We start from the raw sequence: 53,204 nt of genomic DNA, 5'->3' as shown, positions 1-53,204 counted from the left end.
CAGCACAATCAGTAATATAATCTAGTGAGAAAGACTACCTTGGCAATATCTGATTGGACAGGAGGCAAGTGGGGGTGGTTATGAGTGAGGGTGAATGAATGTGAAAAGCACACACAGAAGAACCCCCTTTTCCCTTTTTTGGCTCCTGGCCTGCTTATGTGAGCCTCTTGGCTCGTTCTCTTTTGCCATCCAGGGCCCAGCTGATGAAACCACGTGTGATAAGTGTCTTCGCTGTTGTTTTTGTCATATACTCTGCTGTTATACTTTACGTTGGTGTTTGGTGTTGTCATATTCCTATTTTCTTGGGGCGTTCCACCGCAGTGCGATCTGTCTGCCCATTTAAGTGAATGGGCTGCAAATCGTGCCGGAAACACTCCGCATGCATCCACCAGTTTTAGAAAAAAAAACGCGCAATGCCAAATCGCACGGTTCTGCAGTGCCATGCGATCTGCTGCCTACAAATGCACTGAGTTTCCAATCTGAATTTGGGGCGCCATTAACAATGTATTGGCAGCTGCAGCAGATTGCGTTGTGAAGACGGTGCGGGAAAACGAGCTCGGAAAGCACCTTTCCCGCACCGCATTCTGGTGTGAAGCGGCCCTCAGCCTGTGCCTGATCATAGTGTGTGTGCCCTTTGGATACTCTGGCCCGGATTCAGATAGGAGTTACGACGGCGTATCTCCGGATACGCCGTCGTAACTCTGAGTGTGCGGGGTCGTAGCTATGCGCCTGATTCGTAGAATCAGTTACGCATAGATTTCCCTAAGATCCGACCGGCGTAAGTGTCTTACACCGTCGTATCTTAGGCTGCATATTTACGCTGGCCTTTAGGTGGCGCTTCCATAGATTTACGCGAGGAATATGCAAATTAGGTAGATACGCCGATTCAGAAACGTACGTCCGCCCGGCGCATTTTTTTACGTAGTTTACGTTAGGCTTTTTCCGGCGTAAAGTTACCCCTGCTATATGAGGCGTATCCTACGTTAAGTATGGACGTCGGGCCAGCGTCGAATTTTCCGTCGATTACGTCGTTTGCGTAAGTCGTTCGCGAATAGGGCTGGGCGTAATTTACGTTCACGTCGAAAGCATTGACGATTTGTGGCGTAATTTCAAGCATGCGCACTGGGATTCTTTCACGGACATCGCATGCGCCGTTCGTAAAAAACTTCAAATACGTGGGGTCACAATTAATTTGAATAAAACACGCCCACATCATCCATATTTGAATTCCGCGGGCTTACGCCGGCCCACATACGTTACGCCGCCTTAACTTAGGGCGCAAGTTCTTTCTGAATATGGGACTTGCTCCCTAATTTACAGCGGCGTAACGTATCTGAGATACGTTACGCCCGCCGATAGATACACCATTGTATCTTAATCCGGGCCACAGTGCTTCGGATCGGTCTTATCTATGGCTCAGACTAACTACAGATTTCATTTGCTGCTGCTACTACTGAATATGGCAGCTAGCATTTGATTGGCTGGTGTGGGTTACGCCTCCATTTTTGTTTCACTTGTAGTGGGTCCTACAGCAACCTTCGATATATAATGTACACCCCTTGTGCCGGCCTCAGGTCAGGTCTGAAATGGTATTTATCCAGGATGTATTATCAGAAATGTCCTTTGTACTGTTCTTGTTGTTTTTAATCTATTTTGTAATAAACGCGATCGATGCCCACCGAGCGTATCACTCATTGCTTTTATAGATTTCAAATTGGTTCAAGCCTTGTTCTTCTTCAGCAGTCTAAGCACGGAAATTGTGTGATCTGGTTGTGGTGAGATATCTCAACTTACAGTCTCAGCAGCTTGGCAGACAGAGACTCGATCCAAATGACATCCTGCAGATCATAGCAAGCTTTAATCCAAAAACATGTGCAGATCATAACAGAGGAACATATGATAGGTGAAAAAAAGGAAAGATCATAGGGCCAGATTCACAGACAAATACGTTGCGCAGCGGCGGCGTAACGTATCCCATTTACGTTACACCGCCGCAAGTTTACAGCGTAAGGCCTTGTACACACGGCCAGATCTCCGCCAGAAACGGTCCGCTGGACCGTTTCCAGCGGAGATTCCTCCTCCGGATTTGGATCCGATGGCGTGTACACACCATCGGATCAAAATCCGTGCGGAATTCCGCCGCGGTGACGTGTCGCGCCGTCGCCGCGACGACGTGCGCGACGCTGGAAGGTAAGTACTTCCACGCATGCGTCAAATCATTACGACGCATGCGAGGGAGGGGGTCTGTACAGACCACCGGATCAATCCGCTGGACCCGATTCAAGCGGATAGATTTCTTAGCATGCTAAGAAATTTCTATCCGCTTGAAATGGACCGGCCGGACGAATCTCCGCGGATAAATATCCGCTAGGCCGTACAGACGACCGGATTTGTCCGCTGGAACTGATCCGCGGATCAATTCCAGCGGATAGATCCGGTCGTGTGTACGGGGCCTAAGTGCCTGATTCACAAAGCACTTACCTGTAAACTTGTGGCGGTGTAACGTAAATCCGCTCGGCGCAAGCCCGCCTAATTCAAATGGGGCGGGCACCATTTAAATTAGGCGCGTTCCCGCGCCGAACGTACTGCGCATGCTCCGTCCGTCAAATTACCCGACGTGCATTGCGCTAAATGACGTCGCAAGGACGTCATTGGTTTCGACATTAACGATAATGGCGTCCAGCGCCATTCACGGACGACTTACGCAAACGACGTGAAATTGAAAATTTCGACGCGGGAACGACGGCCATACTTAACATTGGTTAGACCACCTAGAGGGCATGCTTAGTTTTACGCGACGCATCTCTATGGAAACAACATAAATTTAGATCGACGGGCAAAGCGGACGTCGAAACCAATGACATCCTTGCGACGTCATTTAGCGCAATGCACGTCGGGAAATTTTAGGGACGGCGCATGCGCAGTACGTTCGGCGCGGAAACGCGCCTAATTTAAATGATCCACGCCCCCTACCCGGATCATTTGAATTAGGCGGGCTTGCGCCGGGGGATTTACGCTACGCCGCCGCAACTTTACAGGCAAGTGCTTTGTGAATCAAGCACTTGCCCGTAAAACTTGCGGCGGCGTAACGTAAATGAGATACGTTACGCCGCCGCAGAGATGCGGCGATCTACGAGAATCTGGGCCAAAGTGTCATTTCTTCAGTGTTGTACTTACTTTTGTCAGATATTGGGCCGGATTCAAGAAGCAATTGCGCCCATGTAACCATAGGTTACACGGCGCAATTGCTTACTTGCTCCGGCGTAGCGAATGCTCCTGATTCAGGAACATCGCTACGCCGACTGCAGCCTAAAATCTGCGCGGCATAAGGCTCTTATGCCACGCAGATTTTAGGCTGCATTCTAGCGATGACCGCTAGGGGGCGCTCCCATTGTGATCTGTGTATAGTATGCAAATTGCATGCTAACACCGATTCACAAACTTGCGCGGGCCCTGCGTACGCAAATTCCGTAATTTGCGTACGTCGGGTTTCGCGTAACGTTACACATCCTAATAGCAGGCGCAGCCAATGCTATAGGATGGCCACGTTCCCGCGTCGCGACGTTCAAATTTTACGTCGTTTGCGTAAGTGGATTGTGAATGGCGCTGGACGCCATTCACGTTCACTTTGAAGCAAATGACGTCCTTACGACGTCATTTGCCGCAATGCGCGTCGGGAAAGTTTCCCGACGGAGCATGCGCTCTACGCTCGGCGCAAGTTAGCTTCTGCTCCGTGAATCGCGGGCAGCGCAGAAAATTTGCGCGGGCGCAGGGCAAAAACACTGCCCTGTGCCTGCGTAAGAAAGGCGCAGATTCTTACTGAATCTGGGCCATAGTATATATAATATTTTTTTTTTCTATGCAGAAATGTTTTGCTTTTCATTAATTTCTATTTTAAATTGAATGGGTTGTTTTATAAGGAGAGGGGTCACATACACTGGTCACATGATGCCTCCTACTTCCTCCTTTGGTATGAGACTTGTCCTTCTACTCCAGTAATTACGGTCCCCCCCCCTCCCCTGGCGGGCGCCTGGGACAATGGCAGCGCTTTCCGTCTCCTTGGAGTCGCACAACAATAGGGAGAAAGTTGTGAAAACAGCAGCAGCTCCGGGATTGAATGTGTGACGGGCAGAGCCGGCCAACAAGCGCTGATTTCCCCGGCTCACAATGGGCGCGCTCGCCGCCGCCACCGCGAAAACTTGTTAGATTTTATTATTTTTTACATTTTAGAGACTTAAAGAAAAAAGGGAGAGGCCTGTCCCTTTAAACGCCGGTGACCCGCCATGGAAGTCTCCGAACTGGATCTGCGTTTGGCCCCGGACCTTCGCTGCGAGAACCGGACCTCCAAGGTGCCCCTCTGCCAGGCCTGCGAGACCTGCGTCCTGGCCGCGCAAGTGGCCGCCGCCAAAGAATGGTTCCCGCGGGCCGGCGACCGATCCCAAAGGAGGTTCCTGTTCGGGGTGGTGCGGCGGATGAAGGGCGCCGACCTGCTGGCGTTCGTGGAGAAGGCGCTCCAGCCGGCGCTGGGGAAGGACTTCACCTACAGCCGGTCCCGGATCAACCCCAGCCTGGCGCGCGACCTCGCCACCGCCGGCTCGGACCGGGGGCTGGACCGGCGGCGGCTGCGGCAGTTCATGGTGGAGACCTGGGACTGGGTGAAGGGCGGGTCCTACTGGAGCAAAGCCAACTACGCCCTGCAGCTGCTGCAGATGTGCGACCCGCACCTGCTGCACAGCGCCGCCAACCTAATCCACGTGCTCATCGTCCAGCAGAGGCAGCGAGGAGGTAAATGAGAACCCGGTCTAGGCTTGGTTCACACCTATGCGTTTTTCAGTGCGTTTTTTAGTTTTGCAGACAGTCCACGTAACATTGTTCCCTATGGGTCACGTTCACATTTGTGCGTTTTTTTTGGAAACGATCAGAGACTTTTTTCCCCCCACAGCAGGTTGCATTTTTGGTTCTATATAGGCTTCAATTAAAACGCATCAAAAACACATTTTTTTGGTTAGTTTAGGTGTTAGGCTTGCCGAAGGTTGGAAGGACACAAAATATCGTCCCTGGGGGGGGGGGGGGGTTCCCCTTAGTCTGCCTGTAAAGTAGTGCATCTGTCTGATGTGTTTTACAGCGCCGCAGCAACATGACATTTCTAAAGGAATATAAATGTCACTTAAAATTGCTTGCGGCTTCAATGTATTGCCAGATCCCAGCAACATAGATAGAAATCTAGGAAAAAAATCTGCGTGCCCCCCCCCCCCCCCCTGGCGAATTACACGCCAAAATGTAAAAAAAAAATGGAGTGAGTGCCCCCCAAAATCCATACCAGACTCTTATCTGAGCATGCAGCCTGGAGGACAGCGAGCATCACCCCCCCCCTCACCGGAACCATCACATGCCCTCAACATGGGGAGTCGCCACTGAACCCGTATGTGTCCAACGTCATGTTACGGATAAATGTGAGGGTTAAATGTTACGGTTAAATGTTACGGTTAAATGTTAGGTTTAGGGTTAAATGTTAGGGTTAGGGTTTAATGTTAGGGTTAAATGTTAGGGTTAGGGTTAACTGTTAGGGTTAGGTTTAAATGTTATGGATAAATGTTAGGGTTAACTGTTATGGTTAGGGTTAATGGTTATTGTTAGGGTTAGAATACACCACTGTGGGAGGTTGGGGTGGGGGGACAATGTGGGAGCTGAGGAGCACTGTGAGAGATTGGGGGCACCCCGGATCACTATGGAGCGGTGGAGGCTCTACAGCAGGCTGGGAGGCAGGGTGGCACTGTGGGCTCTCAGGGGGACTGAGGGCACTGTAAGCCACTATGGGAGGTTGGGGCGGGGGGCACTATGGAAGCTGAGGAGCACTGTGAGAGATTGGGGTCACTATGGAGCGGTGGAGGCTCTACAGCAGGCTGGGAGGCAGGGTGGCACTGTGGGCTCTCAGTGGGACTGAGGGCACTGTAAGCCACTATGGGAGGTTGGGGCGGGGGGCACTATGGAAGCTGAGGAGCACTGTGGGAGATTGGGGGCACCCTGGGTCACTATGGAGCGGTGGAGGCTCTACAGCAGGCTGGGAGGCACTGTGGGCTCTCAGGGGGACTGAGGGCACTGTAAGCCACTGTGGGAGGTTGGGGCGGGGGGCACTATGGAAGCTGAGGAGCACTGTGGGAGATTGGGGTCACCCCGGGTCACTATGGAGCGGTGGAGGCTCTACAGCAGGCAGGGTGGCACTGTGGGCTCTCAGGGGGACTGAGGGCACTGTAAGCCACTGTGGGAGGTTGGGGTGGGGGGGGGGCACTATGGTAGCTGAGGAGCACTGTGTGAGATTGGGCCGCCCCCCCCCCCCAATGTGGAATGTGGTTGGCCTTATATGAGTTGGTAGCATAGACTTCACCTGAGACCCAATCACAGGTCAGATTTTTGTAATTGCCTCTCCAGACTCCCAGAAGGAACCATTCGGAGCTGATGAAATGGGCCATTCGGAAGAGACTGACCACACCGCACAAGACGACCCGTCTCTAATGGTGGTCCCCACTTCCTTCCAGTCCACATCGGGAGTCAGAAAGTACAAAGACTTCATCCGCTGCCTCCCGGTGCACCTCTCCAAGAAGATCCTGGGTATGTCCATGAATTGCCGTACCATGCTGGGCCCACCAGACAGGAGACCTCTAGGCACCGGCCAACGGCAGCACAACATTTATGTTCATATTTAAAGTGTATTTCTATCCAGTGTAGGGTGGAGTGGGGAAGTCTAGCGCACCCCCCTAGGGAGCCGCTGGTGAAACTGATACTTTTTCCCCCAGATTAGTGCATGCAAAGCCAGGCACACTGCATTTTCTTCCACTTTCACTGGCTCGAAAGAACAGTCTAGGGGTGTCTTTTTAGTTGTTATTTTTTTGGAACAATAAATTTGGATGGGGGGATATCCCAAAACTGATGAGTTGAACACTTTGATGACCATTCTCTAGCTTCCTGGGTTCCATAACAGATGTCCCACAGAACCTCTAATGCTTGGCAGGTGACTAGGGCTTTTCCCAAAAGACCAAACGCAGCACACAGTCACTAACTTCCCACACGGGGGGGTAATTTACTCACACAGGATCATCGGTTACCTCTTTCCGATATCCACTGGGCACTCTATACTGAGGTAGACATGAACCTACACCATCATAGGACAACTGGACACCTTTCCCCCAACTTCCTCCTGGTACTTTCCAGTGAGCTTCTCCAGACCCAAATGAACACCAGAACTAAACTTTGCGAATAGGCCCCCCCAATTTACCTGTCTTGTAAATGACGCCTCCAGTAATCCTGCCCCCAGGGGTCTCCTCCTGCAGGACTGGACCCAGGAACCCTACTGCTCTTATCTCAGGCCCTAGAGTCTAGACTATTTATGGACTTCCCCATCACCTTCTGGGCACACCTCCCTAGGGATTGGCTGGAGTGCCGTAAATATTCAGGCTGCTTACACTGTTCTTACTTTGACTTTAATTCTGATTTCTCTAGAATACAGGGGGAAGCAATCAAAGCAGCAACCTGTGAGAGCCTGAGCAGACCTGAGTAATCAATCTGTGGTCCACTGATTACAGAGGGGAAAACTAAATCTACCTAACAATCTACACTATTCTAGGAGGGGGGCTACAAAAGGATTAGAACCCCCTGTGCTGCTCAGTATCTTCACTCGGGTCCACCAGCCAAACTTATTAGTACTGGCCCCAGGGGGGGGGGGGGATTGCCCCTCATCCCCAAGCTCAGTTCCCCCCTGTGCCTGCTGTAAGTGGGAAAATACCTGTTGTGGTTTTCTTCTTCCCATAATCCCCTGCAGTCAGCCTTTGAGTGGTTCAAAAACTGAACGTAAGTCTTGGGAACACCTCTTGGTGGCCAATGGATGTAAGGGACATTGGCCAATTTAGGGAATTATGTTGATGCCGGCAGTCAGGGGCGTGGCTAGGTCTGCAAAAGATCTGGGGCTAGAGCCCATAGCAGCGGTAACCAACCTTTTTGCAGGCCCAAGGGGTGAGGGGGGCACGTGGGTGGTAAGCAATTTTTCGCGGGCAATGGCTGGTGTTGGCACTTCAATCATCATGGCCGCACCTCCAACATTGAAGAGGCCCGGCTGTGAGGGTGGAAGAGCAGTGATGCAGGGCGGGCGCCCGTTTGCTTCGCTCATCCGCCTGCCCGGCTCTCTCATGCATTCCGCCTGCTTGCCGCACTCTCCGCCTGGCTGCAGAGAGGCCACAGCCCGCTGGTTAGGCAGGGACCCCTGCGGTAAGAGACTCAGGGCTATGGGCCACAGATTCGGGGCTATAGCCCCAGTAGCCACCCCCTAGTGACGCCACTGCCGGAAACTGTAGAAATGACCAGAGCTACTCATATAAGGCACAAAGGATCATTGGGTAAGAACTGCCCCCATTTTCTGTTTTCTAAGTTCTCCTCTGGATTGTTCCATCTCATTCTGTTGACAGGGTACCTGAAGAAGAAGCACCTCTTCAGCTGTTTGTCCGTGTCCCGTCATTGGTGTTATGTGACAAAGGAGCTTTTCCTGGATCTAGAAGCCGAGACGTTGGTGCGGAATGAAGCCATGATCCTTCAGGTAAGGGTCTTCAACATCAGGGCTGGTGGATCATTTCGTTTAGACCAAAATGTGGTCCTGGTCATCAGAGGCGGCTCTAGGCTTTGTGAGGCCTTAGGCAAAACTTGACACGGGGCCCCCACTCACGCCCATGATGGGAAAAATAATTCAAGGACAAGAGCCTCTTCCCCACAACCCTGGCCAGTGGTTGTGGGGGTCTGTGGGCAGAGGGCTTATTCGAAATCTGGAAGCCCCCTTTAACAAGGCGGCCCCCAGATCCTGCTCTTTAATTACTAAGAGGCAGGGGCCACCTGGTGTTGCGCCCCCCTTGTGACGTCATTGACTGAGGGCATGCTGGGTCATTGACGTCACAAGGGGTGGTGTCACCGATATTCACTTGTTGTTAGGGACGCTGGCGGCCCCGCTCCTGAGTCAGGGCTCTTAATGCTGCCTGAGCACAGCAGCGTTAGGGACCCCTGTCCCTCAAAACTGGGGTAATGCATTGGCTAAGTTAGGCGGCCCCTGTGAGTGCGAGGAAAAAAATTAGTTCCGCATTGACTTCAATGGCATGCAATACCGCATGCGGCCAGAGGCGGGGGGTGTCGGAGAGCCTAGGAAACAGCCGGAAAGGCCCGGGGACAGCTTGGCTGACCTCTGGATTGGCTCATGAATGGAGTCTTTGCGAACGTCGCCGATCGAAGGCGTTTGATCCGGCGCCCCCCCACCTCAGGCCAAACGCGGTACTGCACACCGATTTGGCCTGAATCCTGCTAGTTTTGCGAGACAACGCTCGCAAACCGAGTTACGATCTTTCTAAATACACAGCGCTCGTATTGCGAAAGGCTCGTTAACCGCGTTACTCGCAATCCGAGGTTCCACCGTAATAAGTTAACACAACAGATCAACATAAAATGCAGTCTTTTCCTAACATCCCTATAGCCCCCTAACTCAGACTTGTGGCTGCCCCAGCATACCTGCACAGGAATAAATCCATAATGACATAATGAGTCCAAGACAGTAGTATCCAGGATTGCCATCTTCAAGGCCGACTGCAAGCCCCAGCAGTCCCTTCAGGCAATAGCAGGGTCCTGAGGGCAGATGTGCCGCGATTGACATTCCGGCCTCGGCATCAGAGCAGGCCAACAGGACGGAGTCCGGCAACGCTTCCGACAAAAGAAAACCATCCTCGTTGTAAAAGGGAATGTCTTCAAACAAATAGTAGTGGCCAATCAGATTTCTGTACCTGTTTAACCCACGGTCCAAAATTTTGAATATTTCTTTTACATTCCCGATGTCTACCTTTTTTTTGTACTTTAATCTTGAGATCCCGAATATTGTGGATTGGAAAGAATTAAAAAGCCGCAATGCAAAATAAATTTCACTCATCGACTAAATTTTAAGATAAAGAATCAAACAATTTTCTTTAATACTTTTTTGTTTCTTCTCAGGGGACGTCCTACAAAGGAGTCAGTGTCTCCTATGCTAAAGTGCAACCAGTGCCCGTGCCCAAAGTCGGAGAGGATGGCAACGTTCTACCAAGGCTGGAGAAGTATTACAAAGATGTAAAGGTGAGTCTAGGGACATTCTTCTCACTGATCACCAATGTAAGGGACATTCTTCTCACTGATCACCAATGTAAGGGACATTCTTCCCACTGATCACCAATGTAAGGGACATTCTTCTCACTGATCACCAATGTAAGGGACATTCTTCTCACTGATCACCAATGTAAGGGACATTCTTCTCACTGATCACCAATGTAAGGGACATTCTTCTCACTGATCACCAATGTAGGGACATTCTTCCCACTGATCACCAATGTAAGGGACATTCTTCTCACTGATCACCAATGTAAGGGACATTCTTCTCATTGATCACCAATGTAAGGGACATTCTTCTCACTGATCACCAATGTAAGGGACATTCTTCTCACTGATCACCAATGTAAGGGACATTCTTCTCACTGATCACCAATGTAAGGGACATTCTTCTCACTGATCACCAATGTAAGGGACATTCTTCTCACTGATCACCAATGTAAGGGACATTCTTCTCACTGATCACCAATGTAAGGGACATTCTTCCCACTGATCACCAATGTAAGGAACATTCTTCCCACTGATCACCAATGTAAGGGACATTCTTCTCACTGATCACCAATGTAAGGGACATTCTTCTCACTGATCACCAATGTAAGGGACATTCTTCCCACTGATCACCAATGTAAGGGACATTCTTCTCACTGATCACCAATGTAAGGAACATTCTTCTCACTGATCACCAATGTAAGGAATATTCTTCCCACTGATCACCAATGTAAGGGACATTCTTCTCACTGATCACCAATGTAATGGACATTCTTCTCACTGATCACCAATGTAAGGGACATTCTTCTCACTGATCACCAATGTAAGGGACATTCTTCCCACTGATCACCAATGTAAGGAACATTCTTCTCACTGATCACCAATGTAAGGGACATTCTTCTCACTGATCACCAATGTAAGGAACATTCTTCTCACTGATCACCAATGTAAGGAATATTCTTCCCACTGATCACCAATGTAAGGGACATTCTTCTCACTGATCACCAATGTAATGGACATTCTTCTCACTGATCACCAATGTAAGGGACATTCTTCTCACTGATCACCAATGTAAGGGACATTCTTCCCACTGATCACCAATGTAAGGAACATTCTTCTCACTGATCACCAATGTAAGGGACATTCTTCTCACTGATCACCAATGTAAGGAACATTCTTCCCACTGATCACCAATGTAAGGGGACATTCTTCCCACTGATCACCAATGTAAGGAACATTCTTCCCACTGATCACCAATGTAAGGAACATTCTTCTCACTGATCACCAATGTAAGGAACATTCTTCCCACTGATCACCAATGTAAGGAACATTCTTCTCACTGATCACCAATGTAAGGGACATTCTTCTCACTGATCACCAATGTAAGGGACATTCTTCTCACTGATCACCAATGTAAGGAACATTCTTCTCACTGATCACCAATGTAAGTGACATTCTTCTCACTGATCACCAATGTAAGTGACATTCTTCTCACTGATCACCAATGTAAGGGACATTCTTCCCACTGATCACCAATGTAAGGGACATTCTTCTCACTGATCACCAATGTAAGTGACATTCTTCTCACTGATCACCAATGTAAGTGACATTCTTCTCACTGATCACCAATGTAAGGGACATTCTTCCCACTGATCACCAATGTAAGGGACATTCTTCTCACTGATCACCAATGTAAGTGACATTCTTCTCACTGATCACCAATGTAAGGGACATTCTTCTCACTGATCACCAATGTAAGGAACATTCTTCTCACTGATCACCAATGTAAGGGACATTCTTCCCACTGATCACCAATGTAAGGGACATTCTTCTCACTGATCACCAATGTAAGGGACATTCTTCTCACTGATCACCAATGTAAGGGACATTCTTCCCACTGATCACCAATGTAAGGGACATTCTTCTCACTGATCACCAATGTAAGGGACATTCTTCTCACTGATCACCAATGTAAGGGACATTCTTCCCACTGATCACCAATGTAAGGGACATTCTTCTCACTGATCACCAATGTAAGGAACATTCTTCTCACTGATCTCATGTGTTGTGTTCCGCAGCCCGGGGAAAGTGTGGAAGCCGCGTATGTCGAGACCGAGACGGAGACGGAGTTCCTGGAGGAAAGAAACGTCTTCTGTGGATCATACAATGTTCTCATTCTTACCGGACAGTAAGTCACCTGACCCGACTCTTATCACCTATTACTAAATCTCACTATCAACCCATTACTGCTGGTGGTTGCAACAGAGAAAGTTACGGTGAATTGAGAGACACAACAACCTTCCCTTACAAAGTTGTCACCAGAACAGGTGTCCCCATTGGAGGATTCCATATCTATGCTTGTTGACCACCATACCTAAATATGTGATTCTTATTAGACATGTGCAATTCGTTTAGTTCCGAATTCTTTTTTTAACGAATTATGACAAATTCGTTAATTCCGAAATTTACAGAAAAAAATTATTTCCGAACTTTCGAATTTCCGAATTTCTGAATTTTCAGAAATTTGGAATTTCAGAAATTTGGAAATTCGGAAATTAGAATTTCGGAATACAGTACAACCTTGGTTTGAGAGCGTTTTGCAAGACAAGCAAAAATATTTTAATAAATTTTGCCTTGATATACAAGCGATGTCTTGAAAAAACCGAATGTAACGAAAATGAGCGAATTTTTCGGCAGTGCACACAATTGTTCTGACTTTTCTCTGTCCAGGGGCGATCCACACCGGGTGATCCATTTTGCCGGGGGGCAGCTGGTTGCTGCCGGCTCTACGGACCGGAGAGTGAAGATTTACGATATGGTGGAGATGGCCCAGGTCCCGCCTCTCATTCAGGGCCACAGCGGAAGTATCCGCGTCGTCCACTTATGTGAAGAAAGAGGCTTCGTGTTCAGCGCGGGATTCGATCTCAGTATCAGGTACCAGAAAAAAAAAACACACACACATGATAGAAATGTTATAAAATAAGATTCAGTGAGGAAAATAAGTATTTGACCCCCTTAGTAGTTGGGGGAGGGTCCTTGTTGGGAAGCACAGAGGTCAGACGTTTCTTGCAGTTGGTGATCAGGTCTCCACACATCTCAGGAGGGATTTTGGTCCTCTCTTCTTTACAGATCTTCTCTAAAGCCCTGTACACACGCTCAGTTTTCTCAGCGGTAAAAAGTCCGCCGGGAAAACCGAGGGGAGAACCCGGCAGGAAAACTGCCATGAGCAAGGTCGGTGCTATCACTAGGCAAACTAGGCAGCCGCCACTGGTGTTCCTACTCTCTTCTCTCTGCAGCAAGCATCTAAAGTCTCAGCATCAGCAGGCAGCCGCTCTTTTTGCATGTAGCGTCAGAGGCGCAGTGGCGGCAGAGGACTGTGGCTCGGATTCAGATACAATTGTTACGTTCACGTCGAAACCAATGACGTCCTTGCGGCGTACTTTGGAGCAATGCACACTGGGAAATTCCACGGACGGCGCATGCGCCGTTCCGCAAAAACGTCAATCACGTCGGGTCACAGTAGTTTTACATAAAACACGCCCCCTGATACAAATTTGAATTAGGCGGGCTTACGCCGGCCGATTTACGCTACGCCGCAACTTACGGAGCAAGTGCTTTGAGAATACAGCACTTGCCCGTCTAAGTTGCGGCGGCGTAACGTAAATCGGATACGTTGCGCCGCCGCAGAGATACGCCGCTGGACGTGAATCTGGGCCTTGGTCACCCTACCCGGGACCCAGGACAGACATGGGCAATCCGGGACACGTGGTCACCATACCCGGGACCCAGGACAGACATGGCCAATCCGGGACACGTGGTCACCCTACCCGGGACCCAGGACAGACATGGCCAATCCGGGACACGTGGTCACCATACCCGGGTCCCAGGACAGACATGGGCAATCCGGGGCACGTGGTCACCATACCCGGGACCCAGGACAGACATGGGCAATCCTGGGAACGTGGTCACCATACCCGGGACCCAGGACAGACATGGGCAATCCGGGACACGTGGTCACCCTACCCGGGACCCAGGACAGACATGGGCAATCCCGGACACATGGTCACCATACCCGGGACCCAGGACAGACATGGGCAATCCGGGACACGTGGTCACCCTACTCTACCTGCAAAGGTCCAACAGGCTACCCTCATATATATATTCTCTTGCAGGCAGTGGAAGCTCCAGACCGGGGTGTGCCTCCGAATCTTTCATGGCCATATGAAGACCATAACGTGCCTGGATGTACGAGAGGATCTGCTGGTCTCCGGAGCGAAGGACGGCCATGTCAAAGGTTAGGTAATCCCGAGACAGACCTTCAATTTCACCCTGGGCTTCAGCTTGAGGGTTTTTTTTTTTTTTTTTAACCAATGGAAAGCTCGTTTCTAGGTATTAAAACGTGCGAAGAACATACAATCTATTCTATTTTTTTTTTTTTATTCTATTGTTTTATTTTCTATTATTTTCTTTTCTATTCTATTTGAATTTTGAAAGATGGCTATATTCTTTCTATTTTCTTTTATTCTATTTTTTTCTATTCTATTAAAAATTTTAATTTCAGAAGACGGCTGTATTCTTTCTATTTTATTCTATTCTAATTTATTACATTTTTTTTGTAGTCTATAAAAAAAAAATCCATTCTATTATCTTCCTTTATTTTGTACCCTGTTATTTTTTTTTCTATTCTATTCTGTTTTATGCTACGCTTTTCGAAATTAGAATTTCAGAAGGCGGCGTATTCTTTGTCATTTTTTTTCTAGTGGCATGGGGTCCTCAGGCAGTGCCCAAGTGCCCGAATGGTCAGTCCGCCCCTGCTTCTGAATGGACACGCCATAACGCGTGTTAACCATAAAGGAACGCCTCATTGTGCACGGGGCCCTCAAAATTTTATCGGTAGGCTGGGGACACCCAAAGGTGCGCAGGAACAGACCAAACTCCGAGGTTGGTGGTGGGAGCAGATCCAAGATAGGACAAGGAAGTCCCCAAGTGTCTTGCAAACTCCATTGCATCCCTATCCCCCCCTCAGCATCTTATCAATTTGTTATCATTTCCCTCCTAACAGTGTGGAACATCACCACCGGGAAATGCCTGAGGACCTTCAAGCACAAGGACCCCGTACTGGCGGTGAAAATGAAGGATCAGACTGTGATTAGCGGCTGTGAGAAGGGGCTGGTGAAAATCTGGCACAACGAATCGGCACAATTAATCAAGGTGAGGGAGTCACTAATGTCGTGTCATGATTCAACGTCAGCCAAGAGTCTTAGGTTCAGAGTCCCCCTTACATTAGGGTACCTATCAGAGTTCCCCTTTACTTCAGTGTCACCATAAAACCTCCCTTTCAGTAGAGTCTGTCATAGGAGTCTCCACTGATATCGGAATAATCATCAGAGTACCTCCTTACATCAGGGTTCTCATCATAGCCCCCCCCTTCTTTTTGGGGGGGCGCAAACGAAAAAAAAAAATGCAGCCTCACTGTGCCATCAAACGCAGCCACTGTGCTATCAATTGTCACCACTGTGCCATGCCATCAAACGCAGCCACTGTGCCCCTCAATTGTCGCCACTGTGCCATGCCATCAAACGCAGCCACTGTGGCATCAATTGTCACCACTGTGCCATGCCATCAAACGCAGCCACTGTGCCATCAATTGTCACCACTGTGCCATGCCATCAAACGCAGCCACTGTGCCCCTCAATTGTCGCCACTGTGCCAATTGTCACCAGTTGTCTTTGCACTATTTGTAAACCTGTTGAAACGATTATAAAAACTTTTTTTTTTTATGAACTATTGAACAGAACTTTCCCCAAAAATCTCTACTAAAATTCGTTCTCATTTTCTATGTTTCCCTTTAGACATTAACAGGCCACCAGGGAGCAATAAAGTGCCTTTCCTTTGATCCATGGCATTTGGTATCAGGTGGCGCAGACGGATACGCCATTGCCTGGAGCATGCTGGGAAGCTTTCAGAAGCGACTGATGACCTTCAGGCATCCAAAGTAAGGGGTTCGTCCTTCTTAGTTTACATTGAAGGCAACGAGTGCCTGTATGGTGGGCAGAGACATTCAGTATTTGATCATTTAATTGATATTTATAGCTGACCATGTGAGGGGAACCAATTTGGCAACTGAACTCTATTAAGGACACGCCGTGGTAAAAATAGAGAGGCCACCATGCCACCACGCTGAGCTTTATAACATTAAAAACTAGTATAAGTTCATCGCTTTCTGAGATGGGAAAGAGGAACGCCTTTAATGATGTGCTCTGTGCTCCTTGTGGCTCCTGGGATATGCATGTCACAAAACCCGGGGGGCATAGTCTTCCATTCACAAAAGGAGGAGGGGGTCATCGGGAGGCCCACCAGCAGAGCAGGAGGAACTGTCCGCCTCCCGATGGCGTCACATAAGAACATGGTGGCGTGGGACCCTGTGTTCTTGTGTGACGTCATTAGGAGGCCCACTGGCTAAGCCCAGAGGAACTGGCAGCCTCCTAATGACATCACACAAAAGCACAGTGGTGTGGGACCCCGTGTTCTTGTGTGACGTCATCAGGAGGCCTATCGGCTGAGCCCAGAGGAACTGGCAGCCTCCTAATGACATCACACAAAAGCACAGTGGTGTGGGACCCCGTGTTCTTGTGTGACGTCATCAGGAGGCCTATCGGCTGAGTCTGGATTAACTGGCAGCCTCCCAATGATGTCACAGAAGAACGCTGTGGCGTGGAAACCCGTGTTCTTGTGTGACATCATCTGGAGGCCCACCGGTTGAGCACAGAGGAACTGGCAGCCTCCCAATGACCTCACACAAAAGCACAGTGGTGTGGGACCCGGTGTTCTTGTGTGACATCATCAGGAGGCCCATCGGCTGAGCCCAGAGGAACTGGCAGCCTCCCAATGGCGTCACACAAGAACACAGTGGCATGGGACCCCGTGTTCTTGTGTGTCGTCATCCGGAGGCCCACCGGCTGAGCCCAGAGGAACTGGCAGCCTCCCAATGACGTCATACAAGAATGCCGTGGTGAGGGACCCCGTGTTCTTGTGTGACGTCATCAGGAGGCCTATCGGCTGAGTCTGGATTAACTGGCAGCCTCCCAATGATGTCACAGAAGAACGCGGTGGCGTGGAAACCCGTGTTCTTGTGTGACGTCATCCGGAGGCCCACCGGCTGAGCACAGAGGAACTGGCAGCCTCCCAATGACCTCACACAAAAGCACAGTGGTGTGGGACCCGGTGTTCTTGTGTGACGTCATCAGGAGGCCCATCGGCTGAGCCCATAGACACTGGCAGACTTCCGATGATGTCACACAGGAACACAGTGGCGTGGGACCCTGTGTTCTTGTGTTATGTTATCGGGAGGCCCATCAGCTGAGCCTCGAGGAACTGGTAGCCTCCCGGTGATTCACACAGGAACACAGTGGCCTCCCGATGATGTCACAGAAGAACACGGTGGCGTGGGACCCAGTGTTCTTGTGTGACGTCATCTGGAGGCCCACCGGCTAAGCCCAGAGGAACTGGCAGCCTTCCGATGATGTCGCACAAGAATGCAGTGGTGAGGGACCATGCGTTCTTGTGTGACGTCATCTGGAGGCCCACCGGCTGAGCCCGGAGGAACTGCCAGCCTTCCAATGATGTCACACAAAAAACACAGTGGCGTGAGAGTCCGTGTTCTTGTGTGATGTCTTGGGGAGGCCCACCGGCTGAGCCCAGAGGAACTGACAGCCTCCCAATGAAGTCACATAGGAACACGGGGGCGTGGGACCCTGTGTTCTTGTGTGACGTCATCAGGAGGCCCACCGGCTGAGCCCAGAGGAACTGGCAGCCTCCCAATGGCGTCACACAAGAACACAGTGGCATGGGACCCCGTGTTCTTGTGTGACGTCATCCGGAGGCCCACCGGCTGAGCCCAGAGGAACTGGCAGCCTCCCAATGACGTCATACAAGAATGACGTGGTGAGGGACCCCGTGTTCTTGTATGACATCATCGGGAGACTGCCAGTTCTTCCGAGCTCAGCTGGCAGGCTTCCCCCTCCTCCTTTTGTGGCAGAGAAGAAGAGGATCCCAGCAGGACAATAAATATCTAAAATTGTACATAACCCTCATCCCAGTATGAATAAAAAAAATGGGGCAAGGGGAGGGTGAAGATCCGCTTTAATTAGGTACACCGCAACATGTTAGGAATCTATCCGCGCCGACATATGAAGTTATTTTACGTATTTTTTTTCCAGGGAGGTGATGTGTTTGGAGTTCCTCTACCTCAGAGTCATTACAGGCTGCGCAGATGGAAAAATCCGCGTGTTTAACTTCCTCAATGGGGACTGCCTCCGAGTTATGAGGGCCAATAGCAGAGCAGACCCCGTCGCCAATATGTGCATTCGCGATAACAGGTGAAAGTTTCTTTATTGCAGCAGACAATTAGAAAAACAAAACAATGCAAACAATGCAGAAATAATCAGTATACAACAATGCAACTATATCCTAAACCAGTGATGGCGAACCTTGGCACCCCAGATATGTTGGAACTACATTTCCCATGATGCTCATGCACTGCAGTGTAATTGAGCATTATAGGAAATGTAGTTCCAAAACATCTGGGGTGCCAAGGTTCGCCATCACTGGCCTAAACTGACTTTCTTTTCTTCTGGCCTTCCCTTGTAGAATGGTCATAAATGTCCTGACCAGCATCATGATCTTCCAGTTCGAGGAGGTGTCGTGGGATTACTCACAGACATCGGAAAGAGTGGACACCCTCAAAGAACGGGAAAGGTTTCACTCCTCCCCCATCCGGGTCAGGCCTTACAGTTATGTCCGAGCCCAGAGAATGAAACGAGTTGGATCCAGCAACCGGAAGATCTACCAGATGAATGAGGAGGAGGAGGAGATGAAGGCCAAGACTCAACTGTCCCACCACGCTCGAAGCTTGTCTGCTAGAAGCACTAAAAGAGCTCATGGTATTGTAATGTTTTAAGATACATTATTTATTGTAACTATAAGAAATTGAGGAAAGACTGGATGACCTACCTCATAAAAATTTGCCAAGATTTGAACCAAATTTGCCAAGATTTTGACAAAATTTGCCAAGATTTTGACAAAATTTGCCAAGATTTTGACAAAATTTGCCAAGATTTTGACAAAATTTGCCAAGATTTTGACAAAATTTGCCAAGATTTTGACAAAATTTGGACAAAATTTGCCAAGATTTTGACAAAATTTTCCAAGATTTGCCAAGATTTTGACAAAATTTGCCATATTCTAGAGAAAAGGCTTTAAAACATATTAGACATAGTGCCGTAAACGCGTTGGTGGTTGGCTGTGTGATGGCACAAAAGAGTACACATCCTTACCTTGCTTCTTCTTAGAAAGAAAAAAACGACCCACCTGCTTGTATCCCTCTACCCCCACCATATTGTGCCCAACTCCATGCCAGAGGCCTTCCTATGACAAACCCCCGGCCATTAACCCTTACATTCAAAGAAAGGAATGTTCACACAAAATATATAGTTGATATATATATATATAGAAAAATATATTGATGACATAAGGCGTTTCACATTGCGTTGTAATTTTATTTCTTTTTTTCAGATCTACATTTGAAGTCTCTAAAGCCGGCGACGTGGCCTGAGCTGACCAATTACCGCAGGAGTTTTGCCTACATTGACTTACAGCCCGAGTTTTTCAAGAAGCCCCCATCAGCACGCCGGCCACAAACAGCGGGGCAAAGCATTGCAGATGTCTACAGCAGAGCGAGCACCGCGCCGCCCGCCAGGACTAAAGAGGATTCCGGTAGTTATATAGAACCCCATCAATACATCATAGAGTGTCATCTATGGTTATGTGGGCAATGCAAGATCTGAGTATTACCTGCAACCAACCTTAGCAGAGCAAACCAGGGACCAAACCACTGAGGACACCCAGAGGAAGGCCTGAGAGACTCCATGAAATAGTCTCTGCCATACGCAATTCTATGTTATATGATAGATCGATTATAGCAGGGGTGGCCGCTTCATTAGGGGAGCACTGGGGCGCACGGGTGCCGCCCCCCTAATCCATGCGCCCGTCCCCTAATCTACGTGCTCGCCTAGTGCCATCTTCTTAGCATCATGGGCCCCCGGGCAAAGAAATGCATTGGTGCCCCAACAATGAAGATGGTGACCTGTGGGGTGCTACGCTGTCTGAGTCAGAAGATGGAAGGGGAAGGGGATGGAGCCGATCTAGTTTTCCAGCCACATTGGCGGCACGCTCTGAATGTTGGGGCGGCCACTGATGTCACTGGTTGCTAGGCACCAGGCGGTTGCCAATTCTAGCAACCAGTGCAGTCGAGTGGCATGCCACAGCTTCGGCGGCTTGGTGCCCCTTCTCTGTGGCAGCTTACAGCGTCAGGGCATGGTGCAACTGCCTAGGATCGACCCTGCCTGTCCTGATGGGGCCCCATGGGCCCCTGGGCTGTGCCCAGGTGTGCCCACTGGATAAGATGGCCCTGTGCTCGCCCACCTAATCTACGTGCCGGACGCATGGATTTCAATGTTTTTTTTTTTTTTAAGCTTGTGATTAGAGCCTGAGGCACTGATTGGCTTCACAAAGGGTGGGGCCCAGGGGGGTGGTTGGGGCAGAGTACTGCGCCCTGAGCCCACTCAGTTGTGTGACAATGGGGAATAAACTCTGCTTCTTCTCCTCTCGGCCAATCAGGAGGCTGGTCTTAAGACCCAATTAGACTCGAGGAGATGGAGGATAGATAGACTGTCGGCGCTATATAAATCCTGTATAATAATAGATAGATAAATAAATAGGTACAATATAGATAGATAGATAGATAGATAGATAGATAGATAGATAGATAGATAGATAGATAGATAGATAGACTGTCTGTAAAAATTCTACAGTTCACTTCTATTTCTGCCCATTGTGTGTCTATGGACAGTCACACCTATATAACCTGACCAGAAGTTCCAACCAATCTATGAGGCCAGAAAATAAGCTCCACCTTGTATATACATCAAATAATAAGTCTTATGCCCCGTACACACCATCACTTTCTGCGATGTAAAAAAACGTCATTTTCAAAAACGTCAATTTAATTGACCGTGTGTGGGCAAAAACGTCGTTTTATGTCTTCTAAAAAACGACAGAAAAAAATTGAAGCATGCTTCAATTTTATGTGTCGTTTTTCAAAAGTGCACTTTTTACCTCACAGAAATTGACCGTGTGTAGCAAAAAACGTCGTTTTCTAAGACGTTTTTTCATCCACGCATGCCCAGAAGCTAGCTTCAATGCTAAAACGTGGTGGAACGTAACCTCACTTTGCAAGATCATTGTGAGAAAACGATGGTGTGTATGCAACTTCGTCTTTGAAAATTGAAGTTTCAAAAACGTCATTTTTTACTTCACAGAAAGTGTCGTTTTTTTTCATCACATAAAGTGATGGTGTGTACGCGGCATTAGTCCTGGGGGGGGGGGTTGAACCTTTCTGGGGTGTAAAGGTGAAGAAAGTATATAGAAAAGATCTCAGCACACAGAGATCAGGAACAGGTCAGGGGTTATGAAATGACATCTTCCTTCCAATTCCAGATGGAGAGTCGGGTTATGGTTCCCCCGGTCGCAAATCAGCCCTTTCCACCAGCCAGAGTGCGACCCTTCGTCGCATGAAAAGACGCGGTCCTCACACGCCAATGAGTCCCAACCAAATCCTCTTAAAAGTTGGCACCATACAGAATTTACAGAAGGGTGACAAGGTTGGGACCAACCTGGAGTACAACTCAAGGATCCGGGACGAATGGGGAGCTCCACCGTCCAACGACAAAGACGGAAAGGCGGTCGCACAATACTCCATAGAAAGCCAACAAGTTGACCTTTCCGCCCTTCTCCAGTATCTGAAGTCTTCTGCTGCCCCGATAGAGATGAGGACAATCATGACCGCCTTCGAAACTAGAAAGCTGAGCCTTAAAATGAACGAGTCCATTCACGGACCGGGCGTCCAGTCCACCATACCGGCCCCCACCATCCTGCGGCCCCAGACCAGTTTTACTTCTAGAAAGAAACAACGAAGCTTGGCTTTGCAGAGAAGGTCCACCTCCGCCGTGGAAACCAACGCAAAGAAAATTGGTTTGTATACGAGCCTCGAGACCCTCCAACCTCTACGAATGGTCATGGGCCAACGCCAAGAAAAGGCCGCTCCCCCGAAGAGCCGAGTGACCGCGCAGGTTGCATCTTTGGACCCGTACAGGGAGCGGGGAGGGTTCCGGCTCCTCACCGTCAAGCAGTTGAAGGAGTTCCAAGCACAGAAGATGCTGCAGCATAAAGAAGTGGAGGCCTTGACCCAGACCATGAAAACCAAGGAGAGCAAGAAGGCCTGGCTGATGAAGATCCAAGGGAAGAACATCGATGGCTTCACCAAGGAAGGAAAAATTGCAGTGCCTGAATTTGGGCCAGATGTATATCTATGACCGTGGTCCAAAGCTAGACCTCTAGGCCAGTGGTCTCCAAACTGCAAAGAGGGGTCCAGGGGAGGCCATTTGCTCGCCTTTATCTGGCCCTTGGGGCAATTATTCCTCCCACTGAGACCATCAAAAGGGCACTTTTCTTTCCACTGATACCAAAAAAATATATATATGTGTATATACAGTGCCCACTCAGAAAATGTGACAGGGTCTCTTTAAAGCTCACCCTCAATCACCCAGCAAAAAAAATAATAATAATATTATATATATAAATTATTTTATTCTTATGATTTATGATTTATTTTTATGATTTCCACTGTCATGTTAATTAAGAAACGTTGTGTCCTCATTCTGGTTCTGACATAAAAAAATTCAAAATCTATATTTATTTAAAAAAATATAAAAAAATAAAAAAAAGAAGAAAAATATATATATATTTTTGTCTTCTAAGTGGGCTTTACAGAGACCCTGTCACATTTCCTGAAAGGGGAAGGTACACAGTACTGTGTGTGTATATATATATATATATATATATAATGTGACAGGGTCTCTTTAATGCTCACACTCAATCACCCAGCAAAAAATAAATAAATAATATATAAATGATTTTATTGTTATGATTTCCACTGTTATGTTAATTAAGAGACTTTGTCACCTTGCCCGCTCAGAAAATGTGACAGGGTCTCTTTAATGCTCACCCTCAATCACCTAGCAAAAAATAACAAAATAAAAAATAAATATATAAATAATTGTATTCTTATGATTTTCACTGGCATGTCTATTAAGAAACGTTGTCGTCTTGCTGGCTCTGACATAAAAATATATATATATTTTTTCTTTTTATATTTTTTATAAATAAATATATATATATATATATATATATATATATATATATATATATATATATATATATAAAAATATATATAAAAAGAATATATATATATATATATATATATATATATATATATATATATTTTTTTTATTTTTATTTTTTTTGTCTTCTAAGTGGGCTTTAAAGAGACCCTGTCACATTTACTGAGAGGGCAAGGTACACAGTACTGTGTGTGTATATATATATTTATTAATTATTTTATTCTTATGATTTCCACTGTTATGTTAATTAAGAGACGTTGTCACCTTGCCCGCTCAGGAAACGTGACAGGGTCTCTTTAATGCTCACCCTTTAATTACCTAGCAATAAAATAAATCAATAAATAAATAATAATATATATATATATATATATATAAAATTATATTTTTGCTAGGTAATTAAAGGATGAGCATTAAAGAGACCCTGTCACGTTTCCTGAGCGGGCAAGGTGACAACGTCTCTTAATTAACATAACAGTGGAAATCATAAGAATAAAATAATAAATAGTATAACTGAAGGCAAAACGAGTGGAGAGGGATTAGACCCCCCTGTCATTTTATTTATTTATTTTTTATTTGCTGTCTGTGCCCCTATAGAGAAATTTACTCTCCATATTTCTCCTGTTTACAATTTTCCTTGAAAATGAAAGTCAAAGAAAATCCCCAAATTTTGGTTTTGTCCCCAGGAAAGTAGTAGAGGGGAAATCTTCCAATGGGGACACTGGTTCTGGGGGCCTGGGGGGTCCCCCCGAGGGATTACCTTAATTTTCCGGAGATTTCCTCTCACTTCCTGTTTTAGCTGAGGGACAGGAAGTGAAGGCGAATCTCCCCAATGGGACAAAGAGGGCAAAAATTTATTTTGCAGGGGTTATAACCCTCCATTACTCTATTTAAAATGAAAAAAAAAAAATAGTTTTGCCTATAGTTCTACTTTAGAAAAAAATATATATATAAAAAATATATATATAAAAAAATATATATATATATATATATATATATATATATATATATATATATATATATATATATATATATATATATTGTAAGTATATATATATACTGTATGTGTGTGTGTATGTATATATATTTTTTTTTTTATATATATATTTTTTTTTTAATCTAGAGAGTCCCTAATACAATTTCCTGCTCTGGTTGGATTTGGTAAATATGAGGTTTGTCCTTATTTCAAAATCTCCTAAATGAACGACAAGTTTACATGAAAGGGATTTTTTTTATGTGAATTAAAATAAAAAAAATAAAAAATACATTTTGTGTCATTTTTCCAGGAAGACATGTGCATGAAATTTTGTCTGAATATAAAAATATCACAATGTTGCCATTTTCACACACACTAAATTTTGGGGGAAACTGGCCTTTAATATAACCTTCCTACACTAACGAATAATCGGTGATGGCCAATGCCGGGCCAGACTTCATTTTTATAAAAAAAAAAATAAGAACCGGAGCTGTCCCTTGCAGTGCCTTTTCTTGGCCACAAGATGTCCTCAGTCTCCTGGATTTAGGCCCCTTTCACACCGGGGCGTTATTAGAGCGAAGCCTCACCTGCAATCCCAATGTGCTGGTAAAGCTCCGCTAAGACCCTCACGTTTTGGGGCGTTTTTGCAGCGCCTCAGTGTAAATTGGTAAGGCGTTTTTACAGCGCTTTTCAATTCATTTCAATGGAGAGGGGCGTTTTTGGAGCGTTTTTTTTTTCAGCGCCCAAAAGCTGCTCCAAAGATGCTGCTTGCAGGACTTGGTGTGAAAGGGTCCACTGAGATGCATGGAGAGCGTTTTATGAGCGTTTTGATAGCGCTATTTTTAACGCTAAAACGCTGTAAAAACGCTTCAGTGTGAAAGGGGTCTAAATGACTCTGTGAAGGCTGAGGACTAATGCAGGTTGTCATGGCCCCGCCCCTATGAGGAGGAGCCACCACAGCGACTTCCGTTTATATGGAATGTATGCGGAGGGCGGAGCGGCGTTATCACGTCAGCGAAGACGACTCCACGTGACCGGTTAGAAGACGTTGGTAAAAAAAATAAACCAGCAGAAAATACAACCAGCAAGGCAATAATGTGGGGAGGGACTCTGGGGGGGGGGACTCTGATATAAGCGAGGGGGGGGTGGGGTGATGTATGTGGACTCTGATGGGGACCCTGATATAAGGAGGACTCTGATGGGGAACCTGATGTAAGGGAGGATTCTGATGGGGACCCTGATATAAGGAGGACTCTGATGGGGAACCTGATGTAAGGGAGGATTCTGATGGGGACCCTGATATAAGGAGGACTCTGATGGGGAACCTGATGTAAGGGAGGATTCTGATGGGGACCCTGATATAAGGAGGACTATGATGGGGACTCTGATGTAAGGGAGGATTCTGATGGGGACCCTGATATAAGGAGGACTCTGATGGGGACTCTGATGTAAGGGAGGATTCTGATGGGGACCCTGATATAAGGAGGACTCTGATGGGGAACCTGATGTAAGGGAGGATTCTGATGGGGACCCTGATATAAGGAGGACTATGATGGGGACTCTGATGTAAGGGAGGATTCTGATGGGGACCCTGATATAAGGAGGACTCTGATGGGGACTCTGATGTAAGGGAGGATTCTGATGGGAACTCTGATGTAAGGAGGGGCTCTGATGGGGTAATGGGGACTCTGATATAAGGGGGGGGGGCTCTGGTGTAAGTGGACTCCGATGGGGAGCCTGATAAAGAGGGAATCTGATGGGGAAGCTGATGTAGGGGGACTCTACAGTAAGTGGACTCTGATAGGGACCCTGATATAAGGTGGACTATGATGGGGAATCTGATGTAAGTAGGGGCTCTGGTGGGGTGATGGGGACTCTGATATAAAGGGGGACTCTGATATAAAGGGGGACTCTGATATAAAGGGGGACTCTGATATAAAGGGGGACTCTGATATTTGAGGTATATACCATGTGATCTCCATCTAAAAAAAGAAACAGAATCACTCAGAGAGGAATGAAGAAGAATAAGAAGGAATGAAGAAGGATGGGGGAGGAAGAAAGAGAGATTGAGATGAATGAAAAGGAATGAAGATGAATGAAGAGGAGTGAAGGGGAATGAAGATGAATGGGGATGAATTGGGAGGAATGAAGATGAATGGGAAGGAATGAAGATGAATGGGGAGGAATGAATATGAATGGGGAGGAATGAAGATGAATGGGGAGGAATGAAGATGAATGGGGAGGAATGAAGGGGAATGAAGATGAATGGGGAGGAATGCAGATGAATGGAGAGGAATGAAGAGGAGTGAAGGGGAATGAAGAGGAATGAAGAGGAGTGAAGGGGAATGAAGATGAATGGGGAGGAATGGGGAGGAATGAAGATGAATGGGGAGGAATGAAGATGAATGGGGAGGAATGAAGATGAATGGGGAGGAATGAAGGGGAATGAAGATGAATGGGGAGGAATGAAGATGAATGGAGAGGAATGAAGATGAATGGGAAGGAATGAAGATGAATGAAGAGGAATGAAGAGGAGTGAAGGGGAATGAAGAGGAATGAAGAGGAGTGAAGGGGAATGAAGATGAATGGGGAGGAATGGGGAGGAGTGAAGGGGAATGAAGAGGAATGAAGAGGAGTGAAGGGGAATGAAGATGAATGGGGAGGAATGGGGAGGAGTGAAGGGGAATGAAGAGGAATGAAGAGGAGTGAAGGGGAATGAAGATGAATGGGGAGGAATGAAGATGAATGAAGAGGAATGAAGAACAGTGAAGGGGAATGAAGATGAATGGGAAGGAATGAAGAGGAGTGAAGGGGAATGAAGATGAATGGGGAGGAGTGAAGGGGAATGGAGATGAATGGGGAGGAATGAAGGGGAATGGAGATGAATGGGGAGGAATGAAGGGGAATGAAGATGAATGGGGAGGAATGAAGGGGAATGAAGGGGAATGAAGATGAATGGGGAGGAATGAAGAGGAATGGGGAGGAATGAAGGGGAATGAAGATGAATGGGGAGGAATGAAGGGGAATGAAGGGGAATGAAGATGAATGGGGAGGAATGAAGAGGAATGGGGAGGAATGAAGGGGAATGAAGATGAATGGGGAGGAATGAAGATGAATGGGGAGGAATGAAGAGGAATGAAGATGAATGAAGGTGAATGAAGATGAATGAAGAGGAATGAAGAGGAGTGAAGGTGAAAGGAGATGAGTGAATGGGAATGAAGATGAATGAAGAGGAATGAAGGTGAATGAAGAGGAATGAAGGTGAATGAAGGGGAATGAAGAGGAATGAAGATGAATGAAGAGGAATGGGGAGGAATGAAGGGGAATGAAGATGAATGAAGAGGAATGGGGAGGAATGAAGAGGAATGGGGAGGAATGAAGAGGAATGGGGAGGAATGAAGGGGAATGAAGATGAATGAAGATATATAGGGAGGAATGAAGAGCGGCCCGGATGCTGAGGACAGAAATCTCCGGCGATATATTTTGTACCGGGAGGGGGCGCCGCTCACATCTCATAACAATATATTATTATTGCTTAGTTCCACGCCCACTTCACACCTTTTCTCCTCCCACTGTCCCGCCCCCCGCGCTCGGCCCTTTCACACGCCCCGCCCTCCCTCATATTGGAGTGCTGAAAGGTGGGAGGAGATATAAATCTGTAGTAAGGTGGGAGGGCCGTTCTTCCTTGCGGCCCCGCCCCTAGAGGGAGGAAAGGGCGTTTCTCGCTTTTGCGCTCCTCCCGTCTGCGCGTGCACGAGTCGGGGGCGCGTTGGACTCCGGATGCCGGAAGTGAGTCGTGTCCCGGAAGTCGGTGCTGAGCTGTGAGGTGATATATTATGATGCGGCAGGTGAGTGAGAACCGGGCCCTACCGGGGAATGATGGGACTTGTAGTTCTCTGGGGGGGGAGAATGATGGGACTTGTAGTTCTCTGGGGGGGGGGGGGATGGGACTTGTAGTTCTCTGGGGGGGGGGAGAATGATGGGACTTGTAGTTCTCTGGGGGGGGGGGAATGATGGGACTTGTAGTTCTCTGAGGGGGGAATGATGGGACTTGTAGTTCTCTGGGGGGGGAGAATGATGGGACTTGTAGTTCTCTGGGGGGGGGGGGAATGATGGGACTTGTAGTTCTCTGGGGGGGGGGGAGATGATGGGACTTGTAGTTCTCTGGGGGGGGGGGATGATGGGACTTGTAGTTCTCTGAGGGGGGAATGATGGGACTTGTAGTTCTCTGGGGGGGGGGGTGATGGGACTTGTAGTTCTCTGGGGGGGGGGGGGTGATGGGACTTGTAGTTCTCTGGGGGGGGGGGGTGATGGGACTTGTAGTTCTCTGGGGGGGGGGGTGATGGGACTTGTAGTTCTCTGGGGGGGGGGGGGTGGTGGGACTTGTAGTTCTCTGGGGGGGGGGGATGATGGGACTTGTAGTTCTCTGGGGGGGGATGATGGGACTTGTAGTTCTCTGGGGGGGGATGATGGGACTTGTAGTTCTCTGGGGGGGGGGGGATGGGACTTGTAGTTCTCTGGGGGGGGGTGATGGGACTTGTAGTTCTCTGGGGGGGGGGTGATGGGACTTGTAGTTCTCTGGGGGGGGGGTGATGGGACTTGTAGTTCTCTGGGGGGGGGGGGTGATGGGACTTGTAGTTCTCTGGGGGGGGGGGGGGGGGGGGGGCTTGTAGTTCTCTGGGGGGGGGGTGATGGGACTTGTAGTTCTCTGGGGGGGGAGAATGATGGGACTTGTAGTTCTCTGGGGGGGGGGAATGATGGGACTTGTAGTTCTCTGGGGGGGGGGGTGATGGGACTTGTAGTTCTCTGGGGGGGGGGAGAATGATGGGACTTGTAGTTCTCTGGGGGGGGGGGAATGATGGGACTTGTAGTTCTCTGAGGGGGGAATGATGGGACTTGTAGTTCTCTGGGGGGGGGAGAATGATGGGACTTGTAGTTCTCTGGGGGGGGAATGATGGGACTTGTAGTTCTCTGGGGGGGGGGGTGATGGGACTTGTAGTTCTCTGGGGGGGGGGGGGATGGGACTTGTAGTTCTCTGGGGGGGGGGGGATGGGACTTGTAGTTCTCTGGGGGGGGGGGGGTGATGGGACTTGTAGTTCTCTGGGGGGGGGGGTGATGGGACTTGTAGTTCTCTGGGGGGGGGGGTGATGGGACTTGTAGTTCTCTGGGGGGGGGGGGTGATGGGACTTGTAGTTCTCTGGGGGGGGGGTGATGGGACTTGTAGTTCTCTGGGGGGGGGGGGGTGATGGGACTTGTAGTTCTCTGGGGGGGGGGATGATGGGACTTGTAGTTCTCTGGGGGGGGATGATGGGACTTGTAGTTCTCTGGGGGGGGATGATGGGACTTGTAGTTCTCTGGGGGGGGATGATGGGACTTGTAGTTCTCTGGGGGGGGTGATGGGACTTGTAGTTCTCTGGGGGGGGGGGTGATGGGACTTGTAGTTCTCTGGGGGGGGGGGGGGTGATGGGACTTGTAGTTCTCTGGGGGGGGGGGTGATGGGACTTGTAGTTCTCTGGGGGGGCGGGTGATGGGACTTGTAGTTCTCTGGGGGGGGGGGTGATGGGACTTGTAGTTCTCTGGGGGGGGGTGATGGGACTTGTAGTTCTCTGGGGGGGGGGGGGGTGATGGGACTTGTAGTTCTCTGGGGGGGGGGGGGTGATGGGACTTGTAGTTCTCTGGGGGGGGGGGGGGGGGGTGATGGGACTTGTAGTTCTCTGGGGGGGGGGATGATGGGACTTGTAGTTCTCTGGGGGGGGGGGTGATGGGACTTGTAGTTCTCTGGGGGGGGGGGGTGATGGGACTTGTAGTTCTCTGGGGGGGGGGTGATGGGACTTGTAGTTCTCTGGGGGGGGGGGTGATGGGGCTTGTAGTTCTCTGGGGGGGGGGTGATGGGACTTGTAGTTCTCTGGGGGGGCGGGGTGATGGGACTTGTAGTTCTCTGGGGGGGGGTGATGGGACTTGTAGTTCTCTGGGGGGGGGGTGATGGGACTTGTAGTTCTCTGGGGGGGGGGTGATGGGACTTGTAGTTCTCTGGGGGGGGGTGATGGGACTTGTAGTTCTCTGGGGGGGGGGGTGATGGGACTTGTAGTTCTCTGGGGGGGGGGGGTGATGGGACTTGTAGTTCTCTGGGGGGGGGGGGGGGTGATGGGACTTGTAGTTCTCTGGGGGGGGGGGTGATGGGAGTTGTAGTTCTCTGGGGGGGGGGGGTGATGGGACTTGTAGTTCTCTGGGGGGGGGGTGATGGGACTTGTAGTTCTCTGGGGGGGGGTGATGGGACTTGTAGTTCTCTGGGGGGGGGGGGTGATGGGACTTGTATGGCGAGAACCGCAATCCATGCGAGTGATTGCTCCTCTCTGATTGGTTCCCTCTGATTGGTCCTCTCTGATCGCTCCCCTCCTCCGCTCCTCTCTGATTGGTCCTCTCTGATTGGTCCTCTCTGATTGGTCCCCTGTGATTGGTCCCCTGTGATTGGTCCCCTGTGATTGGTCCCCTGTGATTGGTCCCCTGTGATTGGTCCCCTGTGATTGCTCCTCTGTGATTGCTCCTGTCTGATCGGTCCTCTGTGATTGGTCCTCTGTGATTGGTCCTCTGTGATTGGTCCTCTGTGATTGGTCCTCTGTGATTGGTCCTCTGTGATTGGTCCTCTGTGATTGGTCCTCTGTGATTGGTCCTCTGTGATTGGTCCTCTGTGATTGGTCCTCTGTGATTGGTCCTCTGTGATTGGTCCTCTGTGATTGGTCCTCTGTGATTGGTCCTCTGTGATTGGTCCTCTGTGATTGGTCCTCTCTGATTGGTCCCCTGTGATTGGTCCCCTGTGATTGGTCCCCTGTGATTGGTCCCCTGTGATTGGTCCCCTGTGATTGGTCCCCTGTGATTGCTCCTCTGTGATTGCTCCTGTCTGATCGGTCCTCTGTGATTGGTCCTCTGTGATTGGTCCTCTGTGATTGGTCCTCTGTGATTGGTCCTCTGTGATTGGTCCTCTGTGATTGGTCCTCTGTGATTGGTCCTCTGTGATTGGTCCTCTGTGATTGGTCCTCTGTGATTGGTCCTCTGTGATTGGTCCTCTGTGATTGGTCCTCTGTGATTGGTCCTCTGTGATTGGTCCTTTGTGATTGCTCCTCTGTGATTGCTCCTCTGTGATTGGTCCTCTGTGATCGCTCCTCTGTGATCGCTCCTCTCTGATTGGTTCCCTCCCCCGCTCCTCTGTGATCGCTCCTCTCTGATCGCTCCTCTCTGATCGCTCCTCTCTGATTGCTCCTCTGTGATTGCTCCTCTGTGATTGCTCCTCTGTGATCGCTCCTCTGTGATTGCTCCTCTGTGATTGCTCCTCTGTGATTGCTCCTCTGTGATTGCTCCTCTGTGATTGCTCCTCTGTTTTGTAGGACAGTCTGGATGAGACGGAGGACGTCTCTCTCTTCGATGCGGATGAAGAAAACACGCGGCGGCCGAAACAAAAGAAAATAAAGTAAGTGGAATAAAAAAAATATCCGTTCCTGAGATGTGGCGGGATTCACCCTACTTCCTGTGATCCCAGGGCGTCATGGGCCCGCCCCCTGGGGGTGTGTCACCACACAAGCCCCTCCCCCAATGGGTGTCGCCCTTTAACCTTCTCTTCTTCTTTCCCAGGCACCCCCTGGCATCGTTCTTCCACCTCTTCTTCCGGGTGAGCGCCATCCTGGTGTACATCCTGTGTGAGCTCGTCTCCAGCAGCTTCATCGCCTGCATGGTCACCATCATCCTCCTCCTGTCATGTGACTTCTGGGCGGTCAAGGTGAGCCCCCCCTACATGACCAGGCCATTGTTTACGATTCGCACTGCGTCGCTTTGACAATTGCGCGGTCGTGTGCCGCTGCGCCCAAATAAAATTGGCGTCCTTTTTTACCGCAAATTGCGTTTTCTTCTGGTGTTTTTTTTTATTGGTTTTGCTTTTTGGGATAAGTATTGCTCTAGATGGGGGGGGGGGGGTTGCTAGGAATGGTAATTTGGGGGGTCTTTGTATTGGGCGGGAGGTTGGAGGAGGAGGATTTGTACTGGGAGGGGAGTTTGGGGGGCATTTGTGCCAGAGGAGGTGATACGGTAGGGGGAGAACATTTTGTGCTAGGAGGGGATTTTTTTTCTTCTGGGGGGGGGGGGATTTGTGCTATTAGGGATGATTGGTGGGGTATTTATGTTAGGAGGGGGGGGGTCGTGCTAGGAGGGGGGGTTAGAGGGGGGGAATATGTACTGGGAGGGTGGATTCAGAATGGGGGAGGGGAATTATTATTATACATTTTTTTTTTTTGGGGGGGGGGATGATATTTGTGCTAGCAGGGATGATTTAGGGGTATTTATGTTAGGAGGGGAAATCTGGGGGGAGGTTTGTGCTTGGAGGGGGTGATTTGAGGGTTTTTTGTACTAGGAGGGGAATTTTTTTTGGGGGGGGGGGGGTATTTGTTTTTTGCATTGCAGTCAAAGGGGGGTGTGTATTGCATGGAAGTTAATTGGGGTGTTTTTTTTTTCATTGAAGTCAATGGGGGGGGGGCTTTGCATTGAAGTCAATGGGGGGGGGGGGGCTTTGCATTGAAGTCAATGGGGGGGGGGGCTTTGCATTGAAGTCAATGGGGGGGGGGGGATTGGTTGCATTGAAGCCAATGTTTTTTTTTTTTTGCATTGAAGCCAATGGGGTAGATTCAGGTAGCAATTACGCCTGTGTATCCATAGATACGCAGCGTAATTGCTAAGTAGCGCCGGCGTATCTACTTTCTGTATTCAGAAAGCTCGATACGCCGACTGCAGCCTAAGATACGACTGGCATAAGTCTCTTACGCCGTCGTATCTTAGGGTGAAATCTGACGCTTGCCGCTAGGTGGCGTTCCCATAGTGGTCAGCGTAGAGTATGCAAATTACATGCTCACGCCGATTCACAAACGTACGCGCGCCCGGCGTTCGAGTTTTACGTCGTTTGCGTTCGTCGCTTCCGTCGTAAGGCTGCTCCTGCTATTGGGAGGCGCAGCCAATGGTAAGTATGGACGTCGTTCCCGTGTCGCGATTTTCGAAATTTGCGTCGTCTGCGTAAGTGGATCGTGAATGGCGCTGGACGCCATTTACGTTCACGGCAAAGCAAATGACGTCCTTGCGACGTCATTTACCGCAACGAAAATTTCCCGATGGAGCATGCGCAGTATGTTCGGCGCGGGAACGCGCCTAATTTAAATGATCCACGCCCCCTACGGGATCATTTAAATTACGCACGCTTACGCCGGCCCCTTTTACGATACGCCGCTGCAAATTACGGAGCAAATGCTTCGTGAGTGAAGTGTAGCTCCAGTAATTTACGGAGGCGTAGCGTTAAAACGGTACGCTGCGCCGCCGTAGCAGTGCGCGCCCGTACCTGAATCTACCCCAATGTTTTTTTTTTTTTTTGTCATTGAAGTCAATGGGGGGGGGATTTCAGTACGAAGGTGTGAACCCAGGATGCGATTTCTAGTTGCCATGGTGACCTGGCGCCTGGGAGGAGCCCCGGTGTCACTCCAGTTGCGATGTCCCTCCTTGGGTGTGAAGCTCCTCCTCCATATGACTGCAGCAGAACCTCCTTTGTGTTGCGCTCCAATAACGTGGTGACGCTCGATTGATCGGTTTTCTAGTTTCGATCCATAAAGCCGATCTTCTTCTTCTTCTTCCCCTCCTAGAACATCACAGGAAGACTGATGGTGGGTCTGCGGTGGTGGAACCAGGTGGACGATGACGGGAAGAGCCATTGGGTGTACGAGTCCAGGAAGGTAGGAGGAGCCGATGGGTTGTACGGAAGGGCGGGATCGGGTTGTAGATCTGAATATCCTCACCATCGCTGATCCTTGTTGTGTCCCTTCAAAGGCCGGTCAGGGAAAGAAGAGCGCCTCCGACGCCGAGTCCCGGATCTTCTGGTTGGGTCTCGTCACTTGTCCTATCATTTGGGTCATCTTTGCGTTCAGCGCCCTCTTCTCATTCAAAGTGAAGTGGCTGGTGAGTAAGAGAAGCCGGCATCTCCGGGTACCGTGGCTGTCGGTGGTACGGGCGCCCCTGCCACCAAACTGCCCCAATGCCATGATTGGCACCCTGTGAAGGAGCGTGCTAAATACTTGTCCAATGGGAAGTAACCGCTTCACTCGGGGGGGGGGAGTCGCTCTATTCCACCCAAAAATGGAACTTCCGCTGTTCGGAGGAATAAATGGTGTGTATTCCACGCTTGTCATGCTCACTCATCACTATGAGATTCCTTTTCTGCAATAATCCTGGTTGATCCTGCTGCTCTCTATCGCCCCCTTCTGTCCATGTCCCAAATGCAGCCTGGGATTGTGCAGAGCTGTGGTGGCAGCTCCGCACATGCTCAGGTTTTCAGTGAGTTTCTATGCTGAGCATTTCCTCCCTATCACATCTGAGCAGCCCATGTGACTATAGAGTCACACATGTGGGTGTATACACAATGACAGGCTTCCTTCCTTCCTTCCTTCCTTCCTTCCTTCCTTCCTTCCTTCCTTCCTTCCTCCTTCTCCTTCTCCTTCTCCTCCTCCTCCTCCTCCTCCTCCTCCTCCTCCTCCTCCTCCTCCTCCTCCTCCTCCTCCTCCTCCTCCTCCTCCTCCTCCTCCTCCTCCTCCTCCTCCTCCTCATCATCCTCATCCTCCTCATCCTCCTCCTCCTCCCGCACAGGTGAGTCGGTAGAAGCACCGAGGGGGGGGGGGGGGGACGTCTCCTCTTGCCGCCTGTAAGAACGATTGAGCGGTGGAACAGCCACTGTGATCATTCTTATGGTGGAGGGAAGCGCCGTCTGAAACCGGCAATATCTGAATGCTGCCTTGAGCTGCCCCCATCATACAGACATCCCCCCCCCACAAAGCCCAGGACGTCATATGACCTCCATGGTCGCCAAGTGGTTAATACCGGTGGACAGACTGTTTATGACTGGATGTTGTGTTTTTTTTTTTTTTTTTAAGTACAGAATATTTTTTCCGGTGAACTACTTGGAATATTGCAGTACCTCTTATATACTCGCTGGCTGTTTTTTCTTCCAGGCTGTTGTCATTATGGGCGTCACCCTTCAAGGCGCAAACCTCTACGGCTACATCAAGTGTAAAGTGGGTTCTCCAAAAAACCTGACCAGTATCGCCAGCAACTACCTGGGGGGGCAGTTCCTCAAGCAGGTGAGTGCCGTGGCCTAAGGCTTTGCTGCATACATTCGCTCGCTCTCTTTCTCGCTCGCTCTCTTTCTCGCTCGCTCTCTTTCTCGCTCGCTCTCTTTCTCGCTCGCTCTCTTTCTCGCTCGCTCTCTTTCTCTCTCTTGCTCGCTCTCTTTCTCTCTCTTGCTCGCTCTCTTTCTCTCTCTTGCTCGCTCTCTTTCTCTCTCTTGCTCGCTCTCTTTCTCTCTCTTGCTCGCTCTCTTTCTCTCTCTCGCGCTCTCTCTTTCTTTCGCTCTCTCTTTCTTTCGCTCTCTCTTTCTTTCGCTCTCTCTTTCTTTCGCTCTCTCTTTCTTTCGCTCTCTCTTTCTTTCGCTCTCTCTTTCTTTCGCTCTCTCTTTCTTTCGCTCTCTCTTTCTTTCGCTCTCTCTTTCTTTCGCTCTCTCTTTCTTTCGCTCTCTCTTTCTTTCGCTCTCTCTTTCTTTCGCTCTCTCTTTCTTTCGCTCTCTCTTTCTTTCGCTCTCTCTTTCTTTCGCTCTCTCTTTCTTTCGCTCTCTCTTTCTTTCGCTCTCTCTTTCTTTCGCTCTCTCTTTCTTTCGCTCTCTCTTTCTTTCGCTCTCTCTTTCTTTCGCTCTCTCTTTCTTTCGCTCTCTCTTTCTTTCGCTCTCTCTTTCTTTCGCTCTCTCTCTTTCTTTCGCTCTCTCTTTCTTTCGCTCTTGCTCTTTCTTTCGCTCTTGCTCTTTCTTTTGCTCTTTCTCTTTTTCTCTTGCTCTTTCTCTTTTTCTCTTGCTCTTTCTCTTTTTCTCTTTCGCTCTTTCTCTTTCGCTCTTTCTCTTGCTCTTTCTCTTTCGCTCTTTCGCTCTTTCTCTTTCGCTCTTTCTCTTTCGCTCTTTCTCTTTCGCTCTTTCTCTTTCGCTCTTTCTCTTTCGCTCTTTCTCTTTCGCTCTTTCTCTTTCGCTCTTGCTCTCTTTCGCTCTTGCTCTCTTTCGCTCTTTCTCTTTCGCTCTTTCTCTTTCGCTCTTGCTCTCTTTCGCTCTTGCTCTCTTTCGCTCTTGCTCTCTTTCGCTCTTGCTCTCTTTCGCTCTTGCTCTCTTTCGCTCTTGCTCTCTTTCGCTCTTGCTCTCTTTTGCTCTTGCTCTCTTTTGCACTTGCTCTCTTTTGCACTTGCTCTCTTTTGCACTTGCTCTCTTTTGCACTTGCTCTCTTTTGCACTTGCTCTCTTTTGCACTTGCTCTCTTTTGCACTTGCTCTCTTTTGCACTTGCTCTCTTTTGCACTTGCTCTCTTTTGCACTTGCTCTCTTTTGCACTTGCTCTCTTGCTCTCTTTCGCTCTTGCTCTCTTTCTCTCTCGCTCTCCAGTTGCCCTGCCCCTAAACACTCCCTCATAAATTATCTCATAAAATGACACTGTTAAATGTTTTGTGCAGCATTAAGTTCCAAAAATAAATGTTAACAGGACTTGAATGATCTGGTGCGGGAAGAGGGGATAAAAATAAGGGGTGGGGGTCAGTTTTGCTGCGAGAGCCCGGGGACAAATTTCTTTCTCCATTTCTATATCATCATCTTGAACTTTGAACCGATTTTTAAAGTGAATTTTTATTTTAATTTTTAAACCCTGTCGTTCTGCTTTTCAGACATTTTCAAGGAACACCCAGGCGGAATCTTAGCCCTCACTTTGGAAAATACTCAACAATTTCTATTTTTACTGCAGAAGGGGGACTTTTTTTTTTTTTATCATCACTACTTACTACAAAAAAAATAAAAAATAAATTATCGGCCTAATTTTGGCTGTAAAATAAGAGACTTGTACACAATCTCTGCCCCGCCCCCACACTGAGGATCGGCGCCTCTTCCCTGGCAGATCGAAACATTTGAAGATTTGACATCACCCGTTTTACCAAGGTGACCGTTCTGTGGGGGGGTGGGGTTTGTTTTTTTTATTTTATTTTTTTGTGGCTTTTATTTTTTTTCCTAAATTTTACAAATTTCCTCCTTAACAAATAGAAATTGTTTTTGGTTTGTGGATAAGGATTGTAAATATCTATTTATAGAGGAGTTATAAATTACAATGACCTGTTTATGGAAAAAAAAGAATTCAATAAAAATTTAAATGTTCTTTCGCAAACGTTTCCCGGTTTTATGAGCTTCAATGTCTGACGACAGAACTTGGACCTGATTGGACGAGGCTGAATGTTATTTTTTTTAGGAAGGCCGATGGGACAATTCGCCTAATATTTTGGTATTTATTTTAACCTCTTGAACCCCCCCCCCCCCCACCCAGGTTGGCAGTTTTGAGTCTGATCCCTATTGTTTGGTTCCCAGCTATTCATGAACCTCCAGCGGTAATGGCACAGAACCAGCAGATGGCGCTGTAAGATACGCAGTGAACATGGCTTGTCCTTGTCGGGAAGGATTAGGTTGGCCAAACATTTATTTAAGGTGGAACTCGCCAAACCTTCACCTTTCTATCCCGGTGACCACACAGGATCTCAGAGGAAATCTCCCTAAAGGGGAACACCGACCATAAGGAACAAAATGTGGCGTAAATGTATAACCCTCCAAAGTAAGGTTACACATTGATGTAGGTGGGGGATTCCCTCCAATTGGACCTGGAAAAATAGGGGGGGGAGGGCGGGGTCTGATGAGGAGTCTGGTATAAAAAGACTCCAATGGGGACCCTGAAATGGGGGGGCTCTGATGAGGAGTCTGGGATAAAGAGAGACTCCAATCGGGACCCTGAAATAAGGGGGGGGGGTTCTGATGAGGAGTCTGGTATAAAGACTCCAATAAAGCAATGTGCAAACTGTTAGCACCATATAATAATAAAATGGTATAAAGAGAGACTCCAATCGGGACCCTAAAATAAGGCTGGGGGCTCTGATGAGCCTGGTATAAGAGGGACTCCAATGGGGACCCTGAAATGGGGGGGGCTCTGATGAGGAATCTGGTATAAAGAGACTCCAATGGGGACCTTGAAATAAGGGCAGGGCTCTGATGAGGGGCCTGGTATAAAGACTCCAATGGGGACTGAAATAAGGGTGGGGGTTCTGATGAGTCTGGTATAAAGAGACTCCAATGGGGACCCTGAAATAAGGGGGGGCTCTAAAGAGGAGCCTGGTATAAAGAGACTCCAATGGGGACCTTGAAATAAGGGGGGGGGGGGCTCTGATGAGGGGCCTGGTATAAAAACTCCAATGGGGACTGAAATTAGGGGGGGGGGGGCTCTGGTGAGGAGTCTGGTATAAAGAGAGATGCCAATTGGGGACCCTGAAATAAGGGGGGGCTCTGATGAGCCTGGTATAAAGCCTCCAATAGGGACTGAAATAAGGGGGGGCTCTAAAGGGGAGCCCGGTATAAAGAGACTCCAAAGGGGACCTTGAAATAAGGGGGGGGGCTCTGATGAGGAGTCTGGTATAAAGAGAAACTCCAATGGTGACCCTGAATAAGGGACAGGGCTCGGATGAGGGACATGGTATAGTGAGGGACTGTGATGGAGACCCTGATGTAAGGGAGGGGACTGTGATGAGGACCCTGATGTAAAGGAGGGGGTTGTGATGGAGACTCTGATGTAAGGGAGGGGACTGTGATGAGGACCCTGATGTAAAGGAGGGGGTTGTGATGGAGACCCTGATGTAAGGGAGGGGGTTGTGATGGAGACCCTGATGTAAGGGAGGGGGCTGTGATGGAGACCCTGATGTAAGGGAGGGGGGCTGTGATGAGGACCCTGATGTAAGGGAGGGGGCTGTGATGGGGACCCTGATGTAAGGGAGGGGACTGTGATGGAGACCCTGATGTAAGGGAGGGGACTGTGATGAGAACCCTGATGTAAGGGGGGGGACTGTGATGAGGACCCTGATGTAAAGGAGGGGACTTTGATGGAGACCCTGATGTAAGGGAGGGGGTTGTGATGGAGACCCTGATGTAAGGGAGGGGACTGTGATGGAGACCCTGATGTAAGGGAGGGGGCTGTGATGAGGACCCTGATGTAAGGGAGGGGACTGTGATGGAGACCCTGATGTAAGGGAGGGGACTGTGATGGAGACCCTGATGTAAGGGAGGGGGCTGTGATGGGGCCCTGATGTAAGGGAGGGGGCTGTGATGGGGACCCTGATGTAAGGGAGGGGACTGTGATGAGGACCCTGATGTAAGGGAGGGGGCTGTGATGGAGACCCTGATGTAAGGGAGGGGGCTGTGATGGAGACCCTGATGTAAGGGAGGGGGCTGTGATGGAGACCCTGATGTAAGGGAAGGGGCTGTGATGGAGACCCTGATGTGAGGGAGGGGGCTGTGATGAGGACCCCGATGTAAAGGGGGCGGGGGGAATAGCCCCTTCTCACCCTCTCCTGTACGGTTACATTGTATCTTTTTTTCTCTGTTATTGTTATAATAAAGACAAAGTATCCCTTTATTTCTGTACTTCACGTTGTGGAGACCTCATATTATCGGAGCTCCTCCCCCGCCCGGTAATGGCACGCTGGGTGCGGTATAATGAGCCCAGCACAATACTTCCATTCTTTTTACAAATCATTGGTTCTGCTAATAATGGTGATCAGCCGGTCACATGGCGGCAGGTTGCACGGTGTATATATCTCGGCGTAGGGGCCCTTCTTGCGTTTCGCACACTTCAGCGACCGTGGAAAATGACAGCGCGTTTTTTTTTCGCCGCCGCCCTCACGCCGCTGGGAACTTGTGAAAGTGCCTCCTGACCACAGAAATTCCAGGAATGTCCCAGGTGACCGCAGACAGGAAACCGACCCGCAGAATCCGCCATCTGCTCCGAGAAGATTCCCGATCGGCGAAAAAGCTGGCGGTTCGATCGCTGGAAATTCCCACCATTTATTGCACTTTGTCATATTTAACAAACCAGTTTTTGGGGGGGCGCAAGTTTTTTTTAAATGTTGCAATCTCGTTTGCCAACACAAGGGGGCGCTCGCACGCCTCTGATGTGTGTTCAAGATGGCTGCTGCGTCGCCCGCTGCGGACCGGCCAAACTTTTTTTTATTTTTTTTTCGCTGTCCCGTTTACAGAAAATGTTTCTTTTTGATTCTGCACAAAAGTATAAAAGAAATTTAAAATTACGTTTTTTTTTTTTTTGCGTGCCCCCTCCCCCGATCGTCTTCACACCGAGCCGAGAGCAAAGGAAATGATTAGGAGGGATTACCTCTCATCTCTGCCAAATCTGGAAAACGTGGCGTGACAAAAACATCCTGAACTGCCCGCCTCGTTTGTGGGCACAGCGCTACAACCGTGAAATCGATCGAATAACAATTCAAGGCGATGGCCGCCGCCGCCATGGTGGGGGTGTGAGGGGGGGGGGGTTATGTATGGTTTTACTTAAAGCTGAACACCGCTTTAAGACAGGAAGTGGCTGCCAGAGATTTTTTTTTTTTTTACCCAGCCTGACTGTCTCAGGCCCCGCCCCTTTCCATTCATTGGATTTGAGTTCTGCACCCATCGGCGCAGCCTCATCAGCGACTGCGCAATTGTCATTCGAAGTGTGACGGCGCTGAAAGCTGACAATCGGCCCGGGGCAGGAAAGGGGGTGAAAGTGCCCCATAGGGGCACTTTCACCCCCTTTCCTGCCCCGGGCCGATTGTCGGCTTTCAGCACCGTCACACTTCGAATGACAATTGCGCGGTCGCTGATGAAGCTGCGCCGCTGGGTGCTTATGACAAATTTTCTTGGAATCTAGGAGCCAGCTAAAAAAATTAGGAGCCAGAAACGCGCCCCCGTAGAAAGCGAACGCATACGCGAGTAGCGCCCGCATATGAAAACGGCGTTCAGACCGCACACGTGAGATGTCGCCGCGATCTTCGGAGCGAGAGCAATAATTCTAGCTCCAGACCTCCTCTGTAACTCAAAACGTGCAACCTGTAGAATTTTTTTTTAACGTCGCCTATGGAGATTTTAAACGGTAAAAGTTTGTCGCCGTTTCCACGAGCGGGCGCAATTTGGAAGCGTGACATGTTGGGTATCAATTTACTCGGCGTAACATCATCTTTCACATTATAAAAAAAATGTAAAAAAAATGGGCTAACTTTACTGGAGTCTTATTTTTTTTTATAAAAAAAAATTGTATTTTTTTCCCAAAAAAGTGCGCTTGTAAGACCGCTGCGCTAATACGGCGTGACAGAAAGTATTGCAACGACCGCCATTTTATTCTCTAGGGTGTTAGAATAAAAAAAATATATATATATAATGTTTGGGGGTTCTAATTAGAGGGAAGGAGATGGCAGTAATGTGGGTTAAATCGGCCACTTGTCTCCATATGAAGCCAGGGTGACAACGCAGGTCCACCATTAGGAGACAGTGTTGTCATCCTCTAACAGGAAGTGCCCAGGCAAAGGACGGCCATGGCAGGATCACCAGGGAAAATGTTAATGAGTGCTGCAGGTGGACAATGATTGGAAACGTCCTGCTGAAGATTAGATGAGATTTTAGTGATTTTCTTTTGCTGACGTTCTCAGAGATTCCAGAATTTTCTTTTCTTTGTTTTTAGGAGAAAGCCGGAGGTGAGGCGTAATGTGAAGCAGACCCGGCGTAACAGGAGACCCGGCGAGAAAGGGTAGGCCTCCGCCGCCGCGCTGGCGTGATAGCGATGTGTGTGTTCTGTGCTGGGGGTGTCCGCCAGTCCCGGGACTGCAGGGGGGTGTCAGAGAGTGACATGAAGACTCAGAGAAGTCCTCCGACCTTTCCTGGAGATCAGTGAGAAGAATGTTCCTTACATTGGTGATCAGTGGGAAGAATGTCTCTTACATTGGTGATCAGTGGGAAGAATGTTCCTTACATTGGTGATCAGTGGGAAGAATGTTCCTTACATTGGTGATCAGTGGGAAGAATGTTCCTTACATTGGTGATCAGTGGGAAGAATGTCCCTTACATTGGTGATCAGTGGGAAGAATGTTCCTTACATTGGTGATCAGTGAGAAGAATGTCCCTTACATTGGTGATCAGTGAGAAGAATGTCCCCTTACATTGGTGATCAGTGGGAAGAATGTTCCTTACATTGGTGATCAGTGGGAAGAATGTCCCTTACATTGGTGATCAGTGAGAAGAATGTCCCTTACATTGGTGATCAGTGGGAAGAATGTCCCTTACATTGGTGATCAGTGAGAAGAATGTCCCTTACATTGGTGATCAGTGAGAAGAATGTTCCTTACATTGGTGATCAGTGAGAAGAATGTCCCTTACATTGGTGATCAGTGAGAAGAATGTCCCTTACATTGGTGATCAGTGAGAAGAATGCCCCTTACATTGGTGATCAGTGAGAAGAATGTTCCTTACATTGGTGATCAGTGAGAAGAATGTTCCTTACATTGGTGATCAGTGGGAAGAATGTTCCTTACATTGGTGATCGGTGAGAAGAATGTTCCTTACATTGGTGATCAGTGAGAAGAATGTCCCTTACATTGGTCATCAGTGGAAAGAATGTCCCTTACATTGGTGATCAGTGAGAAGAATGTCCCTTACATTGGTGATCAGTGGGAAGAATGTCCCTTACATTGGTGATCAGTGAGAAGAATGTCCCTTACATTGGTGATCAGTGGGAATGTCCCTTACATTGGTGATCAGTGGGAAGAATGTCCCTTACATTGGTGATCAGTGGGAAGAATGTCCCTTACATTGGTGATCAGTGGGAAGAATGTCCTTACATTGGTGATCAGTGGGAAGAATGTCCCTTACATTGGTGATCAGTGAGAAGAATGTTCCTTACATTGGTGATCAGTGAGAAGAATGTCCCTTACATTGGTGATCAGTGAGAAGAATGTCCCTTACATTGGTGATCAGTGGGAAGAATGTCCCTTACATTGGTGATCAGTGAGAAGAATGTCCCTTACATTGGTGATCAGTGAGAAGAATGTCCCTTACATTGGTGATCAGTGGGAAGAATGTCCCTTACATTGGTGATCAGTGAGAAGAATGTCCCTTACATTGGTGATCAGTGGGAATGTCCCTTACATTGGTGATCAGTGGGAAGAATGTCCCTTACATTGGTGATCAGTGGGAAGAATGTCCCTTACATTGGTGATCAGTGGGAAGAATGTCCTTACATTGGTGATCAGTGGGAAGAATGTCCCTTACATTGGTGATCAGTGAGAAGAATGTTCCTTACATTGGTGATCAGTGAGAAGAATGTCCCTTACATTGGTGATCAGTGAGAAGAATGTCCCTTACATTGGTGATCAGTGGGAAGAATGTCCCTTACATTGGTGATCAGTGAGAAGAATGTCCCTTACATTGGTGATCAGTGAGAAGAATGTCCCTTACATTGGTGATCAGTGAGAAGAATGTCCCTTACATTGGTGATCAGTGAGAAGAATGTCCCTTACATTGGTGATCAGTGAGAAGAATGTCCCTTACATTGGTGATCAGTGGGAAGAATGTCCCTTACATTGGTGATCAGTGGGAAGAATGTCCCTTACATTGGTGATCAGTGGGAAGAATGTCCCTTACATTGGTGATCAGTGGGAAGAATGTCCCTTACATTGGTGATCAGTGAGAAGAATGTTCCTTACATTGGTGATCAGTGAGAAGAATGTCCCTTACATTGGTCATCAGTGGAAAGAATGTCCCTTACATTGGTCATCAGTGGGAAGAATGTCCCTTACATTGGTGATCAGTGGGAAGAATGTCCCTTACATTGGTGATCAGTGAGAAGAATGTTCCTTACATTGGTGATCAGTGAGAAGAATGTCCCTTACATTGGTGATCAGTGAGAAGAATGTCCCTTACATTGGTGATCAGTGAGAAGAATGTTCCTTACATTGGTGATCAGTGAGAAGAATGTCCCTTACATTGGTGATCAGTGAGAAGAATGTCCCTTACATTGGTGATCAGTGGGAAGAATGTTCCTTACATTGGTGATCAGTGAGAAGAATGTCCCTTACATTGGTGATCAGTGGGAAGAATGTCCCTTACATTGGTGATCAGTGAGAAGAATGTCCCTTACATTGGTGATCAGTGAGAAGAATGTTCCTTACATTGGTGATCAGTGGGAAGAATGTTCCTTACATTGGTGATCAGTGAGAAGAATGTTCCTTACATTGGTGATCAGTGAGAAGAATGTCCCTTACATTGGTGATCAGTGGGAAGAATGTTCCTTACATTGGTGATCAGTGGGAAGAATGTCCCTTACATTGGTGATCAGTGGGAAGAATGTTCCTTACATTGGTGATCAGTGGGAAGAATGTCCCTTACATTGGTGATCAGTGAGAAGAATGTTCCTTACATTGGTGATCAGTGAGAAGAATGTTCCTTACATTGGTGATCAGTGGGAAGAATGTTCCTTACATTGGTGATCAGTGAGAAGAATGTCCCTTACATTGGTGATCAGTGGGAAGAATGTTCCTTACATTGGTGATCAGTGTGACGGGGGTGGGGGGGGGGGGGGGGAGAGGTTTGTTAAAGCATCAGAAATACCTTCCCTGCTCAGCAATGTGTCAGTCGCACCTCCAGGTATTTATTTCCTCTGACAGAGATCACAGTACAAAGGTTCAGTGTTGCAATCTGATCACTGGAGACTGAGGAAATGCTTCCTTCTGATTGCAGCAGAATGATGACATCATCACAGCCTAGGCAAAAATCACTGACTGTAGATCATGGATACATTTTAAAAGGTGGAACTTTCAGGAGAGGAGAGTTATAGAGGGAGGAGCAGAGTCCTCCAGCAGAGTATATCAGGAGAGGAGAGTTATAGAGGAAGGAGCAGAGTCCTCCAGCAGTGCAGAGTATATCAGGAGAGGAGAGTTATAGAGGAAGGAGCAGAGTCCTCCAGCAGAGTATATCAGGAGAGGAGAGTTATAGAGGAAGGAGCAGAATCCTCCAGCAGAGTATTTCAGGAGAGGAGAGTTATAGAGGAAGGAGCAGAGTCCTCCAGCAGTGCAGAGTATATCAGGAGAGGAGAGTTATAGAGGAAGGAGCAGAGTCCTCCAGCAGAGTATATCAGGAGAGGAGAGTTATAGAGGAAGGAGCAGAGTCCTCCAGCAGAGTATATCAGGAGAGGAGAGTTATAGAGGAAGGAGCAGAGTCCTCCAGCAGAGTATATCAGGAGAGGATAGTTATAGAGGAAGGAGCAGAGTCCTCCAGCAGAGTATATCAGGAGAGGAGAGTTATAGAGGAAGGAGCAGAGTCCTCCAGCAGAGTATATCAGGAGAGGAGAGTTATAGAGGAAGGAGCAGAGTCCTCCAGCAGAGTATATCAGGAGAGGAGAGTTATAGAGGAAGGAGCAGAGTCCTCCAGCAGAGTATATCAGGAGAGGAGAGTTATAGAGGAAGGAGCAGAGTCCTCCAGCAGAGTATATCAGGAGAGGAGAGTTATAGAGGAAGGAGCAGAATCCTCCAGCAGAGTATTTCAGGAGAGGAGAGTTATAGAGGAAGGAGCAGAGTCCTCCAGCAGTGCAGAGTATATCAGGAGAGGAGAGTTATAGAGGAAGGAGCAGAGTCCCCCAGCAGAGTATATCAGGAGAGGAGAGTTATAGAGGAAGGAGCAGAGTCCCCCAGCAGAGTATATCAGGAGAGGAGAGTTCTGGAGGAAGGAGCAGAGTATTTCAGGAGAGTTGTATGAGAATGTATAATTTCGGGTTCAGACTGATTGTGTCGGAGAAGAGTTGGCGGCTCCTCCAGATTTTAGTGGCGTCCAGGGACGGTCATTGTGCTAGACATGGGAAAGTGATTGGACTCTGGCGGTGGCGGGATGACGTCATGCTCTTGGAAGGCCCGTATAACAGGAACTGTGAGTGTAACACTTTATCCTGAGCGCTGAGCAGAGGAATGCCGGGGATTATGGGTAGTCTGGCGGATCCGCACACAGAAAATTGGCTGCTCTCTCCTGGACACAAATGTTCTCTTCAGTGAAAAAAAAAAAAAAAAAATGATTTCACGAAGCACAGCTGCAGTCGCAGTTCATTCGGCACATTTGGATTTTTAGTGTTATTTTGTTTTTATTAAGTGACTTTTACATGTTTGATGTTCCATATTTTTATGGTATAGGGCAGGGATGGTGAACCTTTTCCCAAACTGCAACACAAAACCAACAGATAACGGCTGCAGGGGCCTCTCCCCAATCCCAGCGACACAGCAACAACGCTTCCTCCGAGCAGATTGCCCGTGGCGACACCCACAACTGGCACTGCAGGGGGCAGTATCCTCGCCGCCGCTCTCTCCCCTGGCTCTCAGCGTGCTGCTCCAGTCTCTCTTGCAGCAATGACTCCTCCCTCTTTCTCTCTCTCTCTCTCTGGGTGGTGATGCTGGGATGGACATTAAAATGGACCCATAGTCTTCCGGGACTACATGTCCCATGGCGCACTTGCTCTGGCTCCTCATTGGTTCCTGGCTGCAGTCATTAGGGAGGCAGGAGGAATCAGGGCAGGCGGGGATCACTGCAAACGGGCTGCGGCCAATAGGGAGGCAGGAGAAATCGGAGCGAGTGGGGATCACTGCAAATGGGCTGCAGCCAATAGGGAGGCAGGAGGAATCAAAGCGGGCGGGGATCAGTGCAAGCGGGCTGCAGCCAATAGGGAGGCAGGAGGAATCGGAGCGGGCGGGGATCACTGCAAGCGGGCTGCAGCCAATAGTGAGGCAGGAGGAATCAGAGTGGGCGGGGATCACTGCAAGCGGGCTGCAGCCAATAGTGAGGCAGGAGGAATCAGAGTGGGCGGGGATCACTGCAAGCGGCCTGCAGCCCATAGGGAGGCAGGAGGAATCGGAGCGGCCGGGGATCACTACAAGCGGGCTGCAGCCAATAGGGAGGCAGGAGGAATCGGAGCGGGCGGGGATCACTGCAAGCGGGCTGCAGCCAATAGGGAGGCAGGAGGAATCGGAGCGGGCGGGGATCACTGCAAGCGGGCTACAGCCAATAGGGAGGCAGGAGGAATCAAAGCGGGCGGGGATCACTGCAAGCGGGCTGCACCCAATAGGGAGGCAGGAGGAATCAAAGCGGGCGGGGATCACCTGCAAGTGGGCTGCACCCAATAAGGAGTCAGGAGGAATCCCGTAGTAAGAGGATGAATGGCAGCCTTAGCCTAGGCTCCGACCAGGCCACACCCCCAACACATTTTGCTCCGCCCCTTCGAAGCTTAATCATAGGGCTGCATCCCCATTATTAAGCTCCAAGGGGCAGAGCGAACGCGTTGGTGGAGGCGTGTCCTGGTCAGAGCCCAGGCTGAGGCTGCCATTCATCCTCTTACTACGGGTTTGTTATGATGTGCGGCGTATGGACATTCCTCCCGCTACGCTGCAGCTTGGAGCCGAGACGAGCTCCGTTCCTGACCAGCACTCATAGCAGTCAGCCATGGACCAATACCAGCCTGAGCAGCACCAACACTTTTGCTATTGGGTCACAGTCAATCACAGTGGTCACGTGATCAGGTAATCCCCCCCACCATGGGCACACCATGCTAAAGGGATGCCAGGGCTGGGTGGGAAGGGGTTGATTCCAGAGATGAAGAATCCCTACAACAGTGATGATGCTTTGTAGGGCAGTGATTGGGAACCTCGGCACCCCAGATGTTTTGGAACTACATTTCCCGTGATGCTCGTGCACTCTGCAGTGTAGTGGAGCATCATGGGAAATGTAGTTCCAAAACATCTGGAGTGCCAAGGTTCGCCATCACTGCTCTACAAGGCACCAGAGAATTTGACACAAGGAGTGAGAAAAGTCAATACAGTGGAACCTCGGACGCGGTTAACGAGCGTTTCGCAATACAAGCACCATATTTAAAAAAAAATCGTAACTTGGTTTGCAAGTGTTGTCTCGCAAAATGAGCATAAGTCAGACCAAAGCGGTGTGCAGTACCGCTTTTGGCCTGAGATGAGGAGGGGGCGCCAGAGCAGAGCTGAACGTCGACGATCGCAGCCGATCTGTGCCATTCTGAAATACATGGAAAGGCACAGCTGACCTTGGTAAATCTCTTTAACTAAGTCTTTCCGAGGTCAGCTGAGGTGTCCTCGGGCCTTTTCGGCCATTTCCGAGGCTCTCCGGTGCCCACCTCTGGCCGCATGCGGTATTGCATGCCATTGAATTCCATGCAAAACAAATTATTTTCGTTTCCATTGACTTCAATGGGGAAACTCGCTTTGATACGCGAGTGCTTTGGATTACAAGCATTCTCCTGGAACGGATTATACTCGTAATCCAAGGTTCTACTGTATATTATATGGCCAAAAGTATATGGAAGCCCAGCTTCATAAAGACATGGTGTGGAGGAACTTGAGTGGCCTGCACAGAGCCCTGACCTCAACCCTACTGAACGCCTTTGGGATGAATCGGAAGGTTGATGTTGATCCAGGTCTTCTCCTCCAACATCAATACCTGACACCAACCCTACTGAAGACCTTCGGGATGAAATGGATCCCCAGTGGTGAGCTAAGTCTTCCAACATCAATACCTGACACCAACCCTACTGAACACCTTTGGGATGCAATGGATCCCCAGTGGTGAGCTAAGTCTTCCAACATCAGTACCTGACCCCATCCCTACTGAACACCTTTGGGATGCAATGGATCCCCAGTGGTGAGCCAGGTCTTCTTCTCCAACATCAGTACCTGACCCCATCCCTTCTGAAGACCTTCGGGATGAAATGGATCTCCAGTGGTGAGCTAAGTCTTCTCCTCCAACATCAGTACCTGGCACCAACCCTACTGAAGACCTTCGGGATGCAATGGATCCCCAGTGGTGAGCTAAGTCTTCTTCTCCAACATCAGTACCTGACCCCATCCCTACTGAACACCTTTGGGATGCAATGGATCCCCAGTGGTGAGCCAGGTCTTCTTCTCCAACATCAGTACCTGACCCCATCCCTACTGAAGACCTTTGGGATGCAATGGATCCCCAGTGGTGAGCCAAGTCTTCCAACATCAGTACCTGAGCCCAACCCTACTGAAGACCTTTGGGATGCAATGGATCACCAGTGGTGAGCTAAGTCTTCTCCTCCAACATCAGTACCTGACCCCAACCCTACTGAAGACCTTCGGGATGCAATGGATCCCCAGTGGTGAGCCAGGTCTTCTTCTCCAACATCAGTACCTGACCCCATCCCTACTGAAGACCTTCGGGATGAAATGGATCCCCAGTGGTGAGCCAAGTCTTCTTCTCCAACATCAGTACCTGACCCCATCCCTACTGAAGACCTTCGGGATGCAATGGATCCCCAGTGGTGAGCCAGGTCTTCTTCTCCAACATCAGTACCTGACCCCATCCCTACTGAAGACCTTCGGGATGAAATGGATCCCCAATGGTGAGCTAAGTCTTCTTCTCCAACATCAGTACCTGACCCCAACTCTACTGAAGACCTTCGGGATGCAATGGATCCCCAGTGGTGAGCTAAGTCTTCTTCTCCAACATCAGTACCTGACCCCATCCCTACTGAAGACCTTCGGGATGAAATGGATCCCCAGTGGTGAGCCAGGTCTTCTTCTCCAACATCAGTACCTGACCCCATCCCTACTGAAGACCTTCGGGATGAAATGGATCCCCAGTGGTGAGCCAAGTCTTCTTCTCCAACATCAGTACCTGACCCCATCCCTACTGAAGACTTTCGGGATGAAATGGATCCCCAGTGGTGAGCTAAGTCTTCCAACATCAGTACCTGACCTCAACCCTACTGAAGACCTTCGGGATGAAATGGATACCCAGTGGTGAGCTAAGTCTTCCAACATCAGTACCTGACCCCAGCCCTACTGAAGACCTTTGGAACGGATTGTCCTCATAATCCGAGGTTCCGCTGCACCTTTCAGTATGGTGAGGAGGACATTTTGAAAACAGGCTTTACAAGTTTTCTAGGATTACAGAAATTGGTTGTGGAGTCGTCCCTTCGTCATATGACTTCGCTCATGCCGGGCTGACTCCGAGAAGTCGGGGAGGAAGAAATTGAAGGATCGCACGAGAAACGTTTGTCACTTCCTGTAGATAAGGGTAAAGCCCCCCCCCCCCCCCCAGGGAGGGGTAGTACAGGATGTGAGCGGAGCTGTCAGCATCCTCCCGGGAGAAGACTTCGGAAGCTGTTGGATGCAGATAAACCTCGTACTGTTAACACGTCCTATAGACCCCCTTCATGAATGAAATCAGTCCCGGCTCAGGAGAAGAAGAGGAACCCAACTTCGTGGCAGAACTTTCCCTTGGTTGCAGTTCCTGTAGTAAACTAATAACGTGGACGGGAAAATGTTGGCTGCCATACAGATAGTTTGTCTTGAAGTGGACAAACATTTAAAGTCTTACAGGAGTTCTAAAACTTCCCTACTCTTGCCACAAAAAAAGTTTTGACTTTAATTGCATCTAAAGTCTAAAAAATATTAAAACCACCCCTTGAGAAACCAGGATGAGCTCCCGATTCTGTCCCAACATCAGACTTCCGACGCATTCGGCGGGAGCAGAACATCGTATATAGTGGACGTTTTTTCTCCAGCCACTACATATGACGGCTTCGCTGTCAGTGGTTGTTAAGGAAGCAGTGGGTGCCGGGACCCGCGTTGTAGGTGACGTGGCAAGTGACATTCCACATATTGTGTCAGGCAGCGTGACAGGTGATGTGGCAATGACATTCCACATCTTGTGGCAGGTGACGTGGCAGGTGATGTGGCAATGACAATCCACATCTTGTGGCAGGTGACGTGGCAAGTGACATTCAACATCTTGTGGCAGGCAATGTGGCAGGTGACGTGGCAATAACATTCCACATCTTGTGGCAGGCAATGTGGTAGGTGACATTATGCATCTTGTGGCAGGTGACGTGGCAAGTGACATTCAACATCTAGTGACAGGCAACATGTCAGGTGATGTGGCAAGTGACATTCGGCATCATGTGGCAGGTGACGTGACAATAACATTCCACATATTGTGGCAGGCAATGTGGCAGGTGACGTGGCAAGTGACATTCAACATCTGGTGACAGGCAACGTGTCAGGTGACGTGGCAATAACATTCCACATCTGGTGACAGGCAACGTGGTAGGTGACGTGGCAAGTGACATTCTGCATCTTGTGGCAGGTGACGTGGCAAGTGACATTCCGCATCTTGTGGCAGGTGACGTGGCAATAACATTCCACATCTTGTGGCAGGCAATGTGGTAGGTGACGTGGCAAGTGACATTATGCATCTTGTGGCAGGTGACGTGGCAAGTGACATTCAACATCTTGTGGCAGGCAATGTGGCAGGTGACGTGGCAATAACATTCCACATCTTGTGGCAGGCAATGTGGTAGGTGACATTATGCATCTTGTGGCAGGTGACGTGGCAAGTGACATTCAACATCTAGTGACAGGCAACATGTCAGGTGATGTGGCAAGTGACATTCGGCATCATGTGGCAGGTGACGTGGCAATAACATTCCACATATTGTGGCAGGCAATGTGGCAGGTGACGTGGCAAGTGACATTCAACATCTGGTGACAGGCAACGTGTCAGGTGACGTGGCAATAACATTCCACATCTGGTGACAGGCAACGTGGTAGGTGACGTGGCAAGTGACATTCTGCATCTTGTGGCAGGTGACGTGGCAAGTGACATTCCGCATCTTGTGGCAGGTGACGTGGCAATAACATTCCACATCTTGTGGCAGGCAATGTGGTAGGTGACGTGGCAAGTGACATTATGCATCTTGTGGCAGGCAATGTGGTAGGTGACGTGGCAAGTGACATTCAACATCTAGTGACAGGCAACATGTCAGGTGATGTGGCAAGTGACATTCGTCATCATGTGGCAGGTGACGTGGCAATAACATTCCACATATTGTGGCAGGCAATGTGGCAGGTGACGTGGCAAGTGACATTCAACATCTGGTGACAGGCAACGTGTCAGGTGACGTGGCAATAACATTCCACATCTGGTGACAGGCAACGTGGTAGGTGACGTGGCAAGTGACATTCTGCATCTTGTGGCAGGTGACGTGGCAAGTGACATTCAACATCTGGTGACAGGCAACGTGTCAGGTGACGTGGCAATAACATTCCACATCTGGTGACAGGCAACGTGGTAGGTGACGTGGCAAGTGACATTCTGCATCTTGTGGCAGGTGACGTGGCAAGTGACATTCCGCATCTTGTGGCAGGTGACGTGGCAAGTGACATTCAACATCTGATGACAGGCAACGTATCAGGTAAAGTGGCAGGCAACGTGGCAAGTGACATTCCACATCTGGTGGCAGCCAACGTGGCAGGTGACGTGGCAAGTGACATTATGCATCTTGTGGCAGGTGACGTAGCAAGTGACATTCAACATCTGGTCACAGGCAACGTATCAGGTGATGTGGCAAGTGACATTCTGCATCTTGTGGCAGGAAACGTGGTAGGTGACGTGGCAAGTGACATTCCACATCTTGTGGCAGGCAATGTGGTAGGTGACGTGGCAAGTGACATTCAACATCTGGTGACAGGCAACGTATCAGGTGATGTGGCAAGTGACATTCAGCATCTTGTGGCAGGCAACGTGGCAAGTGACATTTCACATCTTGTGGCAGGCAATGTGGTAGGTGACGTGGCAAGTGACATTCAACATCTGGTGACAGGCAACGTATCAGGTGACGTTTCAAGTGACATTCCGCATCTTGTGTCAGGTGACGTGGCAAGTGACATTCCACTTCTTGTGGCAGGCAACATGGTAGGTGACGTGGCAAGTGACATTCTGCATTTTGTGGCAGGTGACATTCAACATCTGATGACAGGC

General features: G+C 48.9%; 2 protein-coding genes across 2 annotated transcripts; both read left to right on the top strand.

Annotated features, from left to right (window-relative positions):
- The first annotated feature begins 4,063 nt into the window (after nt 1-4,063).
- On the top strand, nt 4,064-22,724 carry CDRT1 (CMT1A duplicated region transcript 1). The gene is made up of 13 exons (XM_040331103.1): nt 4,064-4,785; nt 6,430-6,609; nt 8,457-8,584; nt 10,012-10,131; nt 12,228-12,337; nt 12,880-13,083; nt 14,322-14,443; nt 15,212-15,360; nt 16,002-16,144; nt 18,369-18,527; nt 18,799-19,091; nt 19,723-19,923; nt 21,706-22,724. The coding sequence occupies exons 1-13, from the start codon at nt 4,284-4,286 to the stop codon at nt 22,578-22,580; spliced, it is 3,186 nt and encodes a 1,061-aa protein (XP_040187037.1). The 5' UTR covers nt 4,064-4,283; the 3' UTR covers nt 22,581-22,724.
- A 5,431-nt stretch (nt 22,725-28,155) lies between these two features.
- LOC120919096 (Golgi apparatus membrane protein TVP23 homolog B-like) lies at nt 28,156-37,669 on the top strand. Its single transcript, XM_040331102.1, has 7 exons — nt 28,156-28,268; nt 31,803-31,885; nt 32,047-32,191; nt 34,089-34,178; nt 34,273-34,401; nt 35,448-35,576; nt 37,184-37,669. Exons 1-7 carry the CDS (start codon nt 28,257-28,259, stop codon nt 37,214-37,216), a joined length of 621 nt encoding a protein of 206 aa, XP_040187036.1. The 5' UTR covers nt 28,156-28,256; the 3' UTR covers nt 37,217-37,669.
- Nucleotides 37,670-53,204: the final 15,535 nt, after the last annotated feature.

Source organism: Rana temporaria, chromosome 12 (genome assembly GCF_905171775.1).
Source record: "Rana temporaria chromosome 12, aRanTem1.1, whole genome shotgun sequence".
Taxonomy (NCBI): domain Eukaryota; kingdom Metazoa; phylum Chordata; class Amphibia; order Anura; family Ranidae; genus Rana; species Rana temporaria.
Note: the sequence above shows the minus strand (reverse complement) of the source record. Positions and strands in the feature narration are given on the sequence as shown.

What these genes read in the sequence shown, in the direction of transcription:
- LOC120919096 (XM_040331102.1), top strand. An exon ending in CCGAAACAAAAGAAAATAAA is followed by an intron (nt 31,886 to 32,046) that starts GTAAGTGGAATA and finishes CTTCTTTCCCAG; the next exon opens with GCACCCCCTGGCATCGTTCT. An exon ending in CATTCAAAGTGAAGTGGCTG is followed by an intron (nt 34,402 to 35,447) that starts GTGAGTAAGAGA and finishes TTTTTCTTCCAG; the next exon opens with GCTGTTGTCATTATGGGCGT.
- CDRT1 (XM_040331103.1), top strand. Translation starts at nt 4,284, where the DNA reads ATGGAAGTCTCCGAACTGGATCTGCGTTTGGCCCCGGACCTTCGCTGC. An exon ending in CCAGCAGAGGCAGCGAGGAG is followed by an intron (nt 4,786 to 6,429) that starts GTAAATGAGAAC and finishes TTGCCTCTCCAG; the next exon opens with ACTCCCAGAAGGAACCATTC. An exon ending in CAGGACTAAAGAGGATTCCG is followed by an intron (nt 19,924 to 21,705) that starts GTAGTTATATAG and finishes TTCCAATTCCAG; the next exon opens with ATGGAGAGTCGGGTTATGGT.